Source organism: Megalops cyprinoides, chromosome 3 (assembly GCF_013368585.1).
Source record: "Megalops cyprinoides isolate fMegCyp1 chromosome 3, fMegCyp1.pri, whole genome shotgun sequence".
In the NCBI taxonomy this organism is placed as follows: Eukaryota; Metazoa; Chordata; class Actinopteri; order Elopiformes; family Megalopidae; genus Megalops; species Megalops cyprinoides.
The window spans coordinates 9,864,900-9,935,164 of record NC_050585.1 but is presented as its reverse complement, the minus strand read 5'-3'; the positions used below and the strand labels follow the sequence as shown (position 1 = coordinate 9,935,164).

General features: G+C 40.2%; 6 protein-coding genes and 1 long non-coding RNA gene across 7 annotated transcripts; 2 read left to right on the top strand and 5 right to left on the bottom strand.

Moving 5' to 3' along the window:
* The first annotated feature begins 12,212 nt into the window (after positions 1–12,212).
* On the top strand, positions 12,213–13,119 carry LOC118773944 (protein FAM3B-like). The gene is made up of 3 exons (XM_036522986.1): positions 12,213–12,284; positions 12,379–12,511; positions 12,887–13,119. The coding sequence occupies exons 1-3, from the start codon at positions 12,256–12,258 to the stop codon at positions 12,968–12,970; spliced, it is 246 nt and encodes an 81-aa protein (XP_036378879.1). The 5' UTR covers positions 12,213–12,255; the 3' UTR covers positions 12,971–13,119.
* Positions 13,120–14,112: 993 nt separating this feature from the next.
* Positions 14,113–21,031, bottom strand: tmprss2 (transmembrane serine protease 2). The gene is made up of 14 exons (XM_036524862.1): positions 20,966–21,031; positions 20,720–20,777; positions 20,060–20,243; positions 19,714–19,806; positions 19,440–19,556; positions 18,929–19,058; positions 18,623–18,736; positions 17,559–17,602; positions 17,155–17,323; positions 16,891–17,063; positions 16,398–16,493; positions 15,279–15,421; positions 14,344–14,496; positions 14,113–14,207 (listed from the first exon to the last, which is right to left on the bottom strand). The coding sequence occupies exons 2-14, from the start codon at positions 20,732–20,734 to the stop codon at positions 14,196–14,198; spliced, it is 1,443 nt and encodes a 480-aa protein (XP_036380755.1). The 5' UTR covers positions 20,735–20,777; positions 20,966–21,031; the 3' UTR covers positions 14,113–14,195.
* A 4,114-nt stretch (positions 21,032–25,145) lies between these two features.
* On the top strand, positions 25,146–34,929 carry LOC118775663 (protein NPAT-like). The gene is made up of 18 exons (XM_036525682.1): positions 25,146–25,342; positions 25,662–25,780; positions 25,949–26,009; positions 26,118–26,196; positions 26,888–26,928; positions 27,179–27,430; positions 28,126–28,201; positions 28,337–28,469; positions 28,763–28,854; positions 29,241–29,325; positions 29,514–29,610; positions 29,849–29,953; positions 30,072–31,451; positions 31,691–31,803; positions 31,895–31,982; positions 32,109–32,160; positions 32,263–33,691; positions 34,200–34,929. Exons 1-18 carry the CDS (start codon positions 25,306–25,308, stop codon positions 34,278–34,280), a joined length of 4,320 nt encoding a protein of 1,439 aa, XP_036381575.1. The 5' UTR covers positions 25,146–25,305; the 3' UTR covers positions 34,281–34,929.
* Positions 34,930–35,553: 624 nt separating this feature from the next.
* acat1 (acetyl-CoA acetyltransferase 1) lies at positions 35,554–39,881 on the bottom strand. Its single transcript, XM_036524703.1, has 12 exons — positions 39,755–39,881; positions 39,270–39,317; positions 38,944–39,061; positions 38,458–38,553; positions 38,015–38,115; positions 37,654–37,797; positions 37,309–37,459; positions 37,076–37,171; positions 36,774–36,887; positions 36,435–36,499; positions 36,088–36,245; positions 35,554–35,917 (listed from the first exon to the last, which is right to left on the bottom strand). Exons 1-12 carry the CDS (start codon positions 39,803–39,805, stop codon positions 35,797–35,799), a joined length of 1,263 nt encoding a protein of 420 aa, XP_036380596.1. The 5' UTR covers positions 39,806–39,881; the 3' UTR covers positions 35,554–35,796.
* Positions 39,882–42,987: 3,106 nt separating this feature from the next.
* On the bottom strand, positions 42,988–46,633 carry mmp30 (matrix metallopeptidase 30). The gene is made up of 10 exons (XM_036525451.1): positions 46,472–46,633; positions 45,680–45,921; positions 45,301–45,449; positions 45,081–45,206; positions 44,811–44,972; positions 44,508–44,682; positions 44,081–44,211; positions 43,631–43,790; positions 43,432–43,535; positions 42,988–43,235 (listed from the first exon to the last, which is right to left on the bottom strand). Exons 1-10 carry the CDS (start codon positions 46,586–46,588, stop codon positions 43,132–43,134), a joined length of 1,470 nt encoding a protein of 489 aa, XP_036381344.1. The 5' UTR covers positions 46,589–46,633; the 3' UTR covers positions 42,988–43,131.
* A 3,748-nt stretch (positions 46,634–50,381) lies between these two features.
* Positions 50,382–59,304, bottom strand: LOC118774115 (apolipoprotein L3-like). Its single transcript, XM_036523271.1, has 8 exons — positions 59,252–59,304; positions 59,018–59,114; positions 57,644–57,747; positions 57,331–57,414; positions 56,820–56,887; positions 55,617–55,697; positions 52,948–53,002; positions 50,382–51,197 (listed from the first exon to the last, which is right to left on the bottom strand). The coding sequence occupies exons 1-8, from the start codon at positions 59,285–59,287 to the stop codon at positions 50,382–50,384; spliced, it is 1,341 nt and encodes a 446-aa protein (XP_036379164.1). The 5' UTR covers positions 59,288–59,304.
* On the bottom strand, positions 51,126–52,984 carry LOC118773921. Its single transcript, XR_005004790.1, has 3 exons — positions 52,948–52,984; positions 51,559–51,744; positions 51,126–51,197 (listed from the first exon to the last, which is right to left on the bottom strand). It is a non-coding gene; the product is annotated as an uncharacterized LOC118773921 (long non-coding RNA).
* Positions 59,305–70,265: the final 10,961 nt, after the last annotated feature.

Below are 70,265 nucleotides of genomic sequence, written 5' to 3'. Positions count from 1 at the left end.
TTCCAAATGATTTAAATAAAAATATTTTTGAGTTGATACAATAAAATGTATAGTATATATTTTAAGCCATTAATCAAAGATTAATTGCAGGAGTACTTAGAGTTAAGCCTTATTACTTTTGGGAATAATACCCATGATTAACTCCCTCTAAATGTATTTCTTTTAATCTTTTTTTTTTCTTTGGATAGGAGGGGTTAGGGTGGATTTTGTAAATTCTTTGATTTAGCAGAGAACATTAAATCACTCATGGGTGACCAAAATCACACAAGGGTGATCCAATCAATTTTAATATCTTTCAATACAACAACAAAAATATTTTTCCCATATATATATGTATGTTTTGCGAAAATCAATTGAAACTTTGCCATGATTAATACTAGAAGGTTTGCAGAAAGTCAGAATGAAACACTTAATATCGAATGCATTGCGAATTTGGGGGTAGACAAAATATAATAATATTAAAAATAATGATAAAACAACTGGATGTGTAAAATACATTTCTGAGCACAAGGGAAATACGACACATGAAAGCTTCTGCTTTTTCACTCTTGAATATTACCCAGAAGATTTTTGTTGTTGTTGTTGTTGTTGTTTGGTTTTTTAGGAATACATTCAGAATTACCTTTAAAAATGGGTTCGCAAAGTGAAAACTGTTCTCATGTCCAAGCCTGTAGCTGTTGCAATCCCTCTCGCAGTGGGGTGACCTGACCCCCCAAAGGGGGTAGTAATAAACATTCAGATGAGTGATCTGAATTAAGAAATTAAGAGGGTCAACAGAGAGAAAAAGAGCAAAGGGGAGGGGTAACAGTGCCTGTGGGTTTGTGGAGGAGAAGCGTGCTTCCTCACTGCACATCAGTCTAGATACTGAAATTCTCTTGCCTTGTCCAGGCAAACCAGTAGGCCCACATTTAGTCTGTGGTCAGACTGGGCTGCAGTACAGATTGGACAGTGCGTGACCCTGGTTGCCAGTTGCGAATAAAGGGCCAGGGCTACGCAGGGGCAGAAAATGAGATTTACGACAGAAACATGTGGTGAGGTCATTATGGTACATCCCCCGTAATCCCAGATTGTCCAGCTCTTCCCAGGCTGTAATTACACAGTATCCAATATCGCATGGAAATGGCAGCAGATGCACTGCGTCTAAGAGGAGCATTATGTACTTAGAGATGTCCTGGTAATTCTGCTTCTGGTGATTACGGCGCTGCACAGCAAGGGGCGGGACCACGTCACACAGACGCACTGAACAGGTGGGATCCTCCAGAGCCGCGGCCCCAAAGAAAACAAGGCAGCCCAACTGCTGTCTGACCACGTGGTTGGGCTATGAGGCGAGGTGGCCAGCAGGGGGCAGTGTGAGTGTGCAGGAGAGACTAGATCCAAAACAAGTGCAACCACAGATTTCAGACCTTTGGCCCTTCGGTTTCAACATGTAGCGTTAAACTGTCTTTACTGTGCCGCTTTGATGCAGACAGACTAACAGACATACAGACATGGAGACGCACCAAACCAAATGCAACACTATCAAATCATAGTTGTTATTCTAAGGGTTGCAATCACTGCACTGACACATGCTTGGCAGGCATGAGCTGTTGTCTGTGAAAGGACCAGAGCTGTCTACACCATCACACCAGGGCTGGATGTTTACCATGAAGGACAATCGTCCATATGTGACAAAACAATAATACTAATCAATGTCTGCAAAGAGGAAAAATGTGTTTATGATGTGAACTGGCAACATCTAAGGGACAGTGCTTTTTGGAGACATTGATGAGTCAAACAGTAAACACATTTGCATTGTAATGTATTATGTAGGTCCTGTTTTCTGGGTAAATCTTGCTTGATAGGCTGCACTAGAAATAGCTGCATATGTTTGTTTGTATGTGTGCGTATGAATGTATATATGTGTGTGTATACAGATTATCCCCTACCTTTTCTATTTTGTTTCACTGCAGTACTACACCCAGTCAGTTTGTAGATAGTTAACATGATATATCTATGTAACTGTATTTTCTATGGTAACATAAACAATAAATCAATACAAAATCTTCACAAAAATAAATACAAGAACAATTTGATGATATTGATATTGCCAAAAATATTGCATATTCAAACATAGTTATTTTCACATTAAAATAGCAAATTGTTTTAGATATTGAACAAAATACCTTCAATATCTTGTTTAAGCAAAAAAAAAATTCTTACACAGTTCACCAAGCAATAAAAAAGGAACACCATTACAACTGCATCGTGAAAATGCAAGGGTGTGAATGAGACGGTTAGGGAGGGGCAGATGGTCTGTACTTCCATAGGACCTGTGTCTTTGAGGTAAAACTGGTCATCCACCTTGCTATGTATCATATTCTGCTCAGTGTTAACCTATGCAAAGATCAGGAAGCACATTTACAGGAAATTTTCACATCAGACCAAATTCTAAGGTTTCTAATCTGCCTAATTTCCTCTCCAGTGTGTCAAGGTATCGTCACACAGAGTAAGGAAAAGGGATGGAGTACCCTCTTCTGGGAATCTGTGGTATTGCAATAACAACACAGGCGGAGCACAGATTTGTCTGACACCACATCAGTGCGATTCTGCATCTCAGTGCCCTAAACCAGGCAGATATGCAGATGTTGTGTGATTTCAATGGAATTACATTATCACTGGCATATGTGTTTACAGTGAAATGCTGAATACTGCTGTGAAGTAATGAACTGTGAATCTGGACAAATATGAATTATCTATCAGATTGCGTTCCCATGGACTGGTGTAGGCCTAAAAACATTGTATAACACAAATAGCCATATTAGGGCGACTGTTTCATTCATTTTCACACACAGTATCTGAGCTGACTTGGCATCACATTATAGAGATTCCATAATCTGGTTTGTACTGATTGTTCAGATTGATGTTGTCTGAAGCATTTCAGGAGAGTCACCTTGCCCAAGGTTATTGCAAAAGAGCTGCACTCTGGACTTGAACCTGTAACCCCCTTTTACACTCCTGCCCTTTCACAACAAATATGACCCAGCTGAGAGGCCTTGTGTCCTCAGTATAAGATGACCTACATAACCAGTGAAACTTTTTTCTCCACAGCCCCAGGACCATAGTGCATCTTGCAATCTCACACTGCACTAAAAAGCCATGAGCCATGACTCAAGGTATCAACCTCTAAAAAAAGCATTAAAAAACTGCCTGGTAACAAGCTCTTCTTCCTCATTGGTTGCAAGAGAATAAGCGTTTGACATACCCTCAGAGCAAATTACACACGCAGTTTGATTTGCGTACACATGCAAACTGCTGGTGAAAATCAGACTCGAGTCAGGCTTCAGTTTCTTCTGTTTGAAGCTTTTTAGCTTTAGGTTCTGTTTACCTAATGATGAAAAAAATGATTCGTCATTGCTTTCTTTAATAAATATAGTTGATATTGCCAGTTGATGGCGAACAACTCCATATCTTTTCTCTGTATATATGTACAGAGATTCTCTGTTGCATATTTTTCAATTGTATGCTTTAATTTAATGGTATCAAATTCAAATAAGTACAACCATAGGAAAGTGCTTAAAAGAAAACAAAATATATTTCTACTAAAACCTCTATATGTCCATCTGAGATCATGACAACAGAGCAAATTGAGGATGGATTTATATGAAACAACATGATTTTTTTGCTTTAGGATGAGCAAGAAATTACTACATTTTGTGGATGTTATATGCAGCATGTATCACATATAGTATGTAAAAGTCAACATCAAAACAAACTTTCAAATGTCATTTGTTTCGGATCCTGCGGTCTGGAGAAGGTCATTCCAGTTTCATTTCTAAAGAAAAAAAAAAAACAGACGCACTGTATAAAAGGATAATGAATTTCAGTGACAGATTTATACAAATAGGACAGTCATGAGCTCAGCTAATACCCCAAGCTGTATGAGAATGATCACTTGTTACTCCCGTGTCTAAAGTGTAATTATGTCAGCCTCTCACGGGTTACATAATTCATTCAGCTATTAATGCTCTGTCACTGTTCTCTTGAATATCTTTTTACCCATCATTGAACCAAAACCACCTACTGTTCTCCAGTGCTTTGTATCTGGTGTGCAACAGTATTGTCCTCTTTCTCTGCAATACTTTGCAACATTGCTGTGTTATTAGCCACGGGTATGAGTGCTTAACAGTCAATCAGCATTTGTTTGTCAACACACCAGGTTTCCCTTGCCAATGCCTCAATATTACAGCACCAAAAAAAAACAAAAAAACAACAACAAAAATGATAGAGTGAAAACAGCCCTAGCCGTGATGTTATTAAGGGCCCTTGTGCTTAAACGAGCCGATTTTCAAATGAGCCGCTAATTGCCACATCTGTTAACCCGTTGAAGAGGCTAAGGTGTCACCAGAGTGTTTCGCATCTGCTAATTGGTACAAACAGGTAGCAGATGCATTCTCAATGACTGAGCGGCTGCCAATTAGCGGCGCAAGCTCAATGAGGGGTGATTAGGCAGCCGCGCCGATGGGGCGCCGGGGAGAGAGGAGGGCGGGGAGGGCTGAGTCAGTGGCGGCGCTGCCAAAGTGTCAGAGAGGGAAGGAGGCGACGGGAGGAAATGCCTTTATATGGAATCCAGGTTCCCAGGAAGCGGCGGCTTGATTCGGTTTGATTTTGCTTTCTGCGTGTGCAGCTGAGCCATCTGCACGCTTGCTTAGGAATTCATACTGAGGGCCGAGACGATGGGATGGATGCCAGAATGGCAACGCAACAGCGGTGGGGCCATTCACCAGCTTCGTGAGAGGCAGCATTGAGTATATTTTTATATGAAGCATCACTGGCATATGACGTGCGGAATTTGTGTGCACTGTATGAGTCGAATGTTATTAATGCGACCAGTTTAGTCCGTTTCTGGATTCACTTGTACCGATAATGCCAATAATACAAAAAGATCACCCCCTGATATGTGCCAGCCTAATCACTGTTCAAGCAACAACAACAAACACATTGGGACCAGTTGCAACCAAAGCAGCAGGGGTTTAAACCTTCAAGTTTAGACCAATAGACCATTGATCTCTATGGGCCTGGAATGGCTGTCAATCTCATGTTTGATAAAGGATTTAAATACCTTGTGGAGGCCTCAAGGGGCCTTTTCCACTGAAAGAACCTGAGACATGATTCAATTTCATGCTTCCCCAGGACAAAAACAGCAGTAACTGAAAAAAATACACAAACGTATGTGAAATGTTTATTTTCAACCTTACAAGGACAGAGGCATTGTCCAAGAAAGTTTTCCTCTGCCTTTCAAAACAACACCATTGTTGACAGTCGAGAATGAACTCCATCTTGGAAACCATAATTTGAATATCCTTGTACATCTGTTAACCCGTTGCAGCTTGTACTCTTGCAGTCTGTGACAGATCCGAGGTCAGCAGGAAACATGGCAAAATTGTCAATCAAGTACTGCTTTCAGTGTAATGGTTAAGAAAATAACTTTGGATCTCTGGATGAAGGACAGACCCAGAGAGGTAATAACCCAATTTGTGAAAACATTGCTTCTCCCAAACAAACAGGAATTCTCAATATACAAGTGCAGCAGTATACACATATGGTAAGCATTTTAAGAGTTTATTTATCACTCACAAATATTCCGGTATTAACAATTACTTCAAATGACAGGATGCTCCTGCAGTACTCTTTCTTCAGAGAATCAAGGTCTACTGGCATATATTTATCCTACCATAAAATAACACTGCTAAAAGGCTGGTATCACACATGGATAATGGAGGAGCTGGGTCCACATCAGCAGAAAGTAACAGGCCATCAGTGGTATAGACTGGGGAGCCACACGGAGAGGACGACATTTTGACTGCTAGCATGGCTGCCTCAGACCATAATGAGGGAATCACGCTGCGTTTGCCCCTCTGCTGACTGTTCTGCCTGCCTTGGGCTCTTGGTGTTGTCTCCATGACAACAACCCTTAAGGAAAGTCACAGACAAGTATTTTTTGGTCCACCACCTCACTAAGAAAGGGCTAGAGAGACATGTAAGTGACAAGATAACTTCTGGAAGGGAAGGCATCTTTGAGAGTGCAACATGCCAAGAGAACTCGGATATATATATATATATATATATATATATATATGTGTGTGTGTGTGTGTGTAAATTCTAATTTAGATATTCTAAGACAATATATAATTTATCTACTTCATTATTTCCAATCCAATAATGGAATTAGGGTTTTATGAGTATCTTATTACTTCCCCATTTTTTGTATTGATTCTGTCAGCCCAAATTTATGAATTGGGTAGTCAGACATACAAAAGTAAATAATATACCTTTCAAAAAGGTTTCTTCTTGAATGTCAGTGAGGAGCAACAAAAAGTTTAATATTACTATAACCTCATTCACTCCATCTCCTTGAAAGAGCCTAATTTTCTAACCTGGTTAGTATGTCTCCACTTGTCAACGGTTTCCACAAAAATGTTGTCTCTGTCTGTGTCAGGCCTTTTTGGGACTTTGCAGGAGCCCCACTAAGAACTACCGCCTCTGTATAGCAGAAGCACTCTCCTTGGTAAAGAAAACGTTTGTCTAGAAAGTTTTTAAATTATAAGGATGCAGGCTGGTGCTGAGATGAAGAAAGACAGTGCTACATGTAGGCAAATGCATTTGGAATCTATACCTTATAAAACGTTGCATAAAGTGGAAAAAAGGAAGAAAAGGTTTTAATAAATAATAGCAGTAATATGCCAGTAGTTATGTTTAGTACAGTTGACAGCTTTTCTTACCCACCACCAGTAGGTGATCCTCTACTCCAGGTCTGTTCAGCAGCCAACAAGGTTTAGTGACGCTGTAACTAAAGGTGTGGCGGAAGTAGTTATCAGGACACTACTTGTAACCTTGATCCTTCGACACTTGGCTTCCTGAGTGAATCACAGCCACATCTCCTTATCTAGTGACAGACAGGTGTCTGAGATGCTTTAGTTGGTATGATCTTTGACTGTGGAGTTGTTGTCCTAGGAGAATAGGAACAATGATTCCCTTGAATTGTTTAAAACCCAGTTTTTTTTTTTTTTTTGTTTTGTTTTGTTTTTTTTTTTTTTTTTCTCTGTATTTGTTTCTGTGTTTCATCTGTATTTGTTTTTGTTGTTGATTTAATGATATATTGCATCCTAGCACACCTTGGTTGGGTATATTAAAATACCTAAAAATAATAATCATAACAAAATGAAAATAACAAACGAGAGAGAGCAGAGCATAATTTAAAAGCTGAAAAAGATCTTAAAATGTGTCTTTATAACAGAAAAGACTAGTTTTTCTATTCGTTTTCCTATTTGTGATTTAGCGCGGTGAAACGGACAGAGGGAAAGTATCCGGACTGTATACCCAGCCCATTTACTATGGTATGTGGTTTATTCCGGATAGGCGGAGCTATGAATTTACGAAATGCACAATAAGAAACTTCCCTTTGTTGAGGCCTTTCGTAAATGTGATTTAACAATTAAGAAATTAAACATCTGTGAACAATCATTTTTAGTTTAATATGTTATACAGTTTGATATTAAACGTGGGGGAAATTCATTAAAGTAGGCTATTTGACGTTGTATCTGACACCCCAAATCTTGCACTACAGCACTCTGTACCCCACTGAATACAATTCAGTAGCAATTACAACTAAACAATTTAATTAAGTGTACAGTACTGTCGTCGCCTTGAAATAAAGGTTTTATAAATGAAAAAAAAAACATAGCAGTGGGCATGTCCATCAAAATATCCAAAGTATGTTTTTGCTATTGAAATATGTCTCTTCAAAGGGGATTTCTAACAGGTTTATGGCCATGCATGACGCCCTGATAATATGTCAGTGTCATCTCAGCGGAAATTGGATATACTCTCAGACCTGAAGTCATGGTATTCCGCAACGGACAATCTGTGGGGCGTAAGTCCATAACTTACGTGCAAGGATTATTTTATAGTATATCACTTGTGATATATTGTGTATTAGGCATGACGCTTGGTAGACAAGGTGAACAGAAGAATATTATTGGCTAACATCAGATGTTTTTTTCAGAATTTAATTGAACTGCCAAACAATGAATGTGGCTACACCTGTTTGCGCGCACTGTTTCGCGTCTAGTTTTATGGAATTTGTATTTTAGGCCTATATGACGGCAGAAGATTTAAAAAAAAAACATGACACAATGCCGAGAGTCAGCTTGGGGATCATATACAGTTATTGTTACATTATTTTTTGACTTTTTGATTTTTTTTTTTTATTTGATTATTTTGTTACAGACACTTTATTGAACGAATATAAATGAATGCAAATAACTTTCTTTTTTCCTAACAGTGCACGTACGGATTGTTATGTTCACCATCTGCTGTCTAATAGGCTGGGTTTTGGGCCAGTTACTTGCCCACGTTTCAGTTAATATATCAATAACACCGGCAGCTATACACAGCGAACAAATGGACGCAATCAAGCGCAATGCAAGTAAGACGAGTCCTTTACATACCATTCTGCCTTTAAACCGATGCTGTATCTCACTGGGTTTCGACATAAATACCTTCTCTTTCTCATTTAGTTCCACCTCCCAAAAGACAGAAGTGCAATCGCTGGTCCCCGTGTCCCAGTAGGAACTTTGCTTTTCAACTATCAAGTGGTGGAGGACCCCAGAAATATCCGAAATTCTGTTTCGAGGACGAAATGTTAGTATCACAGTTACGTGGAGGTAAAGTGAACACTTGACGCGAATCCCGTTTTGTCGCATGAGTATCGCCTGTAAGAAAGGGCTATATTGGTCTGCACATTTGTGGTTTGCGTACTTTGGTCTGGTGAGATTGCACCTTTGCATATGTTGGAACTATTCCAGTCTTTTCTGACAATAAAATTGACAGAGAGCAGAACAGTGAATGCTCAAACTACAGTCTCCATGATGTACGTCATAAAAGCTGTATATGAAGGTATTTGAAGTGCAAAAATGTCACACAAAATTTACCAGTGAACACGCAACCATTCATTCCTCTGCATGTGGAAACTGTGTGGCTGATCTATTATAATTGTTTTTGTTATTAATATTACTACTACAGATGAATTTAACTATTATAACAGTGAGAAATAAATGATTGTTACAAAGCACTGGATATTGTGCTATATGATGATTTTCAATGAAATATGCTGTTTCTGTGTCTATTTTTCTCTGCAGTATTTTGGAGGAACTGAATGCAGGAAAAGGGATTAACATTGCAGCAGTTAATGGTAAGAATATTTCTGATTGTTTGTTTTTTTTTTTTAACCAACATGTTAGTTGCTTATTTCAAAGACATATTTTGCTTGTGTTTCCCTAGCGAAATGAATATTAACGGCGGCTTTGTGTTTTTCCCTCTCAGCATCATCAGGGAAGGTGATTGATACCGCACACTTTGAAATGTGGAAAGGAGGTACAGTACGGTTATTAAATGACAAGATACATATCGATGAAAATAAATGGACTGCCTGTGTATTGCTTCTGTTTCTGCTCAGTAAATGAGGCACAGTCATTATGCATTTAAGCGAATGGAAATTGAATGGAATGGAAATGTCCCCAAATCTGCTAATTGCCTCACTGTAAACACAGCATTTTGTTCTATGATCTATGCTCATTTGAAACTGATGAAAACAGTTACCATGACATGACATAATATTATGTGCCGAAATCATCACTGATACAGTAGGTTTCTGTTATCTAGGCCCAGATTATAGTAATGTACTTTGCTCTTAACTTAGGGCAGTGACTAAAAGTGCTTCTTTTTTCCATAATTACATGATATGATTAAAGTGCACTCAATAAGGTTGATTGGAAGTGTTTTGTTAGAATAAAAAAATGTTGGATTTGCCTAAATCCATATTTAAGATGGAATCCAGGCCTGGTCTTTTAAGTGTATCAAAGACAACAGGTGGCACCAGATTGAAGCTACAGTCTTGCATACTATAGCCCCTGCAAGTTAAAAACCAGTTGGCTTATTGTTGATTTAGCTTTCAGTGGTGTGTCAAGTCCAAAGTGTTCAGTTTAACTCTCATTATTAAAAGTACTCTCATGCTGACACCAATTCAAAGCAGGGTCACAACCTCACCTTATCAGGAGCTATGGCGTTCCTCTCTGCATCATAGGCCTCTGTTCATTTTCAGCTATCTACGTTTAATCAAATAGGAGCCTGTTCCTGTTCAAATAATTGACTAGGCAACTCCCCTTTTCTTGTGTACCCCATAGCACATAGCCTTTTGGATCCTTAGTTAAGCATTGAGATTCTTTAATTCCATCCTGTGCCACCAGCACCAACCTAGCAGTAAGTCAAAGGCATGATAAAGTACATTCAATCCATCATGCCTTTTCCAGATAGGGAGCATGACAGGACGGACAGTGGGTCATCCAGAAACAGCTTGGCCTGACACTGCTCCCAGAGGACCTGTATTCCAGAGCTGCCAAAAAGGAAGCTCACAGAGCAGAGAAGAGATGTAGAATGCTGTTTGGTGCAGTGTCAGACACCCACTTTTTCTGAAACATGCTGTCCATACAGCAGACTCTTTAGGGTTCTCTTGGTGCAATACGGTCACCCCCTCGTAGCACCTCACACGAGGAACACCTCTTCCTGAGGTCCTCGCAGGCTCTGTGGCATTGTGTCGGACAGGCTAGATCAGTCGCGATAGACCAGCCTTCATGGGCAGTGGGGTAGTTGATGTCAGGTGTTGAGTCGCTGTCCTAATAAAAGTACCCAGCTGGTCAGCCTTTTTGGTGCTGCAAGGGTATGGCGTGGATGATGCTCCTGAGATTATGTCCTACCTTAGTTAATTGAGAAGCTGTCCAACGTAACATGTGCAGCACACCAAGAATCAGCAGGTGCTTAATACACTCAAGACTATAGTCCTAGCATCTAGCCTGGCTTATAGTAAATTTCCAGGCCATAACTGGAAGATTCAGTGTGAGGCTTAGTCTCTTCTGTAGTCAGGGTAGAGGTATGGGAGAGGCTCTGTGTGACTCAGGAATAATCTAGCAACGGTTGTAGCTCTTGGCATTGACCACATTAGAGAAGTTCCATGCAAGAGTGGCTGCTTTTGACATTAGTCTAGCAAGATGGTGAATACTTCTGAGGGAACTCTCTTCTCCTTTGGTACAAGTAGCATACAGCATGGTTTCTGCTTTCCTCTGTCTCAGTGCTTCCATTGGTATCAGTGTACATATTATGTTTAGCTGCTCTGCATTGTAGAAATCTGCACTTGCCATACTATTTTACTCCACCCTATAAATCTGTGACCATAACCTTTCAGCATGTTATTTTGTACAAGCATGATGCAATACTGTGATAGATTTTTTTTTTCATCTGGGTAGTCAAACGGAGCAACTCCTGTACATACATTTACTTATGGAAAGTACATACGGAAAGCGTATTTTCTATTTATTGTTTCACTGTGTACCCCACACAAAAGTCAGCATACAAAGCTGCCAAGTGGCTTTATTGTCACTTGGAGTCCTTGGATGCCCTACACTTTTCAGTCAGGGTGCAGGCTGCAATTCTTTCAATCTTTTTCACCTCTCTATCACAAATGGGTGGTGATCATAGCCTCTGTTTTGCACCAGTGGTGACAAACTGACGGGGGTCCAAAAAGAGGGGTGACTATCACATGCCATCTTTGATGTGAAACCAGAGTAAAGCTTTTGGTAGGTAGAGAACTGTATAAAAAGTGATTTTGGCTTTGTATCATCCTCTGGACAATCTTGGCAGTCTCATGGCTATATTTTATCACTCTCTGTGATGTCATAGGTACCCAACAGCATGCACTCATCAGGGGCATTGGGAGTTCTTATATGCTCCCCAATGTCTGGATGCACTCATCTGTTGAGCATGGGTATTCTTGACCATCCAGCAAAAATACAAAACTTCCTCCAAAGGTTGCTATATACAGCTGTTAGTTACATGCAATATATTGCCATTTTATGACTCGATATTACAAAGTCTTTGTGAGAGAGGCTTGTTGGTACCAGTAGTAAATGCTGTTATCTCCTCAGTCTTTTGGCTCTCTTCTTCCTGTTGGCTTGCCCCACTAACTGAGCCCTGCTATTCCAGGAAAGTGTAAATCATTTTAGCTTGTGATGAACTTATCAGGAAAACATGGCTCTTTAAGTTTACTCAATAGGTGATTTTCACTTGCCTATCATGGGAAACTTACATGTGCTGTTGAAATTTACAGATAACTCAGGGGCCATGGTGAAGTTTATTCAGCAAATTCCAAACAGATCCTTTGTGCTGATGACGACATTTGATGAAGGAAGCACCAAGTAAGTAGGCCGCCTTTAAAATGCCTCTTAAACAGCTGTCTTCCTGGAATACTATGTGTTCACTACCCTAATTCCTGGTCTTTTCCTCACAAAGGCTCAAGCCTGAGGCCAAGAAGGAAATAGAGAATCTTGGCAGTACTCTTATCAATAAAATTGCTTTCCGTGCCAGTTGGGTCTTCTTGGGAGCAAAGGGGTTTACACTCCCAGATGTCTTAAATAAGGAGAAGGTAGGGTGTTTTTGTCTATTTTTCATTTCATATAGGTTCTCTTCTTTCCATGATTGTTTTTAATTCTTTGATCTATTGCAGCCTTGTAATTTAACTTCTGTTACCTTCATAGATGATGATTAAAAATAGTGTAGGGATTTATTACACATAAGTCATGGATGAAATCTTTGATTTTAATGAGCCCAAGATTACTCATTTTAATCTGATGCATTGTCTTAAATTATAACATTTCAACTACAATTCAACTGAGATTGAACAAAGTCCCTTTCATCTGAATCTATTCAGAATTTTATACTTTGAGGTTAAGTGTGCATCTTTCTCATTTCCCTGTATTTTCATGTAACCAGAGTTATTTTTCCATGCTGTTGTTTTCAGATCTATTTATCGGACAAAAAAACTAACAAATATCGGGGCTGGCCAACAGAGGTACAAATAGATGGATGTGTTCCACAGCAGTAGAACCATGTGATTCCATATAACTGTAAAGTATCATTGATTTTGTACCTGTACGATATACCTATGTACTGCTTAAGTATTTAAATTGGATGAAACTGGTCGTAAAAACTCATAATAACTTTTTTCCTGTCAGTTATTCAGGTGCATATAACCCTGGGCAAAATTTAATTAAAGTTCCAAAGTATATATTCTAATGTAAAAGTGTAAAGCATATTAACATGTACCATAAACTTGCCAAGCAGGTGAACAATGATAAAACTGTGATGGCAATGGTTTGCTTGAAAAACATTGTCTTTGCTGTTTGCTCATGTATTGTTTGTGAAATGCCTGGTGTATCAATAAAGTACTGCATGTTAATAAAAACATGAAATCTGTGTATTTTCAACAAACAGTTTCATCTCATTTTTTTATACTCAGGGTCTACACAGCAATAAGCATAATTAATTATGTGTTGATACACAGTCACAGAGACAGTCTAATAACAAAATTTAATTTTTTGACAATCCATATTTACATAACAGTCCATTCAAATAAATATATGTAATATAATAAATGATGTGTGATTTCATGATACAATAATAATCTCCACATTTAGGAAATATTCATAATGTTACAGCATGTTTTTAACAAAAAAAAATATTCATTATTGTTTCTGTCATGTATGTACATTTATACATATATATTGTGGCATTCCTTAAAAAAATATCAAAATAACAAAATGTCTCATATTCATATATGATGACATGACATGTCAAGAATCATATGTATCAATTATTGTCACTGTTACACATGCACATTTGTGCATATATTTTACAATAAATGTATCTCAATGTATTCTGTAATATATGCAGTTATTTGGATGATATTTCTAATGTATGCATATTTTGACAAAATTATTGCATAGGGAATATGACACTGATTTGTTCAGGAGGTTAAAAGGTAACAGAATGTAAGGAGAGACAAAATGAAGTTACAGTTATCAGTTTAGTTTTATACATGTCACTTAATGAAGTTACAGTTATCAGTTTTGTTTTATACATGTCACTTTTGAACATTGACAGTATGCATACAGTAAAAACTGAAAATTCGGATATTATTCCTCTGAGTTAAAAAAAAAAAGATGTAGGAAACACATGCATCTCTGGTACAAATGAATTTAAAAATAGGCAGACCAACATGTATTGGTTTCTTCATCAGCAGTTTATGGCAATCCCATCCCATTTTTTCCTCAGGGATATTTCTGTAATGACATTAGACATTTAAGACAAGTGCATTTTCTGAAAATTCTGTGAGATACAACATCTTAATACAAACAGATGACAATTTGTATATTTGCAGGCAAGAAATGGCTGCTTGGGTCGAATGGTTTCCCTTACCTGCATTTGTTCATAGATCCAGCTCAGGAAGAAGGTCACATTCCCATATACACCTGGCTTGTTCTTAAGGGCACAACCGTAACCCCAGCTTGTGTCCCCAACCAGCCACCATACAGAGTTATTCTCTGTCACCAGAGGTCCCCCGCTGTCACCCTGCGAGACACAGCAATGCCACATTTACAGAAGAGAAAAACTGTCCCAGATAAAAAGGCTAATAGAACAGATTTTTTTTTTAATCTGTCTAAAGGGCTACATTACCCTGTAAGCAATACATATGAACCATACAGTCCATTGATTATGATTAGGGAATAGAGTAAGGATATAGAGTAAAGAATAGAGTAACAAAGTAAAGGTGAAGGAAGACATTATTCCATTCATGTAAAATCTGTGTTTTTATATAATAACACACGAAAACAACAACGGAGTCCAAAGGAGGAAAAGACTCCCTGGGTGATAAAAAAGCATTTCTTTACAAACATTTTGGTAATATTGATATTTAGTTAAAATGGGAAAAGATTATACCACAAGCTAAAGTATCGGCAAATTTTCCAATGGCAGTGTTTGCCCTGCAAAATGAGGCCATTGTTGTCATTCGTGTTAAGTTATATACAGCCAGGCTCCATACATTGAGTAAATGGCATATTCTCTTGGATGGTATTCTTAGGTACTGTATACAAAGGGGTTGGTTCTGTGAGTGGAAAATTTGTCAAAACGTGAAATGCAATATCAGGTGGATCATACAAAGTGACATACTGTAAATGGTGTTACACAATTGCAACACTCAAACTGTAATATTGTCACAGCACACATTGGCACATTTAAATTAGATCTACAATACACCTTTCTCACGCTCATTGTTTTATTATTTGCACACAGTTTTCATAGATAATAGAGCATAAAAGAAGCTGAAAACAAAATGGTGTGCTTCACATTACCTGACAAGAGTCCACTCCACCTTGTAGTTTGCCAGCACAGATCATGGTATCAGTGATTTCTCCATTATATACTGCACGGCTGTTGCATGTAGCTCGATCTATCACTGAGACCTGAGCCTCCCTCAGAACTACTGACCCATGTCCTGAAATACAGGCAACCAAATCTCAAAATATTATCAATGCCAGTGGGGTTACCTGATTTTTCTTGTTATTCTTATGCTTTCTTATCCACTGTCAGTGTTGATAAGATGGTGCAACAACATTCACATATACTCCACATGAACATCTGCAAAATTATTCAATTATGCTGTGATTCAAGAAAATTATGAGAGTTCTCAGTGGTGAACAGAGTACATAATTAACACTTAAAAAGATTCTCTTGGAAAAAGTAACTTAAAATATAAATTAAAATAAAATATCACGTGTGGAGTGCAACTGCAATTTTGGCAAATCCTATGCATTGTCTTTGAAAGAGGTATATGTAGTCATGCATATGTTTTGGGTGATATAATCCAAAGTAAAACAATTGTATTCATTACTTGGATTATCATAATTTTTAGCTATTTTTTAATTTCAAACATCTTAGAATGCACTGCATGATAAATTCTCTCTGGTTATGCGTGACATATCTAAATTTGCTGATATACTGTAGGATGCAATACTCATAACATCATGGTCAGAATTCCAGAGTCCAAAGCATTCTGTGTCATCTCTGGGCCATTACTGACAGAATCTCTAAATTTTGAGAATCTGTCTGATCTGCCATACAAGCTGGTTGTGAATGTGACAGAGTGCCGTCACTATGGTTGAGTATGCGCTCTGACTGCCATACCAACGAGCCTGGCTCGTTGGCGTCGCGGTCAAAGTCACATGTTTGGTACCCTGTAGACCTGGATTCAAGGCTGGGTGGGGTGACTGCTCTCGCACTTTGCTACAGAATGGAAATAGTCTGTAGTCCTTTCACCATATTCTATGTGTATATTCTTGGGGAACCATTAAGAAATGTTTAACTGCTGAGCCACAGATCATAAATAGCAGTGGCAGACAGCCACAGAGAAGACGGCAACATGACACAGTTCAAATGGGGCCTATATTGAGATCACTGAGGAAGCTGCTTACCATCACTCACAGTAGCTCCCCATCCTGAAATCCAGCATTGTAGAGGCGCATTAAAGTTGAGACCAGCATTAGGCAAGCACACTGGCTTCACCACATCTACAGCAGGTATGAGAAATATATACGGTGTATTACTTTTTGACATAACTTCAGGAAACTAAAAATGTGCATATTTGCTTCCACATATCATACAACTGTCTGAGATTTATGGGAAAACCTATTCGTAAAAATCTTCCAAAACTGTGTGGTAATCTACTCATACATACATGCCCAATGCCCATTAACAGAAAAGCCAAAGAAGAATAAAAGGAACTAACATAGAAAAGGTAGAATAGTGTAATATTCATTTGCAAAAAGATGAACGTTGTGTTGAAATGAATATCAGTTTCTGTCCTCAGCAGGGAGAATGTGCATAACATAGTGACACAACACAACTGCATTATCCGTGTAAACCAGTTAAAATGTATGAGCCAAAAAAAAGAACTCAAAGTGCTACCTGACATTGTAAGGGGCTTCATCAGTTTCATGAGAGCAATATCATAGTCATTGGTCTGGCTGTCATAGTTTTTGTGGGAGATGATAAGTTCAACTGAGTTGCCTGGGTTATAATCCATGTCAATCTGGCTGAGATAGCCTGCAAACACAGTCCAGTCTCTTGGGTTGGGGTTCCTGTAATGCATGATGGGAATGAGACAGACGTTGTGGAATGAGAGTAATAAGAATAACTGAAAAAGCATGCTCGCCATGCCACTGGACTCACGCTGCTACACAATGAGCGGCTGTCAAAATCCAATAGGGGGTGATGATGGACCCACCGCACAGGTGCTGGTATCGAAACTGTAGGCTGACCTGCCAGGGCCAAGCCCCCCTGCTGGCCACCTGGCCGCCCACTATTCGCGAGCCCGTGCGGAGTGTTCTGGAGCCACAGTCTAGAGATGAGACACAAGCAAAGCTCACACATTCCAAAAGATACCTTATTTTGCCTTGTGCCTGAATTCTCAGATTCAACAGCTAAAACAATATTCCATATTATATTGTACTATGCTACTATGCTATTGTGTATACACTGTAATTATATATACAATCATAACACATTTCTGTAATTCTGACCCTCAGCTGAATGTCACTATTTGCTGACACAGTGCAACCAAGATAATGGCTTACCAATGCATCGTAGTGTGACCACCGCATTAGCTGAGCAGGAGTTACTGGAGGGAGGAGAACAGTTGCGCCATCAGAATCACACGGTACAGCGTGTTCTTGCTTAGATGGCAACACTGTAGTAAGTTCTGCCACAGTAACATTGGAGGAGCAGTGGGTTAAATACAATGTATGAGAAATCGATAAAAAAAAAGTTTTCGATCTCTGACCCACTTCCTGTAAATACTGTAGTTTTAAAACTAATGAGACCCTTAAACCCTGTCAGTGACGTCACTCTCTAAAAATTGCCTGGGCAGTGCCGCCTGTGTTTAATAGCTCACTAGGCACACTGTTAATGGTTTAGGAAAAAAAAATCTTACAAAGCACTTAGTTTGCTATTTTATTTTTTATACTGCCTCATGATTAAGTAAAGCTGAGCACCACGGCCACTCTCATTTGGAAATTTAATAATTTCATATATATTTCAAATAAATTGCAGTTCTTTAAATGAAATGGCAGGTTTTAAACAAATTATTTTTTGAAACACTCATGGTCAATGATTTCACAAGAGTTTCCCCGAACCCAGTTGTGCGAACCTGATGTCTGCACGCACACCTCCAGAATGGGTGTTTCGACTTTGTCCGGAGAAACGTACTTGAGATGGCTGAATAAGGGCCAATACAGTTGCCAAAAAACTTCTAATAATTCACAATAATGATACTGTATTGCGATACCCGCTTGCTGCCTGCAGTACTTTCCCATTGAAATGTATACTACATAATGAAGCTTGCCGCCTAGCTTCTAGTAGTTAACAAAGCATGGATATTAGAGGGCTGGGTAAAGAATATAATGTCTGCTACAATAATGTACAAACATCTTTGATACATAATAATGTACCAAAAAGGTGATGGACTTGAAAAACAAATAAGACCCCGGAAGGTTATGGTAGCTGGTGATAAAATACAGAATGTGAAATTTCAAACAAACACAAACAAACCATCACTCAGTGAATTTGGCACGAGTGTGTTCAGGTATAGCAAGAGAGATAAGTGGAAAATAGGCATTAATCTGCAGGGCATCTTTCTTACCTGCTGATGAAATTCTTATGCAAGGTTGCAGGGCTTGATGTAGGTGTTAGTTTCATGTATCCATCAGAGCTTCTTGAACCTGACTGTATTTGTCCCGATCTAACATAGGTTTTTCTGTGAAGAATACACAAGTAAAATTGTCTCTGAAACCTGTTCACTCAAACCATATATCCTTTCCTTGCCTTTATTTTTATTCGTTTATTTATTTCTTTTTTGACATTGACATTTGGCATTGTATAAGTGTAACAAGAAAGCAGGATTGTATTTTTAAAAGCAGTTAACTTTTCCAAACAGTGGACAGCTCACCTACTGTATCCGATCTGTGCACACATTTCCCTCCCATAGTTATTATCCCATCTGTCAGCACACACAGGCTTCCAAGACTGGCTTTCAGGCGAATACACCTGAAGTACAAAATCTGCACCATAGAGTCGAGCTGGAAAACAAAATGAAGAATGGTCTTTGATTCAGCTGTATCATATATGGCTCCTGGGCAGCAGTGAGGCACAATGTTTAAGAAGCAGGACTCATAACCAAAAGGTTGCCGGTTTGATTCCCTGCTGGGGCACTGCTGCTGTATGCTTTGGCAAGATACTTAACCGACAACTGCCACAGCATATTTCCAGCTGTATAAATGGATAGCATTGTAGAAAAAAAACTGTAACCAATGTAGGTTGCTCTCATTAAGAGCGTCTGCTAAATGTAATGTTAGCTATAGCAGCGCTCCACCACAAAGGATTTAAAACGGTAAACAAAATACTACACAAAGCACACTAACAACATGGTCAAGAGCGGGGCATCGGTACAAAATGCTTACAGCACTGAGCTTCATCCTGCCCCTCTGGACAGTCCTTCACTCCATTGCACCATTGAGAGGAGCTGATGCACTTGGTGTTGTTGCCACAGGTCACCCCAAAAGCACACTGGTAGGACACTGAGGGGGCAAATGTGGACAATGGTACAGTGTGTCACATATGCCCAAGGAGTTAAAGTGAAATGCCAGAGAGAGCCGAGGGGCTATTGCTTTGGAAAACAAAAGCCCTTAAGGGTACAATCTAAAACCATGGAAACTCCCCTTGCCCAGTACTTACAGAAATACCAAAGCAGAACCGCTATGGCACCGAGCAAAAATAACACAAGGATGATAGAGGCTGTGATGCACTTGCAGTAACTTTTTTTTGCCCCTGAAACACATGAAACAATAGTCAGTCACGTGAATTCAATTTCAAAACCTTCTACCTATGATCGTAAAAGTGTGATACCTGTATGGGCTTCATTTGGGCTAGGTGAGTTCTGTTCATGAAAAACAATGATAAAACGCTCTCCACAAACAAAAAAAGTTTTGGATTGTGAATGCAATGCTAGTATAAGATGCCAGTATGACAGTATGAACTGTCAGGAATTTCGATTGTCCAGAAAGTGACTCAGGTACTGTACCTTTGTGATTGTGGGCAGGGGGCAGGGGCCCAGCAATGGAGGTGAAATGAGTATTGATTGGTTGTGGGCTATATTGGGGTACACTGGAGGGCGGGTGCTGAAACACTCCTGGAGATGGAGTATAGGAGGGAGGCTGGTTTTCTCCTTGCTGAAAACCATAGTTGACATAGTAGGGACTAGACCTCTGTAAAATAAAAAAGAAACATACAGAGTTATAGGAACAATATCACCAACATACTGCATCCTCTAAATTAAAAGCATTTAAGAATGCCAAACAAAATGAATTGAATAGGCTTTTATCTCCACTGTAATTCATATTGATGTGACTGTTGACTGATCACTGAGCTGTTCATGGTATTCTCAACAGCAATCACTTCAGCTAATTTAACAAATGATCGTTTCCTCTGTGCATGCTATCGTTGGTAGTTAAAGCCTTCAGTATATTATTTTGAATTTCATTTCCATTTCATTTGGCTATCTGAGAGAACTTCAACAAGTAATTTGACATTCCATGACCATTTCCCTATTGTAAGCAAACCTAAACAAAGCTACGTCTTTCTAAATAGAAAGAAATTGCTTCTCTCGATTCATGTTGCCCTGTTCTATGAGTGAAAACAGTTAACATGACAAAGACAATAGACAACAATGGAAGGGACGTACCGCATTAGTTGTCATGATTTTTCTTGCAACCTTGATAGCAGAACTCCTTTCTCTGGAACTGGCGAGTCCGTTGGAAAAGAAAATTTTAAAAAGATTGGTCACAATCAGTGTAAATATCATAAAACAAGAGATTGTATCTAAGATATAGAGGTCTTGAATACAGTTCAAATACAGTCTGGAGTGAACTGGATCAGTTAAACATCTTCACTTTAAAAGTGTAGACAAAAAATACAGTTGTTGCCATACCCCAGTGAGCCTTGCCTGATAGTGTTGTAGCATAAAGGTAAATGACCTCTCTGAAAAAGCAGTTTTTCCCCCTTACACTCTAGGTAATTAACAACCAGTTACAACCGCGCACAGGCCACTCCTTTGCTTGGAGAGTGAACGAACAATTCACTTGTGTTTGCAAAGTGAGTAAGCGCAAAGGCTCTTTGTTATCTTTCTTTCTGTCACCTGTCGCTACATTTTTGCAATCATTCACAATCTTGATAAGTAGGTCTACATTTTTAAGAAAAAATGTTTAGAGGAGGACCTAAAGGTTCAACACATTTTAATAACCTGTTTTATGAAAAAACAGATGTGACTTTAAAGCATTTTTCTAAAGTTCCTTGATAACTTTGGGCTTTGTAAAAGTAAAAATGATTTAAAAGTGGACAATTACAATTTTCAGTGTCCCCACTTATTAGCGTCAACAATCCTCTTCAAATGCCAGGAAAGACAGTTGTCTTCAGAGATTTAGATCTTAGAGGTTAGCATGTCCACTCCTCTGGCATTGTCATTGATACATTTAAAGCAAAAGATAATCACTGGCTCAGTAAATGAGCAAACATCACGGTCCACCCCATGGGGTCATCAATATTTTACTCATACATAATTCGCCAGCTAGTCACTAGTCACCAGCTAGTTCCTACAAGATCACACACAATACCAATATTTCAGCCAGTATTTTCAATTAACAGTAGCAGTCACCTTGCTAAAACAATAGATCTTAATTTAAGTATTATGTGACATGTTCTTCAGTAAAAGGAAGTAAATGAAAAGGATAGGCATTTAGAGATTTGTTATTTCCTACAGTTAGTCATTATGGGTGTGTAGTTTGTCACATTACAGTTATATAAAACATAGATTATAAAATAGGGAGGAGTTTTACAAGAAAGAAAACCAAAGTAATTCAGTTGTACACAACAATGTAGTTAATTTTTGATCAAGACTTCATTTCATATGATCAGACATGGATGAGTAAAGAATTGCACTGTATGTATCCCACTCTTTATGAAAAATTATATACAGATGTTACAGGCTAAAATCCAATATATTATATAATAATATATATTATAATATATTTGAATTATTACTTATTCTATCCTTTGTTATTTTTATGTGTTTCTAATGTTGACGAATTAAATATAATTATTAAAGACTTTCAGAATATATATTGTTGTTTCCCCTTTATGCAACTCAATTTTGAAATTACCACCTGTATATTAGGCTTACCTCACAGTGGCAACTACTGTGTTCAGTTGAAATGAATTCAGTCTGTCAATACACTCCAAAACACTCACATGCAGCCAATGGCTGTTTTTCAAAATACAGGTCACACAGTGCATTACAGCAGAATGGCCATGTATTGGAGGACTGGCACTGTTCTACTGATACCACTGGCCCTGGCCAGCCTACCCCCCCCCAACCCCCCCCCCCCCCCCATTTGTTGCAGTGCTGTCAGCTATGGGTCATTTCCAGCGACTGACACAGTTGGGATCAACTGAGGTACTTGGGAGCCCCTGTATATTGTATCCTAACATTCATTGACAAAAATGGCTTCTTTGTGAGGATATGCAAAGTATATCTTAATTAGGCTTAGAGTGATGCATTGGTATTTAAATGTTTTATTAAGCATAGTACCAGAAGACAATGGCCTGTATGACTTATTATGCATTACAAAGAAGAAAGGAACTTACTCAGAGGAGTGTGTAAAATAATAAAACCATTGTTTTAGTAATATTACAATATAAATAATAAATAATATTATTTTCAAGTTTAAAAGTGAATAATTTTTTTAAATTACAACACCTTTCCTGTTTGGTATCCTACATAAACTCTTATCATGCAAACAAACTTAACTACATTTTAAAATGGTAACCTTGAGCATGCACAGGATGTTGATGTATAATAGCCAGCAATACTAAGGATTGTAAATGGGCTGTGAAGCGGGGCTGGGTTTAAACTAACTGCGATTTCCTCCTTTCCTGAGCTTACTCAGTAAAGGAACGTTCATTTGAATTACTGTTCTAAGAATCCTTCCACAATGAATCACCGTCAAGATGATTTTTGGCTTTTTCCCCCAAAAATATTTTTTTTCCACAGTTGTTGCTGAATTCCAACATTCTACCTGTATTTGGACTGCATGAGTCTTTCCAACCAAATTAACAACATTCAGTCATGCCTCAGCTGTCATCACTACATTTACATAGTGATAGACTGATTTGATGCTTTGTGCGGGCATTATGAAAATGCAAAAGGTATTGGTTAATTGGTTAATAAATTGGTTAATTTTCTAAATGTAATATGAAACTATCCTGAAAGTGTGGTACTGTAAAGTCAGAGCAGGAACCATAGCGTGTATACAAGCATCCTGCCTGAAGTGTCTTTGTGGGCCTGCTTTCAATGATGTGGATTTAGTTTGGATAGCTGGGTCACATAATTCTGTTTAAGTAACCTGTGGATCAATGGGCAATGGGCATAATTAAATGATGACATTTTGACAGCAGTTTTGGTATACATGGCATAAAAGGGCTGTGGAGCATCACTATGAATCATATATCTTTAAATACTTTGTCTAAAGTATATCTATGATCTGCTGTATGTGGGTTTAATGTACCTGGAAGACATGTAGCTTGACAGCATCCTCTGCTTGACCATTATACCCCTGTATACACATTGAGCACAGGACAGTGGACTTCTGTAAAACTTCTTTGTCTGATTTTACCCACTCAGACTTGCTCCCTTATTTGTGTTAAAGCTGAAATGACGCCATTTCTGACAGAGACATTCAATGCCAGTTTCCTCATACATCTGACGCCGTTTGCGTTATTGCAACACTCTTTCACTGTGAATAAATAACCAGAGAACCCGGAATGAATAAGACTGCCAACAAACAGATATAATGGCAGGCTCTCGGAATGTATACACAGCTAGAGGCTTATGGCCTTTGTCTAGCTTGCAAAACATTAGGTCAATAATTAACCAGAGGCATGACCAGATTTTCAAAGCAAAAATAACCCTCAAGTGAAGAGTACGTCATGTTCTGTGATTTATCTTACGAAACATCACTGATTTTCGCTAAATGGGAGTTCCTGTGAAAGTAACTGAATTATATGGGCAGGAACTCTTTTAATAACAAAGCGCTGTCATATGAGCTGAAAGATGAGTAATAACACTATGAAACTCCCATCACGTAGTGTGAAATATAACAGGGAAAACAATGTCTCCAGACACTTGCTGAGCAACATCCGTATGTTATCTCATCATAACAAGCTAAAACTTCCAGGACTTGATCTACACCAGAGACGTATAATCGTGACTGGAAAAATGGTATTCTGAAAAACAATCAATAACCTACTATTATCAGTTAACACATGAGTTGAATTGTAGTTTCAAATAGTTTAAAGCACTCAGAGGTCAAGTGCCTATCCCTGAACATTGAGGGGTTGGCTAATGAACCACTCTAGGTATCAGTTACTAAGGATGTGTGACTTATTTAAAAGGTACAAGACACACTTTCTATGGACACAAAGATTTTTTTAAATTCTACTGGCAAGGAAGAGTGGCATCTATTGATCAATGTTTGCCAGAGGAAATAATAAAAAGCAGAACATTGTGTACCACTCAAACATTCGTATTAAAAACCTACGCTACCATAAATTAAAAAAAGGAAGTTTTTTAAAACCAATATCTGTACCGTATTGCTGTATTATAGTATTGTAAATATCTTGTATTCTACAAAATAGGTACTGTCTGAGGCAGGGCAAAGTCTATTAGGTCTATCTGTCTCAGTGGAGTACAGTGTAAAATAACACCACACACAGTCTGTATGCGAAATTACACTAGAACTGGCTTTACTGAAACTTCCCTACGGTATATGTCCAGGCTTACGTCATAGGCCTATTTAGGTATAAAACTGCAGAGATGTTTTAATGCAAGACCTGTACAAAAACACAAAAAGTACAACATAAACAGTAAGTGTGTACACTAGGATGCTTCGAAGCTTCTGTCTGTATATCCGGATGTGAAGCCACGCCATCTGCCTTAATTACGCTTGCCTGTATTAATTCGCCAGACAGGGTCTTAAAACTACATTACCCGTGTTGCATTTCCTTCATATGTTTTGACAAGTTCCGGGTAAAATGTAATGAATTTCCGCGCCATTTTTGGGGATGAACATAACCTGGGACTTGAATGCGATGCACTGAAAGAGACGCAAAAACGGCTAAATTAGCTACGTATACAGCTTACTAGCTGCACTGCTGTCATTCACGCGAAAATGAGCGAGTAGTGTCAAACTGAAAACCCACGACCAGGAATTAGCGATGTTGTTGCCGTCTGACATTGCCAGGCTTGTTTTGGGTAAGTCTGAGCTGCTGATCTCGATGATCTTGCTAGCCAAGCTCTCACAATGATATAATTTCAACGTTTGCTAGATAGCTTGCTTTCCTCCTAATGTATCTTATTTTCCGGAGGGCCTTTGACAGCTATCTAACTGTCTAGTTAATCCGGGTTCGTGATTCATTTTTGTGTGCTAGCTAGTTGCTAGCATTGCAAATGGCTGCGCATTGTGGCATTTGTTTTGACTCGCAAACTGCTGTAATGTTAGCGGGCGAATGGCTGGTTTGAATACTTGTCAAATTAAACCTGTCTTTAATTTCATACTCGGTTGTTTTTAAAGGATATCTACAACAAGAAGGACTACGGGCCACGAGTCAGGCTTTTATTCTTGAGAGTCCGAATCTAAAGGAGTACGCGGAGCACAGTACAGACGATGGAGCTATTCCTGCTTGTGTATTTGTAAGTGTGCTGAGTAATGTGTAAATGCATTGTTTTCATTGTCTTTAAATGTGTAAAGGACCATTTCCTACTATGCTGATTTTAACAGGCATGCTTTGAGTTAGTCAAATCAAATGCCTGCCTTGTGTATGCCCTGGGCTAATTATTGTTATCATTACTACTTTACAGTCCTTGTTTGGGAAAAACCTGACGACAATTCTGAATGAATATGTTGCAGTTAAGGCGAAAGGTAAGCGTGAACCTGCGAAGACGTTAATGTAACAGGGTATGAGTACATTCCCCTTTACCCCGTATTTATTACTCTTTTTTGACTGTCAATGTATTTTATTCCATGCAGAATCATGTCACGAGACTCAAGTGCCAGCAATGATGACCTCTCTCTGGAAAAAATTAGATTTCACCCTCAATCAAATCAAGTAAGGAAATTTCATGTGAATATCATGTAATAATCATGTGTGTATGTGTGGTATTTACCCATGTGCATATTAATGCTAATGTATTCATACCCTTGAATGACCATTTGCTATAATTAAAAACAGAAACAAGTTTGCCATTTAAATTGTTCACATCGAAATTAAGCGGCCTAACTTTTTTGTACTTGGCGTGCTTTGTAGGGATGTTTCTGTTTTTCTACAGTATACAACTCTGCCTATGAATTGTTGTTTGGTAGAGAATGGCAGAATCATTCGTCAGGGAAGGTGTTTTGTCATGTGAGGTCCTCACGGTGTCTGTAATGTACTGGCTACGTAACCACAAATAAAAGTGCTTCCAAATTGCTATATGGTAATAGTTTACAGTTTTTAATGTATATCATAAATAAAGAAAATTTATAAGTACATATAAAATGGAAAAGATTTATGTGCTGCCAGCAAATGGGATGTAAACCATCCTGTACAGCAGTGAAGTGACCTGTGCAGCACCTGCGCTTGTAAAGCACTGCCATGGTATTCAACAACAACTTCAACAAAGCTGCATTCTGTTGACATCCTGTATTGAAGCATTGCCCTTAGTTGCAACATGTACAGTTGTGTAGTTAATTTTTAAGTACATTGGACATTTTTGATTTAGTAGTACTCCCTCTGACTTGCTTAACTTCTGTCTCCGTAGATCTATGCAGAACTCTCCAGCTGTTTACCATAATCAGAGACGTAAGTAGCTCTTTACATGCTTCAGAAGTTACAGCAATCCCAGTACATACGTATGTATGTACATACATACACAAGAAACATGAATGACATGGCATAGGATCAAAGAGTGTCTTGTGCTCACTGCTCTGCTGCGAGATATCAGATGAGCTATACTTGGACAGAATGCCATGTACCACAGTGGTGCCTCTGTGACTTAAACTGTTGTGTGATGAGCTGCCTGCCGCATTCTGTGTGTTTGCTCCGACCGCAGTCCGTACGCGGAATGGGATTGTGAATATGAGGGGACAGAGAGCGCTGTCGTCCGCTCGACCCCCGAGCACGGCGCTTCTTTCCATCCCTCCCCCATCCGGACAGTACGACGCCAGCCCTCTGGCTACCCCCCAGGGCATGCTGGGACATTCCACGCCTGTCTGTTACAGCTCCTTGCAGACGAGGCCCTCCCCACTCTGTGTCAGCCAGCCTCAGATTCAGGACGGAAGCCGGCTCGTCATCAACGTGAACCGTAAGCAACGCACACACAAGCACACAAATAAACCATGCACCATGGCAATTATTTCAACAGAACGAGATATTGCAAGATATTTTGCCAATGTTGTGGGGATCAGATATGATTTTGAATGCAGAGGTGAGCAAAGGAGAAACTGATATTTTGTGTTTTGCGTCTTTTCTTTAGGTCAAAAAGGATTTTAGCATTCACTGTTTTTGTGATACTTCAACAAATGTTCATATGACAAATATGAGAACATGGCAGTACTGTAACAATGTGTATTTAAATCTGTTAAGACACTGAGTATTATTGATTAGCACCTCTTCACTCTTACTTTATCTAAAAACTGAGCAAGGCGCTTTACTTTTATTTAAATACCATTTTCACCCTCTTCGTTGTTCCCTGTAGAGTTACAGTGTTATATTGTCTTTAAAATGCCAATCTGAAAGACAGTTGTTTCACAAATGTTAATCAAAGGTACCAGACGCATGGCAACAGTAGGTACCTAAACAGTTGAAATGAAATTTTGTAGATTCTTTGTTTTTGATCATCTGTGCCACAGTTTCTCTCTGTTAGCCTGGTAAGAGGGAATGAACTGTGTGTGGCAGTTGTAATTTAAGCATCGTCTGTCTAGCTTTCAAAAATTCTTCACGTTGTATATGGAAGTGAAGGGAAGAGTCACTGCAAAATTGTCTGATTTGTCTTTACAGGTGAGTCGCCTTTGCATATTGTGGTTCCAGATCGCAGAATTAACTCTGGACCGTTATCTCCAGGTCGAAGGAAATGGTAAGGGCCTATTACAGTCATGCACAAATGAAGTCATTTGTAGCATTTCAAGAATTTACTACTTTGTGGCTGTATTTGCCTAATCCATTGTGTTTGTGCCACCTGTGACACACATTATGCATGGGTTTGTTACAGTGACTCCCCAAGGAGGAGGGGAGGTGGCTTGTGTGGCCCGAGTGGGACAGGAAGGGCTACTGCTCCCTCTAGTGGCCCAATCCCAGACCAAGAGCTTGAGGCAGACCAGGACAGTGTTACAGAGAACTTCCCTGTGAGTTTTATTTGCAGTGAGGTGACCGATTTTCATATTGCAAAGATCAGGTGGTCATTTTAAGTGTACGCCACTCTGAACTCTTCATGTGCATATTTTGAATATCTAATCAAGGAAATCCAACAACTAATTTAAGACAGCTATATTAATAACAGGCAGAGATGTAAATGTATGTAAAGAACTGTGGTATGATCAAAGCTGTGTCTGAGAGGAGTACATCATTAATATAGGGTGGTCTTCTTGGATAAATATACAATTCTCTGTGAATCTGTCATGTTTGCTTGTGTTTTCAGCAAATGGTTATTGAAAATGCTCGAGAAAAGATACTGAATGACAAGTCTTTACAAGAGAAACTTGCAGAAAACATCAACAAAATCCTGGGAAGGTATTGCAACTTTTATATTCACTTTGTATTTGGTATTGCACTACATTTTGAGTGTATAACATAGCTTTATAACTGTACCTATGTGAAATGCCTTTGTGAAATCTGCTGAGTATAGATTGAATTCAAGCAGCCAGCAGTATAAATGTACATCTTTGTTGTACAGCCAGATTTGAATACTAATTAATCCATCTGAATTATTACCAGCCATCTGACTTTAATTATGCTTGATGTGTGTTGATTGGCTAAATGTAAGAAATGCTACTTACATCTCAATAGGACCGGTAAACATATATTTATTTATTCTTAAATCTTTTTTGTCTCATAGCTGTGATCATAGCTAGTGTGCTTATGAATGTTTAATATGGTTAATTTGTTCTTTGTGCCAGTGACACAAATCCACAGTCCTTTAAACAAGTGACATGCAGTACTGTGGTGCAGGATCAGTCCATTGATGAAATACTTGGCCTCCAGGTAAGGCTTCATTATTTCTCTAATTTTAACTAGAATGTATGACATAATTGGAAATGCTGTCTGTATGTTGGATTGATTTTCAAGCAAAAAAAAACATGTTCTCAGTTTAGTATATTTACACGAGTGTGAAAAACCAGTTTTTACTTTGAAGGTATGTTTCTTTTGATGTTGTGTTTGTACTTCTTCAGGGGGAGATCCACATGACTGATGATGCCATCCGGGATATTTTGGAGCAGACCGAGTCTGATCCTGCCTTCCAGGCTCTCTTTGACCTATTTGATTATGGTAAGTGATAAGAGGTACTTCTCAATTTCATAAATCTGTATAACAAAGCAGTGGCTTATTCTGGTGTCTCTCTGAATATTGGTGTGTGGTAGAGCAATATCATTTTCCAGGCTGAAAGTGAAGGCAGAAACAAAACATTTGCCTGTTTATAGACCCAGTCTTGCTTAATTGAAACTATATATTTGAAAACGTACAGTTCACTGTAATATTAATCTTGATCTCATTTCTCTAAATTAAGGGAAAAACAAAGAGAGCGAAGGAGATGGCCAAGGTGACACAAGCCACAGTAACACCACCCAAGAGAGTGATGAAGCTGACAGCTCTTCTCAGGCCGAGAATCCAGGTGGGGGCTGCCCTTCTCTTTTAAATGAATATCTCTTTCACGTAGGACCACGCCTTTTTTCCACAGTCATGACTGCTTCTAGCTGTATGTATTTGTGACCGGCAATCTGTAATTTAAGGTGCTAGCCAAGAAGAACCGATATCTGGGGCAGAGACAAGTTGTAGAGCCTTGAGGACAAGAAGCACACAAGAACACAAAAACAAGAAAACCCGAAAAACGGCACACCCTCACTCCAGCACTCCAAAGGCGACTCCCGTGGCGCCACCGTCACGTCCTGCGAATGAACCCCGACCGAGTAAACGAGGCTCTTCCCACACGAGGACAGGAACAGCTGAAACCAGGACTTCGGCTGGGAGCGATAAGAAATCCAGCACTTCTCGATCTACAGCACGGGGCACCGCTGGCAAGGACACTAGTTCAACATCTGCAGGAAGAGATGTGCCGAGCTCCGTGCCTCCTCTGGAGGAAGGCAGCATGGAAGTTGATGGGGTAGCAGAGACTGTGGGGCTAACTCATACGCCAGTCCAACCTTCAGCTCTCCAAACGGATGCCCAGGAGAGCGCACAGACGTCCAGAGATCCCGGTGGGGGGAATTCACATCCATCTGCAAGTAGTGCAACACCGTTTTTAGCTGCAGCTGTTGTCTGTGCACCATCTGGAAACAGCCAACCTGTGAGGTTGCCTGAGGGGCAGACCCAAGGGGTCCAGGCTGATGTTCCTCAGTTTGAAGGTGCAGCACAACCTGCTGGATCACATCCGAGTCAAGCCACAGCCCTTCCTGTCTCTCCATACAGGCTTGATCAGCCTAATAAGGCTGGAACAGGACACTCCCACTCCTCCCCCTGTGAGGCACCCACAAGGGGGTGCCATTCTGATGTTCAGGAACCTGCCGTCCCTGGTGCCTCAATCTCAGGGATGACTGTTCCTGGAACGTCATTAATACCATTGCCTAACCCCACGGTCAAAGAACCAGACCCCAGCAAAATAGTCTCTCTGAAGATCATAGTGAGCGACGAACAGGAGGAGCAGTCCGGCGACTCCGCCCTGAGCCAGGCCATCTCGAGCATCACCGGGGAGAGAATCCCCACCATCATCCTCTCCTCTCCGGCCAAGTCCCCTGCCAAGGTCCCTCCAGCAGCCGGCACACCCATAACCCAAGAGGAGACGGTCCAGGCCGTCTGCTGCTTACAGGGTGCAGACCTCAGTTCCGTCGCGGGCAAAGTTGGGGAAGCAGGCCTCGCCGTTGACGAGAACGTTCAGCTGTCTCTTGCCGGCGAGTTGACGCAGGAGGCGGGGTTCATCCAGCTGGTGCCTGGCACCGCCTCCAGCAGCTACTTCATTATGACGGACCCAGCGACCGTCAGCCAGCAGTCCAAGGTGATGGTGCTTCCGGGCTGCACCCCACTGGGGCAGGTGTCCTCTTCGTCACATGTGCTGGCGACCCCGCCCCGCCCTGTCATCTCCGTAGCACAGGACATCTCTCAGACCTACTCATCTGGTAAGAGACCTGGCTGGAAATGAGGTTGCTTTAGAGCAGACTCCACATATTCAGTGTCAGGCTTCAGTGGATTCTCGAATTCCATTAATTGTAAGGAATTTAAATTCAAGGGCCTTATCCTTTCCTTAAATGCTATACTGTTATGTTCAGTGTCATTGGTTTTCTTAACCGTCGGCTGAGATGTAATCGCATCCATCTATTTTTGCTAAAGCAGTTTTACTAACTGTAAGTGCTTTCAGGCTCCACACTCTTCATATCCTCTCCATCCCAACCGATGTTGCAAAGCATGATGGTCCCTGTATCAGTTGTTGGGCAGAGCAGCGTGGGGAAGTTTGCCGTTGTCCCCAATCAGGTAAAAACGAGTTACCACCGAGTCAAGCTGTGTACATTCACATTTATGTGACAGTGTATGTTTATAAGTGTTAATTTGTGTAATGTTACAGCTATTGCAAGTGACTGCTCCTGCTGTTAAAACACCTGCAAAAGTGAAACCAAAACCAAAACTGGCACCCAAGGACAAAACAGTTTCAGGTGAGGCATTGCTCTGTGGAATCTTTACAGTTGATGGAAAATGTCACCTGGGCTTTGAGAGAAGAAATATTATAATATCAAGATAGAAATATTAAATAGTAACCCATATGTGTGTGACTGTTTCAGGCAAAAGTAAAACAAGTGTATCAAACTTGGCTATGAAGACTAAAGACCCAAAGTAAGTTTACTTGGAAGTGGAAACCAGTTTTATTCATGTTTCCTATATGTTATGTTTCCTGTATTAAAGATTATCCTCCTCTCCTTTGTATCTAAATTTTAGCCTGCAGCAGTTGTCAGCAGCTCCTAATCCACAGACTGTGGGGGCAGCGGTCCCACCCCAGCCCCCAGAGGCCACAGAACAGCAGAACGCTCCAGAGAAAGCTCCAGCAGGACAGGTTCCAGCTCCCGGCTCCAGCCCCCATACTCACAGGAGGGTGCTCTGCTTTGACGTTTCAGCCGAAAAGCATGGCTCTACTCAAAGTCCCGTTCCGGGAAAAGAGACCCCTTCGCCCTCTAGGGGAACAGTGACAGTTGTTCCTGCTGCCCCTGTTGCAGCCTCTCCTGGCCAGCAGAGTCAGAAAGAAACTCCCAGTGGTCAGGCAGCCGGTGGCAACAAACCCAGGGCAATACAGCCAGCCATTCTGCGTGGCAGCAGGACCCCTGATGCAAAAGTGAGATCAGAGGTGACAAAATGCACAGACAATACGAAACCCTCAGAGACCCTAAAGGAGGCAGAGAAAAGCACCATGGGAGAGTCACTAGGTTCGTCCAGTGATGCCGTGGAACAGGGGACAAAAACTCAAAGTACGAGTAGCAGGAAGGACACTACTCAGCCAGAACCCTCTAAGAGGAAGGAGTCCAGGAGGAAATCCCAGCAGTTGGAAAAGAAGGATGATGAGGGAGTCCTGAGCACTCAGACTGTCAAGTCCTCAGCCCCCGATCAAAAAACACTGAAATCAGCTGGAGCCAAGAAGCAAGCCGAGGAGAAGAGCAGAACAGAGGTGTGTGAAAGTGTACAGAAGGGCAAGGAGGGGCGGCCAGAGAGAAGGAGCTCCTCCCAAGGCCCTCACCATGTCACAGCCAACAAGGAGAACGAGGTGGAGAGGGGCAGGGGGGAGCCGCACCCAGAAAACGCCACAGCCCAAGGGGAATCGCCAGCCTCCGTGGGCTGTGCAGCACCTCCTGCACAGGGCAATCCTAGCAGAGCGCCAAGCATGACCAGCCCCCTCACCAAACAGGCTGCCGAGATGCTGCAGGGCATCCAAGGGCAGAGCCCCGCTTCCACGCCCTCCAAGAGGCTGGGCTGTCCCGGGCTGCCCCTTCCCAGAACCCCGGGGTCCGGGCGCCACCCGGAGGAACCGGCAGACTGCATGAGGACCCCCGTTCGACAGAGAGCCGGGCGGGACGGGGAGGGCACTCCCCGACACCTCCCGCCGCCCGCCACGCCCGACATCCCCACCTGCAGCCCCGCCAGCGAAGCCGGGAGCGAGAACAGCATAAACATGGCGGCCCACACGCTGATGATCCTGTCCCGCGCCGCCATCGCCAGAACGGGCACGCCGCTGAAGGACAGCGTGCGCCAGCAGGGGGCGGCCTCCTCCACGGCCTCCAAGGGCAAGAAACGCAAGATGGCAGAGCCGCTCACCAGTCCCACCGCCAAGAAAGAGGCGCAACATTCTGGGTCAGCCACCAGCAAGAAGGCAGCTAAGGTGAGCCTTTATGCGTCATCTCTTTCCCTTCAGGCCCTGTTTACTTTCTCTCACCGCGTCGATCCCAGCATTTCAGAAAATTGATTTTCAGTAAAGTTCTACAAGGCAAACTATAGATAAATGATAGACTAAAGAGTTACTGTGGTGCCTTTGTACCTGGATTTGCTACTTCCCTCTTTGTTATAATTGAGCTGCATAGTCAAGGTGTCAGCTTGGATAAAATATTAGGACTCATACTACACCACTGATTCTCAATCCTGCTCCTGGGGCCCCCCTGCTCTGCACGTTTTCCATCTTTCCCTGCTCTACCTACCTGACTGAACTCGATCAGTGGCACTTTTGATTAGCCGAACACATCTGATTTAATAAGGAGCATGTTAATTATTTCAATCAGGTGTGTTTGGAGCAAGGATAGACTGAAGATATGCAGGACAGGGGGGCTCCAGGAGTAGGATTGAGAAACGCTGTACTACACAATTGTACTGACTTGTTGTTTTTGACTGAGCAGAAGCAGAAGAAGATGCTGGATTCTTTCCCAGATGACCTTGATGTGGACAAGTTCCTATCATCACTGCACTATGATGAGTGAGACCTGGCAGACGGAGAAGAAAATTCTCAAGTAGGACACTAGTTAGTGAATAGCCCTAGCCCAGGGGTTACCCCATACAGGAGCTGTGGTGGTCCTGTGAAGACTTGCCGATATCAGGTGATCAAGAGGGAATGTGAAGTCTAGACGGTCAGATGAACTGTGAGGAAGGTGGAAGGACACAGAAATGCAATTTTTTTTCATTTTCAAATAAACCATTTTTGGTTTCTGTTTTAGTCTGTCGTTACTTGTGGTTCCTCAGGTATCATTGTTTCCTTTGCTCTTCACTTTAGAGCAGTAGGCTGCAGTATAGCATGGTGGTTTTGGAGGTGGGCTTGGAACCACAGCACAAGTTGGAATTCCAGTGTGGTGTCTGCTGTTGTACCCTAAAGCAAAATACTTAACCTCAACAGCTTTCTTTTTAGTGTCCAACTGTATAAATGGATAATGTGTAATAATAGACTCCTGCAGGTTACCCTGGATAAGGTCACCCAAGAAAATAAACAGGTAATTCTAGCAAGGCAGTGAGGCATGTCGTTCTTATGGCAAGAGTCATGGAGTGGGGTGTGTAACTCCATGCAGGATATACTTATGCATACTTTGGATGGGTATTGGATGGGTTTCATTAACTCAGGCTAGGGGGTCTGTAACTCTGCACTAATTTAACAGTTAAACAGTAAAATGATTCATGTTGAATTTCTCTCAACTTTTTTCCTTTTCGTCATTGTGTGCCAAATTCAGATTATTAATTTTATATTTTCTGAAATTGTTGTTTGTGTGAGTCATTATGAAAAGGAAACATTTTCTTCTGGATATTTATACAGTACATATTGATTTTTGTAGGTCCGTTTTCAATTAAAAGAAATACTTTGTGGAACTACAGGGTTTTTGTGTCAATATGATCTGCCAAAAATGACATACACATTCATCAGTGATTGGCCCAGGTGTATCACATGGGGCACACAGGCCAGAGGAATGTGCACAACGTGTGCTGAAAGAAACACCCCTGCTCTGGCATGTCCTCTGTAGCAAGTGAGCTTTGTGACCTTTGCTGTTATTTACAGTCCATGCAACATGAATGTAGCCACAATGTAGGACAGGGCCTGCACAAGATTAATCCACAGTAACACACACTCAGTGTTGGCCAACTGAAGAAGTTAATTACTTTATGAAGCTGTAGACAGCAATTAATTGAACAATACTGCCCATGTCAACAAAAGGTAGGTCTGGTGTTGCAAAAATCTATCAATGCATAAAACAGAGTAAAGGACAAGGATTAGCTCTTGCAGGAAAAAAGTTTTATTTTGTTAAAAAGTTGTAACGATGATCCATAAATGTGGAGTCATTAGCTCATTGTGAAGGAGTGACTAACATGTAACCATAATACCTCTGCTGTAACAGAAACAAAGCTGCTGGTATCAATGATTTCAGTTCATAAATATGAAATACGCATACTCTTCTGCATCATGTACAGTGTATACTGAAAGTATGCAGACAGTTGAATGGGAAAGAAGATATTCTAGCACTTCTGAATGAGGATTGAAGAAGCTCCACCTCCTCCATTGCAAATCCCTGCAAGTCCATACTGCCCTTCTTTCAGATTATGCACCATGTGGCCAACAATTCTCGCCCCAGACATTCTGCAAAAAGGGTGGGGGAGGAAAAATATATCAGTGCTGATCCTCATGGAATAGGTGTCCTAAATAAAAGGTCAGAATTGCTGCTGGTTTCCTCACTGAGGTGGTGAACAGACACAAGTATAGAATGTAACATTAACTGAATTGTATGCTCTCGTGTGTTGCTAACTTACCCAATGGGGTGGCCAAGGGACACTGCGCCACCATTGACATTGACTTTGTTGGGATCGATGTCCAACATCTTGATGTTGGCCAGAACCACAACACTGAAAGCCTCATTAATTTCCCACATTGCGATGTCTTCCTTTTTCACACCACTGGCCTCAAGGATCTAACAAGCCAAAAATAAAAAAGTTAAAATGCACAGACTTTTTTATACATTACATCACATTAGCACAAAAAGCTTATGTAAACACTACGTAGTAGCAGGACTGCACCGTTCAATACATGTGGATACAGTAACCAACAGTGGCTTTGGAGTGGTTTAGTCCAAAAATGGTAGTCACAGCAACAGGCTCACCTTGGGGACAGCATAGGCCGGAGCAATGGGGAAATCAATGGGTGCAACAGCTGCATCTGCAAATGCTGGTGATCGAAATATTCAAAGTCAAAAAGACTTTAAAAATAACTGTGCAGTATCAGTCAAACAGCCTTAGTCTTTCCACAGTTACATCACTTTGGGTCGATAGATTACTCGTCACGTAATCATCCAATGGAAAAATAAACAGGGGAAAGTCAGAGGGTTTAGCGAGGTGAAAGTGCAGCCAACAATTGACATGCCCCGCTGACACTGTCTTTACAAACCGGAGACCGTAACATTGAGTAATCAGAGTCTAGGTCAGGAGGTGAAAAGGCATACCAACAATCCTTGCCAGTGGAGTGACGTTGAGTCTCTTGGCTGCATCTGCTGTCATCAGAACTAGGGCAGCTGCCCCATCGTTCAAAGTGCTGGCGTTGGCTGCTGTCACTGTGCCTGTACGTCAAACCACCAAAGAATAAACATGGACTCCACAGTAAAGCCAGTCTATCAAGAATTAACAGGGAATTACCTAGCATAGCTGTCACAATAATACAGACTGACAACCTCCTACCCAGTGAAGTTACACAGCCTGTCAAGGGCAAGGCAATGTCATAATAGGGACAAGTGGAAGATCTGCTTACCATTCTCTCTCTGGAAGACGGCCTTCAGTTTGGGTACTTTGCTGAAATCCACCCTTCTCCATTCCTCATCCTCACTGACAACAATGTCAGGCTTCCCTACAAGTCAGCAAAACAGCAATGACAACAAGCATACTAACTCACTGTGGGCAAGGCTCACTATCACACACTTCTCATGTAATCCTTGTCAGATACTATACGCAGGGGCACAGAGGAGAGTGGCGGGCAGGAGTTACCCTTCTGTGGGATGTGTACTGGGACTACTTCTTTGGCAAGCAGTCCAGACTCCCATGCTGCTCTGCTTCGTGTGTAAGAGTTAATGGCGTATGCATCCTGCTCCTCCCTAGGAATGCTACTCTTCTTTGCAGTGTTTTCGGCACAGTTACCCTTTGAGTTGAGATAAAAAGAGAAACTAGTCCCTCAAAAGAACTGTATGGTTTGGTGAATGCAAGACACATTCACGAAGCTTTCGCTGACCCACCCTCTTAGATTGCTACATCTCCCAAAAGCAATAAACAAAACCTTGTAAACCCATTTACTACACATTAATTGAAACCAAAAATGGCCAGACTCACACATACCATATGAATCTTGTTGTAGACATCAGTGAGCCCATCCTTTACAATGAGATCCTCCATCTTCACCCCTCCATAAGGGGGGGTCTCCCTGGCCATGGTGTAAGGTACATTGGACATGCTCTCCATCCCACCAGCCACCATCACATCCTGTCACAGAACAATAGTGACAATAAAAAAACCTAAATTACTAACTTGCCAAAATGTCACCCCCCCACATTGTCTATGTCAATCATGATCCAAAAACAAGCATCTCTTTTAATCAGTCATGGTGTAACACTTGTTGACAAAACATCTTGGCTAAACTGGACCCAATTAGGTAAATCTCTGCTGTAAGGACCCAATGGCAAGGCAAGTCCTTTGTTACCTGGTGCCCGCACATCAGACTCTGAGCTGCCATCATGATGGACTTCATCCCTGAGGCACACACTTTGTTGACTGTGGTTGCTGGAGTTGATATGGGTAGCCCTGGAGACAGAAGGCATGTGCATTACCTGCATGAAAAAAGCTGCTAATCTAAAAAGTGCTATTATTCCCATTACTGTTTACCTGTCAAGCAGATGCCTTCATCTAGGGCAAGTTATATTAGCTTACATTTGGCAATGCAATATATTAACCATTGCCCAAGGGACTGCATACACAAAACTATTACTGAGCGTACCAAAAACAGCAGCAGCTAAGATAAATACACCTTCCCTTCTGATAGCAACAGCAGTTCCTTGTGCTCTCTCAAGCACTTTGACATACTGTGATACAAAGCTTGTGTTTGACTTTGGTGTAGGTAGAAGCACCTGATAAATATTAAAGTACCTGCACCAAGGAGGGCCTGTCTGGTAGGCGCCTGCCCTTCACCTGCTTGCAGCACATTCCCCATATACACCTCCTTCACCTCCTCTGCAGGGATACCTGGTCAGGACACACAGCATGCATGTCTTCAACAGAAACATTTTTGTAACAATCCAATACATGTTTTAATGTGTTAACCTCTTGTGCCTGAAATATCCACACATTTCCTGCAATAAACCAGGAAAAACAAGGTAAGGTCATGTGTCGTGACGCTGTGATTTAAAGAGTTCTCAAGATGATGGAACACACTGGCTGTTTCCTTTATAGTAACTGCATATTCCATGTTACGAATGAACATGCATTCGTCATATTTCCATCCACTAACTGCTCTTGGCCAGGGAAATCCAGGAAACTGATTCCCGTACCGCACTTGTCGCACCGGTTTTCCGTCAAATCGCGTCAAATCTCCGTAAACGAGCAATTCATTGTCTTCCTTTTCTCACCAGGTACCTGCTTTTTCAATGGCTCCTTTTATCGCAATGGAGCCAAGCTTTGTTGCAGGCACCGTCGAAAGGCTTCCTTTGTATGACCCCATCGGAGTCCGTACGGCACTAACGATAACCACCTCCTAAGGAGAAATATCATGGGGAATAACCTGTTAAATGAACGCATATACTGTTTACACTTGACTCAAGGACAGACCAGACACTGAGAAAAGTGTTATGGATATGTCACCACACAATTTATGGTTGAACTAAAGCATGCTATTGTGAAATAGATTTCACATTCAAACTGTATAAACCATTTGCATTAATATAGCTGGCTAATTTACTCACATTTAAAGTGGGACGAGACGCGTAGCTCCTGGAAAGGTACTTGCTCGCCTGCAAAGCAAAACAGACTCGTTCTGCTGTAGCTCCATTGCAAATACATTGCTATAAAGTATAAAGGCGTTACTACTTCTTTTCCCTTAGAAATGTCCCTGAACGTGTTAAGTGCCAGTGGCAAGAAATATGATAGCTAGCTAACTAGATAGCTAGTAGAGGGTCTAACTACCTAACTATGTAACACTGAGTAGAGAACATGTTGTGGAAAGTATACAGCTAACTAGCAAACAACAACTGATTTTGGTCTCGTCATTTTAAACGACTAGCTTGATAATGTGGTCATACAGTTGCGAGATAACTTCAGAGACTGAAAGGCCTTGGATTCAAATCTGACTGCATAGCAATGAGTAGCTAGCTAGATGCAGCGCAGTCAACATGCACACGTTAGCAACAAGCGGTCCAAATCAAAATATTCGTTTGTGTGCTCTACTTACCAACAGTCGTCTACAAAGCTGGCTATGCATGGTGAAAAGTCCACTTGACATGACCTAATGTTAAGACAAAAATAAATAAAAGCTTTCCAAGCAATGGACCTGTTTCACCTTCAGCTTTCCTGGGATGCCAACGCCATCAGCCAATCAAAGCGAGAGGTGTGTTAGTACGTCACACATACTGAGTATGGTGCATTGTGGATAATGTAGTTTTTTGGCCTGCGGTAGGCGTGTCAACTGACGAGTCTTTTTCTGTGCCCAGCTTCCAGTCTGTTGAATGAATGCTGGGAGTTTAACCAGTCGAAGCAGCAGGGTGTCTTCCTGATGCAAGTTAAGAGTGGGCTGTGAGCATGGGTCTTGCAGAGGTAGAGGTTGGGGCTGATGTAACCTGGCCAACGGTCCCATTATAAATGTAATTCAATGTGGAGGTGGTTTTTAGAGTCCTGACAGAGATGCTGTCTGAGGCCTTGAGAGAACCTGCAAGCACCTGCAGTGTGAGTGGCACTCTTCTCTTCAGGTATGCACTGACGAGTCTGGGACTCCTCTGTGGCAGGGCTGGTTTCGCATTTTATATCCCATGGCTTGATTTTTGCTGGGGACACCGCTTGAGCGATGCCACCTCAGTCTTCACGGCTGAAATAGTGGAAATTTACTATGCTCTGGAATGGATAGTGCAAGGTAAACCGTCAGATGTGGCCACATGCTCAGAGTCTGCGGTAGATCTGACAGCTGTTCGGAGCAGACACTCAGCAGCTAACCCTCTAAAGATGGGCCTCTAAAGACGCATAGGGGGACTCGACTTTGTGGGGGTGTACTTATCTTTCAGCAGGGCAGAAGCCAAGAACAGGACAGGGGTAGGCATAGGTCACAAATGGCAGCAGAGGTGGGACATGGAAATTCAGGGTAGACACTTTTGTTGTATCCATCAGTCTGTGAGGGAGAAAGGGCCTGTGACTGGGAGGGGGGAAGACATGTGGGGGCTTTGGTAACCAGATTGTGGTTGGAGGGCAGGGCTCCAGGTGGTGGGAAACCATCCTGACGACCTATGTGAACAGTGTGGGGGACCATAAGCAGTAGCACGTGTACTTTTAAAGCGTGTGGGCTATGCTAGGGAGAGGAGAGATTTATTTTGCAGACTGGCAGATACAGGGCTTTCCTCCTGCTCTCCGTGGATGCTTCTGGGATCACAGGAACTTACTTTTAGTGTGTTTCACCCCATTTTAAGCTTCTTTAACACCACGGGTTTGCATTCCAGGGTGCGAGTTGGACTGTAGGCTCAGTGTCTGTTTGACTCCTGGCCACTGGGTGGCAGCAATATGCTACCTTGCATTTTAGCCTGCCATCGATTCCATCAAGAAGAAGAAGAAGACAATGTAGTTTTGTTGTAAAGCGAGCACATTCTGTTCCGAAGTGCACCATACTTTGTCAAATTGTGAAAATTGTAAGCACAAATGTAAAAACAAATGTGCACATTGTAAGTGATGTAAGTGTATGTTCTAGCTGTATTTCATATTAGTAGCAATGCAATTTGAGGAAGAGCTGTCAAGATACCTCAGTGTTTAACAAAACATTGTTTGTACATTTAAATATAAATTTGTTTTCAGCTTCAACTGATTAGAAGCCTTGGATGACCAGAGCATTTGGTTCCTGATTGTCATCCATTCTGAAACTGATAAAACATGAAAGGTTGGTCAATTGCCTTCCCCTACACTGAACTCACCCCATAATATTTACTTGATTCTTCTAGGACTTGCTAGTTTTGCATATTCGTGCATGTACAGACATAATTCAGCAGACTGATTCTTAGTCATAATGCATTACATCGGCAAGTGTAAGCTTTCTTTACACACAGGTTCAAAGAGCAATGTGTTTAAACAGAATTTGCCACGTATTTAACAAGAATACTGTGGGGTGACCTCAATGTGTTTGAAAAGGAAATCAATATCTCTGAACATGCTGACCTTGCTGCAGTGCATGGTGGATACACAATTTACTGAGTCTGTTTTAGGTGGATACTACATCCATGCGAAAACATCACCTTGGCAGTGATTGCCTCACTTCACTAAGGATTATGGATTGTTGAATGGCTGATACAGGCCCAAGTAAGAACAGGATAACCTTGCCAGCTTTTAAGGGAGAATTGTATCAGCATGCAAGCACAAAGGTACAGAAAGTTATTCCTGGCGCAGAATCACAAGCTAATAACTTGCTAAGCTAAATGTCATGGAAAGTTTTATAAGATGTCTTTATAGATTAATGTCATGTGAGGAGTTCACAGTGTTCAGCAAGAAGCACTTCAGAGAGGTTTATAACTCACAGACCTGTCATTAGTCCATCCCTTAGGGACATGAGATTCAATTTTCTACATCTATTACAGAAAAGAAAGTACAAATGTTCCCTCAGGTAGTCAATATTTTTCACAAATAAAAAACATTATTCACACAAAATTACCCTGTTCTTTTGATTCTCATCCTTCGTTGCACAAGAATTTAAAAAATGTGTAGACTTACAGCAATGAATATCTAGGATACTAGTTACTCTCCGGATTTGATTTTATGCATTGAAATGAAAAAAGATAGTTTGATTTATAAAAGGATAAGCTCAGATTAATTAGCTCAATTAGCTGCTTTTGAACATTATGGACCTAAAACGTACACGTGAATATGGTGGTCTTTTAAAATGCAAATTTATATGTTTGTTTTTATTGTTTTATGCTTTTGAAATTTTACAGAATGTATGAGCAAATTATATGTTTGAAATTTTCTCCCAGCCCCATTTCAGTGGAGGACTGAACACACGCCTTTGAATGAGTGGTGCTTTTAGCACTGCTAATCTGACTGCGGCTTTGAGTCTTCTAGCAGAGTTATAAAGCATTTTGTAAGGCCGATAACTGAAATCTCCAAACAAGGTCTCATTCCATGTCCGACTTTGAATGTTAGCTATAGATATTAACACATACTGACTTTCAAAAGATCCTTAATTGCTTTTTAACATATGAGTTAAGCTTTACAATGGGAGAGCTTATGGAAATAATACAGAGTGTTTTAAAGGGTAACAGCTGTAACAGTAATCTTTGTTTTGCCAACAGTGTGCAAGCTCACTGAAATCTGTATGTTAACCCATGAATGCTGATGTGAAGAAATTTGCATGTTACAACACATCATTACATGTACTGTACAGTATATCCCTGTAATTAGTGCAGGAGTGTCATGGTTTTGCTCATTAAACAATGCCTCTTTGATGGAAAAATACTTTATTGAACCTTTGAGGTCAAATCTATTCACAGACACATTGAAGTACCATTGTTTTTAGTTATAACAATACAAATCTGAATAAATACATACTTTTAGTGTCATTCAGACCAGGAAAAAGATCTCATTTTAGTAGCAGTCCAGCCAACCGTAGTTCAAAAGCACACGGATCACTCTTCTTGAGTTATAGTGGTATTCACTCTGCCGAGCACCATCTGAGAAGTAAAGGTAGCCTATTGGAGCAAAAAGACAATATTAGTACTGCTGAGAGGAATGAAGAGTGGTAGGTGGGCATGGTGTGAATCAGTTAGAAAGTCGGAGAGAAAAACTTCAGGAACAGTTCAGAAACAGAACTCTTATCAATAATATTGGCTCTAAACTAGAAAAACTTCATGTTTATTTACTCCTGACTACAAATACTATACTTACCATAGTTCTCAAAAGCAGCATCCACCTTTGAGCCAATTCCTGGGAAATCTTGTGCGATGTATCTGGGATACCCATGGTCCATTTTGCCTCTCCTTTCATTAAAGCTGGAAAACATTGCCATTTTAGTTTGGATTCATTTCTCATTGCATGGCCTGACATGTAAAATGCATTCAAAATTTGTCTACAACATAGGGCTCACCTCCAATATCTGTTTTTAACAAAAAAGAGAGTTCTTCCAGTTGAGGCCACATAGACAGCTGAGTCTATCTGGGTGACCCATGAGGGGAAGCCGAAGTTAGAGATGGGTTTGGGATAGCCAGGTAGAATCGTACTACCTCTTACCCCCCAGTACTCTTTACCTGCAAATATAATGGGTTCAGAAATGAGGAGCCAGGTCATTCAGAGTTGGAGTTGGATGTGTAACTAGAAGCTTTATGCTGGAATTTCAGTGGTTACTGTTGTGCCCTTGACAGAGGTAATCAACAACAATTGCTTAAATAAATACAAAGCTGTGCAGTTTTGTGATTAAAAATTAATAAGCTATTCAGATCAGCTCAGACAAATGCCTTTGTTTAGCAGATAAGTAATGTAATGCTGTTTCTCACTAAATGAGTACAGGAGGTGATTGAAGCAATGTGTGTTAACATACCGTTGAAAAGAAAGGCAACATCTTTGCCTGTGAACTCATAAGCAGCATCTACAGAGTGAATGGGAGGCCAGGTGGATTTCACTGTCTTTAACTGGACACCACGGTAATAGCCACTTTTCTTCCAGTAGTACCTAACAGACAAGCAGAGATATATCAAACAACTCGTTTTATGTGAATATGTTTTGACATTGTTTATATAAATATACAAAAGAATACAGAAGAAAACCTTTCCTATTGAGAATTTTACTTTTTACGTGTACTGTCAGACAGAATATATATATATTTTGTCTGACAGGACATGTAAAAAGTAAAATTCTCAATATGAAAGTTTTTCTTCTGTATTTATGTATGAATGTGGATCTCCATACTTGCTTTTCCTTTGAAAAGGAAAGATCAAAAAAGAAAATAGCTTGGGTTAACCACTCACCCATTTTTGAAGAAGTAAAGCTCTCTTCTAATGCTGGTAGCAGCATCGAAAACCAGGTTTCGGTTGCATTGTTCTGGTTTGGGTTCTGGTTTGGGGTCTGGTCTGGGCTCTGGTTTAGGGTCAGGTTTAGGCTCAGGCTTGGGCTCAGGCTTAGGCTCAACTGGTGTCCGAACACCTGAAGAAAAAAGGGAAGAATTATATTATTTGAAGTTCCTTCATCATTCTTCCTTTAGCACACTACAGTTTCTTTTAGCTCCATTCTGTGTTGTATTATGACACTGTTTCAGCTGGTAGAATAGTTACCATATAAAGCTTGGACTCCCAGTCTGTCATCCCGAGGTAGCTGATAGCCTCTTGTGTTCACATACTGATAGGTGGGGTACATCAGTGCATTCCGGTCCCTTGAGTGATCAAGCCCTAGAGCATGACCAAACTCATGGGCAGCCACCAACAGCAGATTTACTCCTACACGGAGAGGTCACACAGTGAAAGATATAAATGACACATTACATGGGGCTTCTTAGGAAAGCTTAATTCCACTTCCTTGATCTAGTGTGGTGTAAATATCTATACCTCTCTGACTGAGGGTCCACTGCTCATCCTCATCGAAGTGTGTGTCTCCACCTTGACCCTCCCCAGGAGAGTTAGCGTGGGCCAGGACACCACTAGGCCCATCAAATGGGTAGAAATCCCCATGATCTGAATGTCAAAGGGAGAGAATGTTGCAGTTTAGTGAATCCTGGCAAACTTTCTACTTAGTGTAGTTAGGACACATATCCTTCTCTGTACTCACCTCCGCCTTTAAACAGGATCATGATGTCTGCAGTGCCGCTGTAGATTTGCTGGAACTTCAAAGGGATTACATCGCTGTACAGTTTGAATGCCTGGGCAATGGTGGCATCCACCTCTCTCTGTCTCAAGTCTGATGTGTACTGGGTTATTCTGTGAGTGATAGTGCAGGGAACATGTATGAGCGGTAAATGTATTTATTCTTCTACGCATTTCTTATCCAGCCCTAATGACTACCGGTACTAAATATCTGTCTGTACAATAAGCCTTTCATGTGGTTAAAGAGGTTTAATCCCCCTCCTTCTGGAGATGCATTACATAACCCACTGTGCAGAATGAGGTGGTTTTTTTTTTTATCAGGTAGCACAGGAACTCAGTAATACCTGTATGTAACTGTGCTCTTCTCCCATTTAGGCTTCCCATAAAAGTGTCCATATCTGCTGACATCAGAGACTCCACACCGCGGCTTCTTCATCACTTCCAGGGTGTTGGAGTCGAGCTTCCCGGTCACCTCCAGGCCGAAGAACTCCTGCATCGACTTCAGCCTCTCTTTAAAGTCCAAAGAGATCCGCCTGGTGTTTGAGCCATTGGATGGAACATCTGGATAGAACAGCGTCAGATAGTCCTAAACAGAAGTCACGACAAACATAAAGTTAGTTATGCAGATGCTAACAAAGAAAGCATGGGTCAGCTTTTAGTAACTGCTGGTTTGGCCCTTTAAAATCCAGGTTCTACTCAAATTTCTGCTACTACTACAACTCCTACTAATACTATTTCAACTCAAGCAACTGGTGTCTGATGATGAGTCTGACTGACTCCCCAGATCAGCCGATGTTGTTGTGTGATATTAACACTGAATGGCATGACTTCCAATACCAATTACATGATGCTGACATGAAGCAATTGTGTGTTACTACCTACATTAATGAAGGTGCCACAGTGGCACAATATTGAAGGCATTGCAGCATAGTAGTTAAGGAGCTGGGCTTGTAACTGGCAAATTACTGGATGGTTTCCCAGGTGTGGTGCTGTACTCTTGAGCAAGTTACTTAATTAACCCATATTGCTTCAGCAAATATAAAATGGATCAAGTGTAAGGCAGGCAAATGAATGTTTAAAAAGTAGATGTGATGCAAATGCATTTCATTGTACAGGAATGAATGTCAGTACATTACCTCTGCTTTTGCCTGATCCTCGGGGGACAGAGTGTCGCCGTTACTCGCAGTTGGGGCAGCCTGACAGAGAGTGAAAACCACCACAGCGATCAGTGCTGAAACCACGTGCCGATCCATTGCTGCTAACCTCTTCTTCTGCAGAGAAGAAAGACTCTTCCTCCAGGCCTGTCCACCTCCTATTTATGACCAGAGTCTGCATGGGTCTGTTGTCGTCACTTCCAGAAGACACAACAATTCCCATGTTTGGGCGGCCTGATAGGCATCCGGTACGGGAATGATTGTTGAATGGGGCATTCCGGGAGGTGTCTGGGCAGGCCCGTGCCCTGAGGATTGCTGCAGTGACGTGGGTGAGGGGGCCCATACAGCTAACTTTTGTCTGCAACAGATCTTGGAACAGATTAAGAGATGATGACTCTTGATGTTTGTCTCCTTTATATAACTTCATGTCAGTGTAAACAATCCCAACCAATTTCCATGTGACATTTGCATACCTATGTTGTAAAACTGTGCTCATGTTTACTTATAGGTAAACATATATATAGGTTTACTTATATGTCTTTCAACACTTATTTTGGCATTTAGGATTAGATTTAAATTAGAATTTACAAAAAAAAACAAAAAAATTAAGGGAATAGTTTGCTACCTTGTTGTCTTTGGCTCTGTTTTTAATCAATTTTATGTACATCAGATATGGAGAGCCTGTTCAAAAACATAGCATATTGTTTATTATTAACAGTGATAGTATGGATGTAATCAAGCGCTGCTTGTACACTCACACATGAATGCATTTTCCTACTTGAGCTGTCAATAATTTTTCTTTAGCCAAAATACATACCATCTTTGATACTTGAATGGGTTCAAAATTAATTTTTGTTTACAGAAGACTCAAATGATTAAATTTTTATACAGTTTGATTAAACATGTTTGTCAGCCAAGGCAAAACTTACCTTGTTTTTATTTTTGTTTTTGTTTCCCAAAGGGAATGTAGCACCTGAGCCCAGGGGTTCTAATGACTGACTTGGTACACAATTATAAAACAAAACTCAGAAGGCTATTAAGTGATGACTAGAAGAAAACTTTTTGCAGCATTCAATTGTGACTTCATTCTAATCTTCAAACAGAATTTGCATCACATCACATGAACGCTCCACAGGGTGGCGGTAGACATCAACATTGAACTCATTCCAGATGGCTGTGCAATGCTACTCAACTTTACATGGTGCTACACTGACTGAGGTGAATTAAAGGACAGGGAAATCAGAAATGACTAGTCCTGAGTAAACTCCTCTCATTTTTTGTTTGTGTCTGATTGTCAGTACATTTTAACGTTGCAACAAATTACAGGCTAGAGCAAGGGCAACTCATACAACTCTGGAGTAGTATGATAAAGAATCTGAGTTGCCCTTGCTCTGGGTCACCTCCAGAATGTCCTTTCTACTTACTACCTTACTTACTTATTCTCTTCACTGCCTGTGGAGCATAAGGCTGCAATATGTCCATGTCATGTCAGGTGGTCTTGGCCACTTTTTCAGCTTCACCCCAGGTAAGCCCAGCCTGAGCTTGACCTTCAATTTCTTGCACTGACAACCATCAGAGGGAAGTCTTGGCAATGGTGTTTTACTTCTTCATTCACCAGGTGTTTTTATGTTTGCAGAAAGAGATTCTTTCTTTGTGAAGTGAGGTGCTACAATACGTACTACAACGCTAAATTTCTTTTTGAATTTAGACATTTATCTTTAAGCAAGTACAATAAGTCAATAGTATTATAGTTCTTGGTGGTTATTACATTATCAGTTGCAGCAATTGTTTTCAGTGAACAGTCGAACCAGTGACTAAAGACCAAAACCCTAGCTAAATATTGCCTCCATTAAATGGCTTTTTAGTGTGCATTATTTATTTGGGATGCTTCATCGAGGCCTACCTCTAATATACTTTTCAGACCACATGAATATATACCATCTTTACCCTTCTACTTGTACTTATTGTAACTTGTACTTAGTGTAACCTTTACTACACTGACAGTCCCATGTAAAATAATCTTTGGTTATTTACTTAGAGTGAACACCTTCACTCTAATTAAATAACCTTCAAACAAAAAACCTAGAACCAAACTAATTCTTCAATAAATCTATTGTATTGTAAATATAGTAGCTATTTGTTTGTTTTGGCTGTAAAATATTAACTGTATTTATTCAATGAATTTAATATTTCTTGCCAGGAAGCTCTCTGTTGTTTGAGAGAACAACCTCAGCAACCTGCACAGTGGTCAGTACATACAGTTTCAAGAACAGATGACCAGCAGTATACAGTACCAGGGTAAGTATCAAAGCAGTATGTGCTGGAAAGTCTTGTCATTGCACAAGTCAAATTAGGAGCTGAGGGTCTGATGTGAATTTTTTTTGTTTTTGTCTTTTTTGGCTTTTGCCAACTCTTTGACTAAATTATGTTTTTTGGTTTGGAATAGTATAATAAATAAATGAAGAGCTCAACTTGGGCAGAATAAAGAAATTAAAATTAATTGAATATAAAGTAATCTTTACTTATATTGTAATTCTTTTGTGCATACTCTCCCCACATCCTAGTCATGTCCTCTGTTTGTTCTGGCCCCAGTGTAGTGGAACGAGCTTGCCATCTTCTTTTTCAGACTGAAGAGCTGCACCCTCAGACTCGGACTGCACCCTCGCTCCTCTACAAAACCATTGACTCTCCTCCTATTGTGTAGTTTCACTACAGGGTATCTTGGATTGCAGTTACTATATGTATTAAACCATGTGCACACTATACAGTATGTCCCAGTAGTGCTACAGACTGAGGCCTGTATGAACGTAATCAGTTCTCTTTTACTCTACTTTATTACATGCGCTTTGTGCTCATTCTTTGTAAGTCATTCTAGAAAAGAGCATTGGGTGATCGGCCAAGTCCAAGACTTTAAATTAAATATACTGAATAAAATCTCTGACATCATACACTGCTTGGAGCAGTACGAATTACAATAAGAATTATAATAAAATGTGTTTTGGAGCTGAAGAGTGATTTCATCATATTAAGAGAAAAAGATCCCTCTACTCAGAAGGAATTCAGATATAAATGAACCAAGGAAAAGGTTTGACTGACTCAAATGAAGACCAGACTACACTTGGAATATATAATGGATATTGTCTATTAAATGTGCAATTTCTTCTTAATTGCACACAATGGAATTGCACAGATAATATCAACAGTGCGTGTTTGATTTCCATTTACTTTCAGGTGACACATGCCTTCTCTGAATAAAGCAGGCATTATTCCAATGTTGTCTAGAGATCCAAGTTATGAGATGTGGAGACCCTTTATCTATTTATTGGTTATGTGCAAAAAATCAAAGTATTATATTGTAACACCAATATATTATTCTAAGCAAACATTGATGTCAACAAAAAAGTAAAAATAGGGAAAATAGATAACAAAACCCACTACACATTAAGAGAAACACACTAAAAACCCTAATAGGCAGATAATTACAGAAGAACTTCATTATTGTAGCTTAATATATGCTTATTCGTATAAGAATTCTGTGCTTATTCATTAAGCAACCATACCATCAGCAACCAAAGATCTTTTAAAATGCAACTTTAAAGAGAGAGAGCATATGTGGCAGCTGGCAGAATTATGAATGAGGAATATATACTACTAGAAAAGATGCAAATGAAGAGGAAATGTGTATGTGAAAAATCACTGAAACACAGGTTACAGATTACAATTATTATCTGAAAGATAGTTGAGATCAGAGCCTACAGTATATCTGAGGGATACTTAAAAACAGGGTCTATGGTAAATCTGAGTAATAGTAAAGAACACGGTGTACAGTATATCTGTGGGACAGCTGAGATTATGGCCTACGGTATATCCGAAGTATAATTGAAATTAGAGCCTATATCTCAGGAAGTTCAGAACTGATGTTGTACAGCTCAGTCACACACTCCTGTAGCTCAGCAGACGCCTCCCTCATCTTCTGTATGAATTTCCTTGTTTCTGATTTTGGACTGGCATCTTCGTTTTCTGTCTCATTGCCAGATTGTGATTCTGATGTAGCTGCAAAACCTTCCCGTCTCATTGCATGTATCTCCCTGGAGTCGTTAGCGATGAAATAGACATCAAGAGCAACAAAGAGGCCAGCAAGTACCCCTGTAACTGCCTCTGCCACACGCACAGCTCTGGCTGCTTGTGCTGCCACCCTGCCAATGTTTACGACGTTAACCAGACGGACAAGTTCTGCCACACCGGCAAGGCCCCTACTGGCTCTAACTGCAGCCTGTCCTACCCCTCTCCCAGAGGACATTGGTTCCACACCACTAATGGATTGGGTCGCGTTCAGTGCCTCACTAACATAATCAATGATCTGGAGGCATGCAACACACAAATCCATCTTATCCTGGACCTCATCCATAATGTTCTGTATGGTGCTGCGAACAGTGGACTGCTTCACCATGTTGGTGATATTTGAGGCTGCACCGGTTACCCCTCCTGCAACAGCCAGTCCAGTTCCCACCCCGGTCACAATCAGAGAGGCACCCAGAGTGAAGGGGGCCAGAATGAGACCCGTAATGCATAGGATGCCCCCTGTTGCACCAACTACCCCTCCAGTCAGACTGCCCGCTGTGGTATTATAATGCATGCGCTCCATTTGGCGAAGAATGTCTTCCAGCTCATTCACTTTTTGCTGGAGTTCTTCAACAATTTTCTTGAACTGTAAAAATAGAAGTTACAGTTTACAGATGTAATTAGCCTTGGTTTGCATTAATTTGTCTGTATTGCATAACAGTGTGCATTGTTTGTGACATATTTGATTTACATATTGATTTAGTAGCAATATAAAAAGACCTGAGACACTGTTAAAGTAAATATCTCCATGAATAAGATAGAGGATATATGGGAGTGTCTGTACAACAACATGAACAATCATTTCAATCAATTTCCACATTTTTCATAGCCAGCAAAATGGCTTAATGCCACATGGGGAGGTTTAACAGGTTACTTTTTATTCAGAATTTTTTACTTTATCTTATCATTTATTTTGAAAAGTAAAAAGAGAGGAGAAGGGTTTTTACCTTTTGAATACAGAATTTTAGAATGAATGGTTTCTTCAGTATGTCATTGACAGACAGTCTGTTCACTGCAAACATCTGCAGGAGATCTTTCCCAAGATGACAAAAATTTGGGAAATGCGTTGAGATGAGTGGGGCTGGATCTATCTTCAGTTTGGAAATTAAATCAGTTTTGCTTAATGCTGAAAACTGAAGCAGAAAGGAATCAGGCAGTCATTAATAACAATTATAACCAAATGCTTGATCTGAAGGTTATATAAAGTGTATTCATTTATGAATTATGTAAGCCGTGTTCAGTCCTATGAAAGAATAGCACTGTTTAACACAACCATATCTGAAAGGAACCCAAAGTAACATTCCATTCAATTTGTGATTTTCTATGTATTGCACAAAGTATAAAATAAAAATGAACATTTGAACTTTAATGATGTTCCATATTATTTCTGTTTTTTGTATATTTGGCATTTGAAACCTTGTTCACTATTTTCATAGTCAATAAAACTAATAGTTGTGCTTATCCATAGCCTGCACTCATGTTCACCTTGACTCATCCTCATGGTGCAATAGCTGTACATAACTAATATTTGTACATTTCCATAGCCTGCACTCATGCATACTTTAATTCATGTTCATTGTGCAATAGCTGTTCATATACCTCATTCATTCCATCCCTATTCCATGTATGTGTCCTGCACTACTGGTGTTGTTTTTTGTAACACTCCTGTTGTTTGGTATATGTTGTTGTCACTTTGAGGCTACATGCAAGCACTATGAGTGACACTGGAACCAGAGTCAAATTCCTTGTATGTGTAGAATCATGCTTGGCAAATTCTGTTTCTGATTCTGATCCTGTTTCTCTTACATGAATTTTAATACTGGAGGACATACAAGTTGTTCACTCTTGTTTAGAGTTTTTTCTTATAATAAAAGAACTTCTAAATTGGGTCTAAAATGTTATGTATGTTTATTAATTCATTTATTAGTTTATTTAGTTGTTTATTAGCTTATGTGCTCTAATAGGTCCTGTTTTCCATTATGGAAAATTATGGATCCACATGTCACCCTTGGCTAAAAAGCTAATTTAGAAGACATGTATGGATTAAAAAAATGGGTAAATGTAGGCGGGGGCTAGTGCTTGGGGAAGTCACTGGGGCACTTGATATACATGAACTACTAAATACTATAGAGACATTACAGGAAATGTGAACACTTTTATAGCGAAGCCTATTATACTGTTAAGTATGGTACATAATATAAATTCATCTGAAAATGAAGAAAGATGCTATAATGAGCAAAGCTGCTTCCAGAAAACGTGCTATTTCTTCTTTGAAAATGAGTATACTGAACTTTTTTTTTAATAAATACATTTATAAATAAATGAATAATACTCACTGCAGCCTCCAGCATGCACAACTCATACAGCACACAGCCCAACGACCAAACATCACTGGAAAAATAGATAAATATAATTTAGTACTATTTTGAAACATACTATCTTAGCAGACTGTCAGCACTCCAGCCTGAGCGGCTGGTTTCTCCCCGTCTGTCAGTGTGGGTGTGTCTTTTGTTTGTTTTTCTGTGCATGTGCTTTTGTTTTGTCACGCCAACCACCTGAAGCCCACCCTGCGCACCTGTTCCCTGTTCTCTCATCACCAGCCCATGTATATATACCCTGCTGTTTCCTTTGTTCATTGCCTGATCGTCTCAGCTTTGTTCCTGTGTTGTTCTTGTCATTTGTTCGTTCCGATCTGTTTGGTTTTTGACTCTGCCTATTCCTGATTCTCCCTTTTTGCCTGCCATTTTTGATACTGTGTTTTTTTTCCTGTGGATTTTTTGGTTATTGACTTTGGACTGGTTTTTTCATTACAACTTTGCCTGTGCGTTTGGATCTGTAATTAAAGGATCTCCTTTTACTGCCTGCTTGTCTGCGCCTGGGTCCTTTCCCTGTTAACCTTGACACAGACTCTTACACAACAAATGGTACTTGCTGTTAGACCAGGGCTTGAACAAATGCTTACCCAAAAAGGACGGAGGAACATCTACTTAAATGACCACTTGGACCAGGTCACGGCAAAACCACTATTCACGTGATCACAATTTGCCATCGAAGAAGTCGGTGTACAGTTCTAGGGCTCAGCCTGTGCTCAAAGTGGACAACTTGATAGCTGAGCGACTCAGAACCTAAACTGTGCTATTTAAAGCTAAAGCACCAAAGAAAAGGGGTGTCTATTAATGCATTTCCAGCAGAGGACAGTAAATGGTGCTAATCACTCTGCTGAACAATTTCTGTAATCGGCTCCAAAGTGATCTTCCTGCCCCATTAATATCTATCGCAGTGTTTCCCAAATCTCTCCTGGAGGACCCCTTGTCCTGCATGTTTTAGATCTCTCCCTGCTCCAACACAGCTGATTCAAATGATCAGTTTGTTTTTAAGCAGCTTCAGGAGTTCATAAGGAGCTGATCATTTGAATCAGCTGTGTTGGAACAGAGAGAGATCTAAAACATGCAGGACAAGGGGTCCTCCAGGAGAGGTTTGGGAAACGCTAGCCCTATTTACTGTCTTCTGCTGGAAATGCATTAGTCTTAGTGCTTTAGCTTTTAAATAGCACAGTTTAGGTTCTCAGCTCAGCTATCAAAATGTCCACTTTGAGCACAGGCTGAGCCCTAGAACCGGACACCGACTTTTTCGATGGCAAAAAAAAGTCACTTTATTGTGACATTGTGCTCTACTCCTCAAGGCAGAACATAGTACTGTACTTGTATAGTATGCACTGACGCAGATGCTTGAGCATTCGCATGAATCATGATTGCTCAAGAGAAAATCTGTAGGTCTATGTTAATTTATTCAAATAATAAATACTTAATTTGTTAATCAATTCAAATTTTCTTAGAGTGTTTAATCTGTTGGCTTGTAGGCAATTATGAGTGCATAAAATTGGAATGTACATACAAATAGTTGTTTGATTTGGCCTAATTATGTAACCCTCTTTGAGAACTGTGGTGCCAAACTAGGCAATATAAATAGCTGAAATTGTATGTCTTGTTATATGTTACATATACTTTCTCTCAGGCTACATATAAGCTGTCTGATAGTTAGAGCCCCATCACTGTTGAGTTGGGTGGGGCCCCTGGAAGTAGGCTGAGGGCTGGCCCCTGAGCTGGCCTCTCTGTATAGAGCTGTGTTTGTTCTGTTCAGCATAACTGGGCTCTAACAACATGACCAGTCTTCATAATTACATTCTTCAGAAATTGAACTGCTGGAGAGGCCTTTTGGGATTGGGGTTCCCTGAAGAAAAATAGTGTCCTCTGAAACGCTAATATGAATCCAGGCACGTAAAGGTGTTTTTAACTGTATGTGGCAGAGCAAAATTTATTTAAATTTACTGTTTATTTATACAAAGGTTGTTCTGGGAGTTCAAAAATGGAGTTCCTTTTAGATAAGTAAGTATATATGGGTACACAACTATGGAAAACTTAAAATTTTTCATATTAGTAGTTATGGTAGCATTCATGCATTCATTTTACCTCACTGATTTTGTCATATCTTGTCATATGTTTCTAGAATAACAAAAGGAGGGTTTGCACACACATGAAATAATATACTGATATATTCATTTATATTCATATGTGGTTAGTATTAGCAACAAGCATTAACAAGAATTATGCTTGCATATATTATGGTATCAAATCTACATTTTAATAAGCAGCAATATTCTTGTTTTTCTCCTGTGAACAAGACTTTAATATAGAGCAAAGTATATAAAGTACCTTGTAGCAAAGGGCGAGAGCAGTCGCCCTGCCCGGCCTTGAACCCGGGTCTACGGGGTACCAACCATGCGACTTTGACCGCGACGCCAAAGAGCCAGGCTTGTTGGTATGGCAGTCAAAGCGCATACTCAACCGTAGTGACGGCAGTCCGTCACACAGCCCTCCCCTTCGGGAAGCGCGCCCATGCGCTTCACGCACCATGGCGTCCCTCACGCATTCTCGTGCCGTACTTCTCCCATCCCAGGGTGCCCCACTCACCAGTGCTTCACCCGTCTCTGGGGTCCCTCACATACCTTTTCTCATCATGTGACTTGCCTTCCAAAATCTCCAGAGGTGTGTAATATTGTGACTGCAATTCTGATCTTGCCAAAGTGCTGACAGAACAGAAACAGTTTATTTAAATGGCACTGATATGTCAAGAGTTTGTCTCATTTAAAAGCCTGTGTTAATAGTCAAATCAAGACAGCCTTAAATGGGATTCTCTTTCAGCTGAACAATTTCACTCAGAATCAGGACTGATATCACAAACAATAACAGTCTGCTGTAAACAACTGGGATAAAGTATTGCTATACAACTCCAGTGCCATGTCCAACAAATGGTTTTATTAGTCCATACAACTCAAGATAACTATCTGATGCAAGAAAATTAAAAAAAAAAAAATTATTGAAGATGATATATACAAATTTGGTTCTGGTTATGGTCCAGCTGTTATAGTTTTTCTGCTGTAGAGTAGGAGCCAGACTGATTCCCTTACAGTCATTTAGACACCATACACAGTAGTTTTGTTTTTGTCATTCAGACTATTTTCAGCTCATCCTGCTATCATGGCAGATGCCAAATTACTTGGAATGGGAAATGGAGGAAAGCAAATACTAATGCAATTGCTACAAATATTATGGAATCCATTCCAAAAATTCAGCCTTGGACTGTAAAAGAAGTCCAGGCAGTCATCTGGCCATATGCCAGTATTCAATGGAAATCATGTGCTATAACTTTAGTTGCAGTCAATACAGTATGGCAGCAATTGTGCAGTACAAGGTAAGCCAGCTCTATCTCCACCTTATGTTATCCTTGTTCAAGTGGAGTATCAACTATAACTGATTCATTGGACATTCTCCTAAAGCAATGGCCGTACCTTTGTTTTAGAACTAGATAAAGAAGTGATACTAGCTGATAAGGGAAACATCTAAGGCAGGTAGCCTCAGAAATTAAGACCATTGTCATTGAAAAGTAGAAAAGAAATGATAATCATTGGACAGTTATGAATTTAGACTGTGCACACTAGTCCTGAAGTGAAATGAATTGGACAGCACTGATCTTAGGTACTCACAACCCCTGAGAAGTGACTGTTCAGCTCCGTTTTATATCTTGTGGCAATTCATATGAATACATTTTTAAATATATAAAAAATTAATGTACTTTCATATGAAAAAGTTAGCTCTTCGCTAATTTGAGTGTGGGTTTCATATTAGCAGTAATATAAAAGACAAAGTACCTATCAAGGCCTCTTGTAATTCCACTTGTATCCAATCGAATTATCCCAGCTTTGGTCAAGAAAATGTTCTGGTTGGATATAAAATGTATCAAAATATTGGTGAAATTCATTACTATTACTTAACAAAATAAAGTTTTATATTGGTCATGTCATTTAAACCAAATAAAATCGCTATCATTACATCATTATTTCAGTTCATTTCTTTTTCTTTTTTTTTTTTTTGCTTGGATTTAATTGTTGCTCTCACAGACTCCTGATGCCAAAACACCCAGTCAATAAAAGAGAAAACAAAATTGACAAAATTCAATGTGCATATTCACTGTTTAGTATGGGAGGGTCTGCAAAAGTCTTCCAGAATTAAGATTATAATTCATTAACTTTTCAATTCGATCATTTAATTCTGTGACAAACAAACATAAAAAATGTAGTACTATTTGCTCACAACATGGCATTTCTGGAACATGGTCAAGTAAAAAGTTAAATGTTTTCTTTCAGTCAAAATTGTCTGCACCTGAGGTTTTAGGTCCTTGTGAGGAATGCCCTGGTCATGCAGATATTTCAAGGCCATGCAGATTTGTACAAACAAATCCAGGACCTGTGAATTTAGACATGGATAGTGGATAGTGGATATATTTTTTAGGTGCCACAGGAAAAGCAAACAAAAACATCTTATTGAAACAAACATAATAAGGAACTATCATTTTTCCATAGATTATATGACTGCAAATATACATCTATAGGAAAAGCATGTTCAGTATTATGAAATCTCACCTAACGCTTACAGTGTGTGATTACCATACTCAGATCTTTTTGAGCTGGCTTACCTGCTCCTCTGAGAAACGTCTGCGAGTTTTTTTCTGCCTGGCAATTGTTTGGGAGAAATCTCCACCCTCGCAGTACTCCATGACTACACACATTGTATCCCTGTCTGAAAAGGGAGTATTATTTTCATGTTTATGAATACATAACTGTAACCACATATGTATGGTATTATTTATTTATTGAATATGTTATGTAGAATAACAGGTAAAAGTACAGGGAAAGACAAAGTGTTGGCAAGGACAAAATTTCCATCACCCTGGACAACAGCATGATATCCCAAAACCCCATGGTTTTAGGTGGCTTGCTGTGGTGATCTGTGTTGACCATTAAATTTATATTTTATTCATGGAAATATAACAGCTACTAAAATAAAAACAGCTCAATGCATTGCATGACCACTTTGCAAAAATAAAAAAAGTGGTGAAGAGAGTGCAGTTGACAAATGAGGTAGAGATAAGGAGAGGAAAGGCATTGTCCATCTGGCTTCCCTCTCTGGTAGGAATGAGTCACTTCCCATCTGAGTCACTTCCAAGAAGTAGCAATCCATTTAGCAGAGTATGCAACAAACAGTGCACAGGCAGTGCACAAGTGGCAGAATATTAAAACCTTCATATACAGTATCAAGAATATGGTCATATGAACTCTGTCAGCTAGGTTACACTATTTATTATCCATATTATTACAAGATTATCCATATATTTATCTTGACACACTGAATTGTGTAAAGCTGTTTGTTACCTGCCATTTGTAGCAGTTTTGAGGTATGGCGAGAATTGTTTTAAATTATGCTTGTTCTCTTTATTGCAATAGTTCTGAAACTTTTTTGCCTATTTTTTGTGATTTGTGATAAAACCTCCTAACTCAGGTACATGAAATATGACAAATTCAGCAACTTTCAAACAGTTTGCATAAACTACTGAAATTTATTAGATTATATTAGATTAGATTCAATTTTATTGTCATTGTGCAGAGTAGAGGTACAAAGCCAATGAAATGCAGTTAGCATCTAACCAGAAGTGCAAAAGAATAGTATTATTTACAGAAAGTGTGGGTAAGAGTAATTATTCCAGTATAGGTGATACTATATTTTACAGTATGTACAATGTTAACAGATTATTAAATATGTATAATATATTAATGTGTTATACATAGGGGGTGAAGTGGAGTGTATATATAAGGGTTGTATGTACAGTATAGACAAGATATGTACAGATGGTTGTATCTGCTATATGTGAAGTTTGCATTACTGTTGTGACCCTAAATATGTTTATGATAAATTAAACCTAGTTTCACCGCCTCAACTGTTAAGATTAAGAAATATTGTCTCGGTTGAAATGATCTTATGAGCGTGGGTGTGTTAGATTTAAAGGCATTACCTTTATGTGTCTGTTTCCACTTTAGAATGTTGGGATGTTTCAGATTTGTTAGAGTACCCACCGCTGCTTGTATTTCTCTCTGGAGATTCTCGGGCACCTGCAAAGCATAACAAGCAGCATATGCCTGCTTCAGTTTTGGTTATGGTATATTTTTGATTCCCAGCATTTTGGGAATATTATCCATACTAATAAAATAAAAGAAATAAAATGCCACCTATAAAAGTCTTTACTTACATTTTTTATTCTGATCTCCTTTGCAATATATTGCATTTGATCTTTTTTATCTTTCACTAGAACAGTTCTCACAAAATCTGTCTGCACAACTTCTCCCACCAGGGTGTATCCACGCTTCTCTAGAAGGCTCTGTTCATTTCCCATCGTGATAAACTCTAGATTGACAATGACAGGGCAAGAATATTTGTTTAGGTTAATAGGAATTCACTATACATTGTCATATATGGTAGTCTTATGCTTTTGCGCATATACTGTGTGATATACAATAATACAGAGAAACGGGGACTACGGGACCTTGGGGAGTTCATAGAGAAGTGTTCACGTATGTCGGTGTGCTGCCTGACGGTGATTTATTAAAACGAGCAAAAGCTAAATAAAGCCTGGATCGCAATTATTTACATACATGTTATTGCTTGTATTAATATAAATTAGCCTATGGCATTATTTTAATATGCCATGTATCGATTCTTAAAAATTACACAAATGTATAGGCCTAACTATAATATTTTGTAAAAAGTTACGGTTACAGGATGTCTGCTTTTCCTTTCATCTGAACATCATCAACAGATGTTGCTCTTCTCTTATATGGCGGGAAAATGGTATTATTTGTGTTTAAGCAAAACCTTTTTCTGATCACCTGTAACTTTCAATTTCAGAATCAAAATGAAAAAAATCTTACCTTGTAGGATGTTGTTTATATTATTGGAATTAATTGTTGTTTGTATTACTGGAACTGGAAATAAAATGCCAGGTCAGGAGGTAAGCTGACAGTTGCCGCCGAGTTGAGCCTCTCAATCAGGGATGTTAATTGCGAACTGCGGGTGCGTTGTTGAGCCGGGGTTATTGAAGGATTGTTCTGAATTGTCGTTACCGGGGGGGTGTTGCTTCTTTTTAGTTTTGGTTTTGATTTTGTTCTGGTCAGTTTGGCCGGCCAGTTCTTTTTTCTTTTGTGCGGAGCGACTGTCGGCGGAGCACTGCAGACAGAAAAATAAATAAATTGGGCTAAACACACAGCTCTTTTAAAAAAATCTTCATTGGAAAAAGCATTTACATCCCACCTCCCACATCACCCAAACTTGAGTATCCCACAAAGCACTGTAAAATCGAGAAATGGAAGGAGCACTCCCCAGAATCTTTGTCGACCAGGTACGAAGAAGGGCATTGGTCAGAGAAGCAACCAAGGACCACTGCTTATCATTTTGACAACACCATCCCGACTACGAAGTATATGGCAATGGCAGCATTATGTTATTGGGTTGCTTTTCATCAGCAGAGACTAGTATGCTTGTCAAAATCAAAGTATGAATGGAGAGAGAAAAAATTAGGTAGAGCCTTCAGTAAAATCTCAAACAGTCTGCAAAAGACCTGAAACTGGGATGGAGATCTATCTTGCAACAGGACAATGACCCCAAACACAAAGCCAAAGCAGCCCTAGAGTGGCTTAAAAAACAAGAAATTGAATGTGCCAAATTGAGTGGCCAAATCAAAGTCAAAGGTGGTTTAACTTTCAAGTTAAACTTGGTTTAATCCAGTTTAACTTTCAAGAATAAGGCAATCTGTTGTCTTATGAGGGAGGGAGGCTGTGTTTTGATGTGCTTTTTCAACACTGGATTGGGTTTTTTTTCCCTAAAACAAGTCAACATAAGCATAGAACATGCCTTCAGTCTTTCAAAAGTTACAATACCTGGATCACAGTGCCAACTTTTTTTTTGGTGTAATGGAAATTCATCTGCTGTTTTCCATGTATGATTCTTTTGAGGACAAATGTCTGCTGAGTTTTACTTCACTTGTAAGTCACTTTGGATAAAAGCATCTGCCAAATAAATGTAAATGTAAAATGCACAACTTGCAATGCTAATCTGACATGGGGAGCAACCCACATGTAAGAGGGCAATTAATTTGATTCTTGTTACATCAACCATACAAGTGCAGTGTGTAAACTTGCTTGGTTTTATTATATTAGTGCAGTTAAAACTGATAATGTTACAAAGTGTCAGTCATGCTGTAAGACCTAGGCAACAACCTGAGTCTCCAGGATGACACTAAGTGGCCACACCAGCTCAGCAGTAATGAAGCAGGTCTCACGATTCCCAGGGAAAGATTTTTATTCATTACTTAAGGCAAAATGGGAGCCACCAATGTTCCTCATAGAGGGAGTGCAGACACGAAAACCAAAACAAAATTCCAATAGAAGAACAAAAAAAACAAGTTAATAACTTAAACAAAATGAACTCAAATTAGTCAGCTGCACCCAGCTGCAGCATGCAGGCCTGCACAGACACCAGCTCAGCTCAGGGCGCGCGCTTCCTCTGACCACCTCCTTCCCCGAGCAGCTGGCTTCCTCCACACACCGAGACCGCGCATCAGGGAGGGAGGGAGGGAGAGAGAGCGGGAGAACACAAACAACCAAGGTACATGGTACCTACTTAAACTGCAAAACTAAACAAAACGTAACGAGTACTATAACTAAATATAACGATAACTGGAGGAGTGTTGTTTAATGGACTGAAAACCAAACCCGGAAATCATTCGGAACTACATTACATAGTACCGAACTACTGTGCTGTAGGAAACCGGCTAGCAACTAGTGAGGCACCCATCATACGCCTGAGCACACTCGCTATGCGTAGCGATCTCCCTGCGTTTATTTTAGGAACGAAGGGACAGTGGAGAAGCATCAGTTAGCTTCTCCACACATGCCTAACATTGGGCTAGAAAATAGTGGCAACTTTGCACACAGAATACAATCACTGTTGCTGAAGTTAAGGCAAGACACGGTAGGCAAAAATGACGTTTTTGCTTCCACTCATCAGTTTTCAGATTTTTGGTTAGTTAGCTTCTATAACATGTCTTCTACAACACTATTGTCATAAAATGTACAAACTACACACAAATATGTTTATTTTACTACATTTTGTCTACTTAAGTCCTCTAATTTTTTTTGAAAGTTTAGCCAATGTTAGCATTTTTGAGCGCGATATAACTCCGCGATCTTTCATATAACCATAGAGTGTAATACCTCGTTGTAAAGCTCGTGTTCTGTAGCACAACGCTGGCTGCATATATGGCCATTTTCCTTCTTGCGACGACAAACAGTGAACAAACCGAGTGATGAAATGGTTGCTTCTTCGTAGAATTCGTGTTAAGCCTTGTAAAAATAGACCTGATCAGTTATCAATTGCCAGAAGAAGAGTAACTGCCAGGCTAAGTAAGCCTGATCCTAAAATTGACGACGAGTCTGCCAGAGACAGAGTGAAGCAATGCTGTGCAAAGCGTAAATTTGTTAAGGCTAATTTGAAGGCTAATTTATAAGAGAAAGTCTTTTGCAATGTAATTTGATTAGCTAAGTTCCATAACACCTCACTGACATTAATGTTAGCTATCTAACCAAGATTGCTTACCATCAGGTTAACTAGCCACATACATGTAGGATCCTCAAAAACATTTACCAGTTTGTAAATGATCAACAGGGTTATTGTGGGTGTGTTATTGGGGGTATGAAAACAAAGACACTCATACGACTCCTGCCCGCAGCTGTTCTCCTTTCCCACCCTGCCACTAACTCCAGTCCTCCCCTTCCTGGACCCAGATAGCAGGAGCGTAATCCCACACACCATAAACTGCAGTACACTCTGATCTGGCACCCCCGCCACCCGGGGGAGAAAGGACCACTCTTCCACACCGGGGGGGTCCTACCACTGCAGGGGAGGCTCCACACACAGACTTACACCACGCAGACACACAACACAAAAGGAACTATAAGGGGGGACGTAGCTCGGCCCACGCCACCGTGCCATTCACCGCTGTCAGGAGAAACTCCTGACACTTATCTGTGTGGATTAATGACAACATTAACAGTTTAGTATAGCTCATTTTCCATAACATTTTAGTTTAAGTTGGTCTAACGTGATGATATAAAAACATAAAGTGGATATTTTTCTCGAATGACCATATAATAAAAACATTGCAACTCACCATGGCGCTGAATCAGTGGGAGCCCTGAGCTTGTTTCCCAGCAACAAGACGGTCCCATCTAGGGGTGATGGGAGACAGTGACACCCGAAGTGTGTTCCTTATGTCCAGTTTACTCTGTAATTAGGGGCTAAGCACCGTAGGTGCAAGGCACCTATTGTAATTGTTAGAATTTTTCACTAGTATTATACTTTCTGCAATAGGAGTCTACGGTAGCCCGTAGAACCCCTTGGTGGATTTTTATGAAATTTGGCGTTAAAGTCCACCATATTGGCCGCTGTTGTCCAATGAAATTCCATGGCGAAGACGCCAAAACAGCAAGTGAGCCATATGTCAGCAATGCTTAGTTGGAGTCACGCCAAACTTGGTATACTTTATTGCCAGGGAGAATATTGGGTATCCACCAAGTTTTGTGAAATTTGGCCACATAGGGGTGCTATACCAGAAAAAAAAAAAAAAAAATTCAAATGCCTCTCACTTTCGAACCAGAACAGATGTGTCAACCAAATTTCTTGTGCATCATCACAGTAAAGGACCCTAGCAGGGAAATTATGAACTGTGTCGGCCATTTTGTTTTTTGGGCCATCTTGGTATTATTTTTTCAATGGTTTTCTATGGCAGGCCATAGAAGCCGTAGGTGGGTTTTGGTGGAATTTTGGGGTCAATCCATCCATCTCTGTAGTGCCACCAACAGGCCAAATTTCAGAGTACATTTTTGCTTATAACTTTTCAACCATTTGTCCTAGAGTTGTGATCTTTATTTCTCCTGAATCCCTGGGTCACAATGAATTGACTAGATTCATCAACTGTATTGGATTTTTGAAAAAAAAAATCATATTTTGAATTTTTCTAAAAGTCTACTTTTGCGAATTGGTCCTAGACCGTTGATCCTATCACCACCAAATTTGGTCTGTATCATCTACAGAGGGTTCTGACCAAAAGTTATTCAAAGAATTTTGCTAGGGCAAACGATGTGGCCGCTGTCGTCCAATGAAATTCCATGGCGAAGACACCAAAACAAGAAATGAGTCATATCTCAGCAGTGCTTTGTTGGAGTGATGCCTAACTTGGTACATTTTGTTGGTATTAGGACTACTGGGTAAGCACCAAGTTTCATGAAATTTGGCCACTTGGCCATTAAAAAAAACCTTTTAAATCCCCATTACTCTGGCACGAAAGCAGATAGTTCAACTAAATTTCTTGTGCTTCATCAAAGTTAAGGATCCTAACTGGGAACGTGAAACCTCCACATCAGCCATTTTGTGTTTCATCCATCTTTAATTTTGTCAGAAACACATTCAACCATCTCCTCCTAGAGTTATGGCACAACGAGGTTTTGTGTATTACCTCTTTGGACCATTGTCTTTAACAGTTGTTAAAGGATAGTTGCCAGGTTGAACAATATGGCCGCATTGTACCCACAAATTTGCCCATGAAGGCGCCATAAAGGAAGAGTGGCCATATCTCTGCAATGCTTTTGTTCATTGGCATAAAACTTGGTACACATGCTTACCACAAGGCCTGGGTGGCACACACCGAGCTTAGTGAAATTTGGCCACTTTGGGGTGCTACACTGAAAAACCGGTTTAAACACCCATGTGTCCATGTACTTAGATTTTAATGACATTTGTTCCAATGGACATCACAAGGCACAGACCACACAAAGAAAAGCAGATATTGCGACCAATTTTTTTGCATATCATTACATCATTACATGTCAGGTCCTAACTGGGAAATGAACACATAGTTCAATGTTCAAATGCTAAATGAATAAATGTAAATGTAAATGGCATAGCTGCTAAGATACAATCAGTTTGTAGCACTTAAAATAGGTACAGCTCCTGCACCTTTTGACCTAGTGCCAAAACTAATAGACTAAATAGTGTTGAAGAAATACTCGGACTTTCCATATTGGCCTGAATGTAAGACAATGTTGTTTTTTTCTACTTCAGAAATTACATCTGAAAAGTGGGGTTGTCTTACTTGGGAGGACTAGACTTTTTAATGTCATTATACATTAACAACAGCAGATACATTAATAACAGCATTTATCTGAGATTGTTCAGTGGTATTAGAAATCCCAGTAGACTAATTAATTTTTTATTTTTATTTAAATAATGTATTCATTTGAAAATGTGATTACATTTTAATTTTATTTAAATGTGGCAATTTCCTCTAAAAGATGTAGAAAATATATCACTGTACCGTGTTTTATTCAGTGTGTTTTATTAAATTGAGATCAAATGAAATGATTTCTTTAAAAAATAAGATTTGATCTTCAAAAAGTCTTTTACCAAAAAAGGTGTTGAAAAATGCGAGGTCCTTTTCTAATCAGGGACATGTTATTATATTCAGCTAATATGGCATGTTCTCTGCCATTTTCCCCACGATTTTGGATTTTTTCAAATACCCAAAAATTGCACGCCTCCAACAGCGTTGGCACTTCTTATTGCGATGTCCCAAGAAGGCACACTGCATTTTATGGCACTGCTTATGTTTAAGCCTGACATATATGTAGTGGGGGGCAGTACGGTGGTGCAAATGGGTAGCACTACTGCCTAACAATATGGATGCTCGGGGTGCGTCTGCATTCGGTTTGTACCTTGTCCCTGTGCTCATGTGGCTTCCCTCTGGGTATTCTGGTTTTCTACCACAGTCCAAACACATTCAGGTAATGTCAATTGGACATGCTATATTGCCCATAGGTGTGAGTGTAAGAGTGGGTGTCAATGTGTCTGTTCACCCTGTGATGGACTGGTGTCTTGTTCAGGGGTTGTTCTGATTAGTTGTCTACCTGGTGGCCCTGTGGTGCTTGGCCCCTTCATTGCTGCTTGCAGCTATATTTTCGTTTTTGTTGCCGCCATTGTGGAAAACCCCGCTTCTCAGAGGTAGGATGTTGGAAATGTATTCATGTCAGCTAGCTAGCTAGTACAAAGTTGGCAACACAGCTCACACAGACTGTAGTAAGTGATGAACTCATGGCGCACGCGTTACTCAAGTTCAAAATCTGTAAACTGTTGTGGGCGTGACAGAGAAGTGAGAAAATGTATTTACTCCATGTAATTACTCCACGAATAGCCTATAATTTTATATATTTATTATGTTACTATTATTTTAATTATTTTAATATTATGAGGCTATTATTTTATTTTTAAAAAATAAAAGTAAATTATTTATCCTTTCCGTGCAGCCCGGTAGCAAATGTGCTGGTGGTTGGGGACCGCTGTTCTACAGGATATTTCCTGTAGGAGCCATATGTTTCTCACTACTGAATTAATGGAAAGGATAGGGGCTCTATTTTAACAATCTAAGGTGCATCGTCAGTGGCGTGAAGTGCACTGTGTGATCTGGCGTGTTTTGCTATTTTGACGGCGGAAAAAACGCGCCAAGCACCAGCGCTCCAAAAGGGTTGGACTACTCTACCTAATTAATCAGAGGTGTGTTTTGGGCGTGACATGCAAAGAACCAATCAGATCGTCATCTGTCATTCCCTTTAAAAGCAAGGCGCTTGATCAATGGCGGACTGCTATTTCAATGGCGCAATTACCAGGGAGACCAAACCCCTTGCGCTTGACATAAATCAGTGTGTTTTCAGATGGTGCACGTAGTTGCACATGAGTGCAGTCTATAGCACCGAGGACGCCAGGGAACCCACTCATCGCCCAGAACTCCTGTTTAACACGCTCCTGGCTGTCAGGTGTCATGAGAAATTGAATGTATTCACTAGCATGTCGGACTAGACCTGAGGTAACTGCATGTATGGCAGATTGTAATATGCCTCCAATTGAACGCAGGGGATGTTGGAATGACCCACTAGCATAGAATTGCAGCACAGCAGTTACTTCTTTGGCCTTCAAGTAGTTCTTGCAGCTTTGAGGTGTGTTTGGTGTCATTACCCTGCTGCAGTGTCATTATCATTATCCTTCTCCACAAAGATGCAAACCAGAGGGTATAGCATGTCTCCGAAGAATGGACTGGTACTTCTCCTTGGTCAGGGTGTAGTCAATTCGGTGCAGGTGTCCAACTCCAGAGTAGGCAAAACACCCCCAGACTTGAATATTCCCACCACCATGTTTCACTGTCCTGTTCGTCTCCTTACATACACCCTTCTGTTACTGCCATAAATCTCAAATTTGGATTCATCAGTAAATAGGACTTTTTCCATTCATCCACTGTGAAATGCTGGTATTTCTTAGCCCACCCCAAGCGTTTGGCCTTGTTTCCCCTCCTGAGAAGTGGTTTAGAAACTGCTACTTGTCCTCTGAGACCACTACGAGACAGCTTTCTTTTGACAATACTTTTGCTGATTGGAGTCTTGCGTTCTTTATTTAGAAAATTCTGTATCTGTGATGAAGTTGCTTTTCTATCTCTCAGGGAACTAAGCTTGATGTATTGATCTTCTGATGGTGTGGTCACTTTTGGCCTGCCTGATCATGCTTTGTATACAACTGATCCAGTTTCTGCAAAGCCTTTCAGAGTTCCATGCACTGCCCCCTTAGAAACCTTTAGTCTAGCCATGATTTGATGCTGAGAAAGCCGCTCTTTGTATAATAACAATTTGACTTCTGACACTTTCACTTAGTTCTGATGCCATTTTTCCCACTATCACAATGCTGCTTAGTAAGCAATGATCTGCTGGAAACTTGAGGCACAGTCATATTTATGACAGGTGAACACTGGCTGTAAGTTGAGTTACTTGAACGAGCCTCTGATGAGTAGATCAAATCCACTTGAGTGTCATCTGAATGCATGCTTCAATGGACCGTTTGTACAAAGGAGTTAAGTTGGTCAGTGCCCCAAATTTGCTTAAATTTGATTGCTGACCTAGAAATAGTGCAAAATCTTATAAATATTTCCTCTTCATTTTACATGACATAACTTCTGAACTTTTGATTATTTCCAGGTTTACGTGAACATATTAGAGATTTTCAATGTGGTCTCAGACTTTTGGACCCCACGATTTAGCGATCGAACACATTTATTTAATGACAATGGACGTCCCTGAGTAATGATAATAATTCAAACACGATCCAGACCAAAATGCTTATAAATAGAGGGCTACAATAAAGTCGCAACTGATCCAGGAAGGGTCTTATTATTTATTTATTGCAGGGAAATAAACTTTATTTTTGGTGGATGTGAAGTCAGTTTTATAAGAAATATATAAGCCTAATAACAATTACAATAGCCTATAATATTTATATTACACCAAGGATCAACCAACTCGCAAAGAATCCTAAATTATGTCATTAAGTGGCATTTTTGTTAACTCTATGTTCTGGCAGAGAATATCTATATAGACCGGCTCTGGTTCTCCAACTTCCGGTTTCCAGACAGTTTAACTGCGAATCAGCTGAACCTGTGCGTGTTGTTACACAGCAATCACATTTAGCTTAACACACAGCTGCGCATTAAACTCATGATACTTCCGGTCTAAGTAGTACAGTTCTAAAGCGCAGCTAAGCTAGCTGACAGAGCAATTGCCCCAAAGTGTTTTGTGTTGAAAAATACACTTTAACATACTTTGACCTATGATATGTACAATAATTCCAATCCTCAAAACAGGAAATCATCAGGATTACCATGATTATCACATTTTGATTATTTAGCCATAGCTTTGCTAATATTAACATTCAAATTAGTATTAGATTAATTACTTAATCTTGCTGACAAAAAGAGAGACATCCTAGTCTGTAAACATCAAATGAAAACATAAATATTTTTAAATGGGTTTCATGTTATCAGCAAAAGTTTTTTTTTCACACTGTGCTTCACCCATCTCAGGGGTCCCTCACACTGGGGTCAACCTCACCTGGGGGTCCCTCATACGGCTCACACGCTGGGCACGCCTCCGATTGACCCTGGTGTGAGGGACCACAGAGATGGGTGAAACACCAGTGTGTGGGGCACCCTGGGATGGGAGAAGTATGGTGGGGGAATGCGCGAGGGATGCCTTGGTGCGTAAAGTGCATGGGCGTGCTTCCCAAAGGGGAGGGCAGTGTGAAAGAGTGCTGTCACTACAGTTGAGTATGCGCTCTGACTACCCTACCGATGAGCCTGGCTCTTTGGTGTTGCGGTCGAAGCTGCAGTTTGGTACTCTGTAGACCTGGGTCCGAGGCCAGGTGGGGTGACTGCTTTCGCCCTTCGCTACAGGGCCATTAGATGATGCTTTCTTTTATCTCAAATAAAAATGAGAGTTGCTATGATTAGACAGGTCAGTTATATGTACTACTCTTCCTCCTCTATTTTTTTCCATATTGGTTACTAGTGTAGAAAAAGCATTTCTGTTTTGCTTTTGATAACACTGGCTAACAACATGGCATAGATGAAATATGATAAATCATCATGTAAAATGCTTTACTTCTCTCTTAATTGTCTGTACCTGAGGTTTTATTTCCTTGTGAGGAATTTCCTTGTCATGAATATGTTTCAAGCCCATGCAGATCTGTACAAACCAATCCAGGATCTGAAAATTGAAACAGTCATAGTGAATGTCAGTTATAAATCTGTTGCAATGATACAAATTTGTGCTGTTTAAGGCTGCACAGTCTTGGCACTTTATTTCAGGGCTGGCACTGATAATGCAGAATCTGTGCAGGTAATTGTCTAACCTATTGAATGCACTTTTGTAAGTTGCCCTGGATCAGAGCATCTAAGTGGTAAATGTAAATGTAAATTTTTACATTATTGTGAACTTGGGCAAGAAATGCAAACAGAACATGTTCTCATGTCATTAAAGCAAAGACAATGTGGAAAGAATACATTTCCACAGCAAACATTCATTTATAATAGAGTTATGATATTTACAGTACTGAGTATTGTGCATTTCATTTACTGCCAGCAATGCATCATTAATAATCAGAATGAGTTGGCCTACCTGTTTCTCTGAGAATAGATCACCAGTTTCTTTCTGTCAATCCTCTGGGAGAGATCTCCACCCTCACAGTACTCCATGACTGCATATAATGTATCATTGTCTGTAAAAGAAGTATCATTTTTTCCCGGTTGTGAACGCTTTGCACAATAATAATAATAATAATAA

What these genes read in the sequence shown, in the direction of transcription:
- LOC118773944 (XM_036522986.1), top strand. Translation starts at nt 12,256, where the DNA reads ATGACGACATTTGATGAAGGAAGCACCAA. An exon ending in TTTGATGAAGGAAGCACCAA is followed by an intron (nt 12,285 to 12,378) that starts GTAAGTAGGCCG and finishes TTCCTCACAAAG; the next exon opens with GCTCAAGCCTGAGGCCAAGA. An exon ending in ATGTCTTAAATAAGGAGAAG is followed by an intron (nt 12,512 to 12,886) that starts GTAGGGTGTTTT and finishes TGTTGTTTTCAG; the next exon opens with ATCTATTTATCGGACAAAAA.
- tmprss2 (XM_036524862.1), bottom strand. An exon ending in GCAGGATGAAGCTCAGTGCT is followed by an intron (nt 19,059 to 19,439) that starts GTAAGCATTTTG and finishes TTTGTTTTCCAG; the next exon opens with CTCGACTCTATGGTGCAGAT. An exon ending in GGGAGCTACTGTGAGTGATG is followed by an intron (nt 15,422 to 16,397) that starts GTAAGCAGCTTC and finishes CCTGTATTTCAG; the next exon opens with GACATGGGTCAGTAGTTCTG.
- LOC118775663 (XM_036525682.1), top strand. Translation starts at nt 25,306, where the DNA reads ATGTTGTTGCCGTCTGACATTGCCAGGCTTGTTTTGG. An exon ending in TTCACCCTCAATCAAATCAA is followed by an intron (nt 26,197 to 26,887) that starts GTAAGGAAATTT and finishes CTGTCTCCGTAG; the next exon opens with ATCTATGCAGAACTCTCCAG. An exon ending in TCTCCAGGTCGAAGGAAATG is followed by an intron (nt 28,202 to 28,336) that starts GTAAGGGCCTAT and finishes GGTTTGTTACAG; the next exon opens with TGACTCCCCAAGGAGGAGGG.
- acat1 (XM_036524703.1), bottom strand. Translation starts at nt 39,805, where the DNA reads ATGTCAAGTGGACTTTTCACCATGCATAGCCAGCTTTGTAGACGACTG. An exon ending in AGTACACATCCCACAGAAGG is followed by an intron (nt 37,172 to 37,308) that starts GTAACTCCTGCC and finishes GCTGACTTGTAG; the next exon opens with GGAAGCCTGACATTGTTGTC. An exon ending in CGGCCTATGCTGTCCCCAAG is followed by an intron (nt 36,246 to 36,434) that starts GTGAGCCTGTTG and finishes TTGGCTTGTTAG; the next exon opens with ATCCTTGAGGCCAGTGGTGT.
- mmp30 (XM_036525451.1), bottom strand. Translation starts at nt 46,588, where the DNA reads ATGGATCGGCACGTGGTTTCAGCACTGATCGCTGTGGTGGTTTTCACT. An exon ending in CTTTACTTCTTCAAAAATGG is followed by an intron (nt 44,212 to 44,507) that starts GTGAGTGGTTAA and finishes CTTGTCTGTTAG; the next exon opens with GTACTACTGGAAGAAAAGTG. An exon ending in TGCTGCTTTTGAGAACTATG is followed by an intron (nt 43,236 to 43,431) that starts GTAAGTATAGTA and finishes TTGCTCCAATAG; the next exon opens with GCTACCTTTACTTCTCAGAT.
- LOC118774115 (XM_036523271.1), bottom strand. Translation starts at nt 59,287, where the DNA reads ATGCAATATATTGCAAAGGAGATCAGAATAAAAAAT. An exon ending in GACGTTTCTCAGAGGAGCAG is followed by an intron (nt 57,415 to 57,643) that starts GTAAGCCAGCTC and finishes CTAAATTCACAG; the next exon opens with GTCCTGGATTTGTTTGTACA. An exon ending in TGTGCATGCTGGAGGCTGCA is followed by an intron (nt 51,198 to 52,947) that starts GTGAGTATTATT and finishes CTATTTTTACAG; the next exon opens with TTCAAGAAAATTGTTGAAGA.